General features: G+C 36.7%; 1 protein-coding gene, 3 non-coding genes and 1 pseudogene across 4 annotated transcripts; 1 reads left to right on the forward strand and 4 right to left on the reverse strand.

Moving 5' to 3' along the window:
- The first annotated feature begins 31,067 nt into the window (after positions 1-31,067).
- Positions 31,068-31,154, forward strand: TRNAA-GGC (transfer RNA alanine (anticodon GGC)). The gene has a single exon. It is a non-coding gene; the product is annotated as a tRNA-Ala (tRNA).
- A 1,201-nt stretch (positions 31,155-32,355) lies between these two features.
- Positions 32,356-32,428, reverse strand: TRNAT-UGU (transfer RNA threonine (anticodon UGU)). The gene has a single exon. It is a non-coding gene; the product is annotated as a tRNA-Thr (tRNA).
- Positions 32,429-35,970: 3,542 nt separating this feature from the next.
- TRNAN-GUU (transfer RNA asparagine (anticodon GUU)) lies at positions 35,971-36,042 on the reverse strand. Its single transcript has one exon. It is a non-coding gene; the product is annotated as a tRNA-Asn (tRNA).
- Positions 36,043-43,319: 7,277 nt separating this feature from the next.
- LOC149230775 (heat shock cognate 70 kDa protein-like) lies at positions 43,320-45,311 on the reverse strand (annotated as a pseudogene).
- Positions 45,312-56,001: 10,690 nt separating this feature from the next.
- On the reverse strand, positions 56,002-58,320 carry LOC149230776 (heat shock cognate 70 kDa protein-like). Its single transcript, XM_089376134.1, has one exon. It carries the CDS (start codon positions 58,036-58,038, stop codon positions 56,179-56,181), a length of 1,860 nt encoding a protein of 619 aa, XP_089232260.1. The 5' UTR covers positions 58,039-58,320; the 3' UTR covers positions 56,002-56,178.
- Positions 58,321-72,089: the final 13,769 nt, after the last annotated feature.

Genomic DNA, 72,089 nt, shown 5'->3' on the forward strand with positions numbered 1-72,089 from the left:
TCCCTCAGCTTCAATAGGCTCTTCTAGTGCTCAACATGCACTCAAGAATTCTCTTTCTCCAACGTTCTCTACATGTTGTAGGTCTCCTCTTCTTTTGTTGTTCACAAATCAAATTTCCCCATTCCATTCTATCCTCTTTTGCTTGTGTCTGATTTTTCCTTTCACGAGACCGTTTGATTTCCCAAATCGCTCTCCTTCTAGGAGGTATGGAGAAAGATGTGGCCATATTCTTGAGAATATTTTGTCGTCAGTTGTTAGGTGAGGTGCATTCTATTAGGCTAGCCTAGCACCACTTAGATTCTTCCACTCAAATCGTGGATCCATATCTCAATCATCATTTCCAACTAGTTATTAAATTTTGTTTATAATCTTTGCTAGTTACAAAATCAAAGTCTATGCTAGGGGTATTACATATTTAAACATTCTAAGGTTATCTTGCTTCTTTTAATATCCATTGTAAATATGATTCTTTTTAGTTTAATATTGATTAATCTTTTCTCCCTATAAATTTCGGAAGTAATTTGTTCACATTATATACTATGCCTTTTTATGTTATTCCATCATAATATTGAGCCTTTCCCACTTTTGACACACACAAAAAATGTCAACAAACCATAGTCACATGCAATTTTTTTGGGAAAAAATTAGTTTATAAACATTAAAAAATATGAGATTTTTATTATAAAAAATGGTTTGCATTCTTATGATCTTATCTACATTCCAAGAGATTAATATCCTCTTACATAAATTCCCCTTTTATTTTTACACAGAAGATATAAATCTTATATATTTCTCATTTTTTCCACATTGAAAATATATTCTCTTCTAAGGTAATTAAGTCAATTTTAACTAATCTTCTTTTAATTTATTTATAGTTTAGGTTAAATGCTTGATATTATAGAAAGAAAATAGATTTGAAAACTAAGATTAAATGATGGAAATTGTGAAATATAAATCCCAATATAATTTTCATTGTACTTATTTTCTAAACTTTTATAATATACCTTATATATTCTTAATTTCATTTATTCTTTATACATTTCATAAGTAAAAAATCTTTGTTCCTATACATTATTTAAATTTTTTATATTAAATATTTTTCAAAAAAAAAATATAAATTATATCCAATATAATTTTAAATCAATTTTAAATTCAAGTGGCTCACTAGGGACTAACTTCAGCGAAAAATTTCTCATCTCATGGAGGCACTAAATGCAATAGCGATCATTGCTTCCTAAGGGGGGATCAACGCAATGGCAATCATTGCTTCATAAGGGGGGATCACTGATCCAGGTGGATATTGGTGGCCACTCGCCTCTTCCACTTGGACCCCCATCATTGTTTCTTTCAGTTTCCTTAATTGTAGCACATTTTACTATTTTTGGCAGTATATCAGGTTTTGAATTTTTGGAGACATTTTGAGGCCCTAAGTGACGTTTTTATTAAGAAAATTGTCAAATTAAGAAATAATGGCACGAGTTTGCAGTCACAAGTTGTAGTCTTCGATAAATATTTGTAACCAGGTATCTTATCCGTCAAACGACGATCATATGTCAAAGTTACGACCCCAAGAAGTTGTTGTAACAATTTACCCCAACGGAGCCCACATACTTTTGGCACTTCATCTCCTAGGATTAGGTTTTTGGATGTTTAGAGTTTTCCATTATTTCTCAATAATAAATTAGTCTGTGCCTCATTGTAACACAACTCAGAAGGCATGTAGCCGCCACACCTATTCTCAAAGATAAGCTATCATTGTCCGAGCTAGTTTATTTTAATTCTGCATATAAACAATTTTTAGTACTTTGTTATTAATTAATTGAATGTGGAATGCCTTTGACTATACTTTCCACCATTATTGGACACATCAGACATTGCAGAACAACTAACACCAATAGAGCTAAATCCAGACTGCATGAAACATACCACAACTGATCGGATCATGGACACATAGATCAAGAACACTAGCCAGCAGAAGATCTAATAGTATTAGGCTATCAAAGCTGACCAAATCCTGCACCAAGGCAAGTGGTTCACGAGGGACCAAGTTTAGCAGAAATTTCTCCATCTCATAGAGGCACTCAACGCAATGGGGACCATTTCATCCTAAGGGGGGACGACTAATCCAGGTGGATATTGGTGGCCACTCGCCTCTTCCACTTGGACCTCCACCATTGTTTCTTTCAATTTCCTTAATTGTAGCACAATTTACTATTTTTGGCAGTTTTTCGAGTCTTGAACTTTTGGTGCCATTTTGAGGCCCTAAACAACTTTTTTGGAAAATAGGAAACTAGACACCCATATCATGGGTTTGCAATCAAAATTTGTAGTCATTGGTTAAATCTTTCTAACAAGGTATCATGCACGTCAAACATATATCATATGCCAAAGTTACGAACACGAGAAGTTGATGTACCAAACCCCAACAGAGCTAGAGACTTTTGGCACTTCATCTCCTAGGGTTAGGTTTTTATATGTTTATGGTTTTCCCTTGTTTCTCAATAATAAATAGGCCTTCGAGTCTCAATGTAACAGTTCAGAAGGCATGTAGCTGCCACATCTCTTCTGAGAGATAAGAAACCATCACCCAAGCTAGTTTATTTCCATTCTACATGTAAACAATTTTAAGTACTTTGTTATTAATGAATTGAATGTGGACCACCTTCGACCATACTTTTTACCGTAACCGTACACATCAGACATTGCAGAACAGCTAACACCAACAGAGCTAAACCAAACTGCATGGAACATGCCACAATTGATCGAATCATGGACACGTATATCAAGAACACTCGCCAACATAAGATCTTACTGTATTAGGTTGACAAAGTTGGTCAAATTCTGCACCAAGGCAAATGGCTCACTAAGGACCAATTTCAGCAGAAATTTCCCCATCTCATTGAGGCACTCAATACAATGGGGACCATTGATTTCTAAGAGGGGAGGATTGATCCAAATGGATATTAGTGGTCACTCACCTATTCCACTTGGACCCCACCATGGTTTCTTTCAATTTTCTTAAGTGTAGCACAATTTATTATTTTTCGTAGTTTTTCAGGTCCTCGACTTCCGAAGCCGTTTTGAGGCCCTAAACGAAGATTGTTTGGAAAATGAGCAAACAAATAACCTACAACATTGTTTTGTGGAGGAAAGTTGTAGTCCTTAGATAGATGTTTTTGACGAGGTATAACACGTGGAAAATGAAGATCATATGCCAAAGTTATGAACCCAAGAAGTTGATCTACCAATTTAGCCCAACGGACCCACAAAATTTTGGTGTTTCATCTGCTAGGGTTAGATTTTTCGTGTTTAGGGATTCCCATTGTTTATCAATAATAAATGGGTCTTCGAGCCTCATTATAACACAGTTTAAAAGACATATAACCACCACATCTCTTCTCAGAGGTAAGCTAACATCACTTGAGCTAGTTTATTTTCATTCTACATGTAAACAATTTTCAGTACTTTGTTATTAATGAATTGAATGTGGACCATCTTTGGCCATACTTTCGACCATTAGTTGACACATCAGACATTTCAGAACAAATAACACCAACAGAGTTGAACCCAAACTGCATGGAACATGCCACAACTGATCGGATCATGGACACGTAGATCAAGAATACTCGCCAACAGAATATCCAACTGTATTAGGTTGTCAAAGTTGGCCAACTCCTACACCAAGGCAAATGGCTCAGCAAAGACCAAGTTTAGCATAAATTTACCCATCTCATGCAGGCACTCAACGCAATGGGGAACATTGATTCCTAAGGGGGAGGACTGATCTAGGTAAATATTGGTGGCCACTCACCTATTCCACTTGGACCCCCACCATTGTTTCTTTCTGTTTCCTTAATTGTAGCACAATTTACTATTTTTGGCATTTTTTTGAGTCCTGAACTTTCAAAGTCATTTTGAGGCCCTAAAAGAATTTTTTCTTGGAAAATGGGAAAATTGAAAATAATTGTCACCTATTTCCAATGAATATTTGTAGTCCTCGGATAGATATTTCTAACTAGGTATCGTTCACGTCAAACGAAGATTGTATGGCAAAGTAACGACCCTGGGAAGTTGATGTGCCAATTTACCCCAGCGAGGCCCACATATTTTCGGTGCTTTATCTCCTAGTGTTAGGTTTTTGGATTTTTAGGGTTTTCCATTGTTTCTCAATAATAAATAGTCCTTTGAGCATCATTTTAACAAAGTTCATAAGGCATGTATCCGCCACATCTCTTCTAAGAGATAAGATACCATCGCCCGAGCTAGTTTATTTCCATTCTACATGTAAGTAATTTTTAGTACTTTGTTATTAATGAATTGAGGTTTTGTTTTCGTTGTATATCTTTGTTTTTGTTTATATATGTATTTCATTTTGTTCCTTCATAGATTTGGATCAAACACTCCCACTATGGAAGTGAAACTTTATTTAACCATCACACAATATAAACAACCTGGAGATTGGAATAATGATAGAAATGGCCTATAAACATAGTTTCATTGTAATATGAAAAACGACCGTGATTCTTTGAACTCATAAAAAGGCGAACCATTAGAGTATTGAAATAATTGAGAACTGCATGTCTCCATGAAATAGTCACCATTTCACATAAACTAAGGCATTATTCATAACAACCACACAATGAATTATTCAAACATAACTACCCAAGCATATTACCCATCCAGGACATGCAATAATACACATAGTAATCATTCAAGATAATTCAGAACTATTCATGCATTCATTACATGCCAAAGCAGGTATTAAACTTAAGTCCATTGCATACAATCATGGCAGTTATCTGAATGGTTAACACAAGCTAGGTACTGAAGGTGGGACTTCAACTCTCCACCCAACCATAGACCAACTACAACATTATTTCTTGCAGGTATTCACTCTGGAGCCAGATCCACGATACGAGGGCATTTCAATGAGAATTATCTAGTATCATGATCATCTAAAGGAGTATGGTATCATTTCTCAGATGGTTCATCAATTGTTGCTCCTTAAGGTAAGCACTACAGGTCTCCAATAGCTCATAATTCTGGGTGGTTTATCAACCTACTTGATAAGCATTGAGTGGTTTAGCAGCCCTCCTGGAAAGAACTTAGTGATTTATCATTCCTTTCAGTAATCACCCCAGTGAATGCTACTCTTCCTAGTGGTTTTTCAGCCTTCTTGACAATCACTGGGGGGTTTATCAACCTCCTTAGTAAGCTCTTAGTCGTTTATCATCAACACAACAAGCACCCATCACCCACACAACAAGCACCCATCACCCAATGCTCTCCTTTGTGCTTTCCACTAACTTCTCCAAGATTGGACATGCACCTAGACCACATATTCAAAGCATTTACACATGGAATCCCATTCCCTTAGCTTTAGCAAGCTCTTCCAATGCTCAACATGCACTTAAGCTTTCTTTTTCTGCAACATTCTCTACATGTAGGTCTCCTCTCTCTTTTTTTTCACAAATTGAATTTCCCATTCCTTTCTCTCCTCCTTTGCAGCTTATGTCCCCTTTTTCCTTTCACAAGACTTTTTGATTTCCCCAATTTCTCTCCTTTTAGGAGGTATGGAAAAAAACATGGTTATTTTCTTGAGAATCTTTTATCGCCACTTGTTAGATGAGGTGTGTTCTATTAGGCTAGCCTAGCACCACTCAACTTTTCCCCCTCAAATCGTGGATCCATATCTCAATCATCAGTTCCAACCAATTATTAAATTTTATTTATAATCTTTGCAAATTACAAAATTAAGGTGTATGCTAGGTGTATTACATATTTGAACATTCTAAAGTTATCTTGCTTCTTTTACTATTCATTGTAAACATGAATTTTTTCAATTTCATATTAATTTATCTTTTCTCCCTATAAATTCGAGAAGTAATTTGTTCACATTATATAGTACAACTTTTTATGTGATTCCATCACAATATTGAGCCTCACCCACTTTTGACATCAAGAAAAGATGTCACCAAACCATAGTCACATACAATTTTTTTTGGGATAATAATTAGTTTATAAACATTACAAAATATGAATTTTTTACTATAAAAAATGGTTTCGATTCGTATAATCTTGTCTACATTCCAAGGGATTAATGTCCTCTTACATCAATTCCCCTTCTATTTTTACTCAAAAGATTTGGATCTTATATATTTCTCATTTTTTCACTTTGAAAATATATTATCTTCTAAACTAATTAAGTCATTTTTAACTATTTTTTTTTAATTTATTCACAAGTTATATTAGATGCTTAATCTTATAAATAAAAATAGATTTCAAAACTAAGATTAAATAATGACAATGGTGAAAAATATATCCCAATATAATTTTCATTGTACTTATTTTCTGAACTTTTATAATATATTTTAATTTCCTTTATTGTTTATACATTTCACAATTTTTTTCTCCAATCTAATTGAAAACTTCCTATACATTATTTAACTTATTTATGTTAAATATTTTTCCAAAATAAAAATCTAAATTCAATCCAATATCTTTTAAAATAAATTTTAAGTTCAACTTTAAAAAAAATCCCTATTTTATCTTTCGTAGCATATCTCTCATAACTCTCTTCATTATGACTTTGATTATTCCATGCCAAAGAATTTTGCTTTCCGAGCGTGTAATAAGATGATTTCATGCCTTGCGACCCCATCATTAAACTCATTTCTTAAAGGTAATTGTTATTTTTATATTATGTTTAAATGATTTCATACCTCGCGACCCCATCAGTAAACTCATTTCTTAAAGGTAATTTTTATTTTTCTATTTTGTTTCTCCGAATTAATATAAAATGTTAATTGATTTTCTTAATATTTTTGTGGCAAAACAATGGATATTGTAATATGTTTTTGGTCAAATCCATACTAGTTTGCGTTTGACCAAAAAAATTTGCAAAAATTCTAAAGTATAACATTACACATTGAAATATATAATTCTTGAAAAATAATTTAAGTTAGTTATGTTCAATTTGGTTGCCTATCAAATTTAACGTGTTATTGCCCTTTACCTCTATTAATGTGCCCATTATCTCTATTAATTAGCCAAAAGTACATAGATCACATCAAGGTATAGGATGGGCATTTATGATACAATTTGTTTTGGAAAAGCAATAAAATTATTACTAATGAGTATAATCATTTTATATTCCTATTTTTATTTAAAATTATATATATAATTTAAAATGATTATTTAAAATCACATATGTAATTTAAAAATTTTTATTAATGGTATGTGAGAGATATATTATTATTTTTACATTGTATTTTTAAGGGGTAGAGGTCATTTAGGTTTTTGTGCGAACTTAACCATATATGATAGATTTTACACTATTTTTTTGTGTAAACTTGGTAGATCCCCTTTTCTAGTAATATTTCATAATAATATTTTTGGTTTCAACAAAACTGCAGGTGGCCTCAACCTTCCCACAGGAAACCAAGTCTGTTAGCCCCCTGTCTGCATCAAACGTTGTCCAAACAATAAACAAAGTTATTCTAATCATCCATGCTACATTGGCTACCTTATCTTCTATATGCTTCATGCTGAAAAAATAAATGCTAATCGTCATCAAAACAAAATTTAACTAGCAACACTGCTTCATTCATCTGAAGAATCGATTGGGGTCGGGGCTTTCACACTCGACCCTGGTACTTCGCTTCGCATCATATTCTGGAGATTATGTTCGACCCTATTCAAGCAGAGATTATTTTGATACAGTTGCATTTGGACAGAGTGTATTCCCCTCTGAAGATCCTTTAGACTTGGTTTTTTTGGTCTGTCCTCTTTCGGTTCTTCTCTTTCCTTATAGGTGGTCATTTCTCTAGCCAGGATGTTTTTCATAACCCAATACTGTTGGTTGGTATGCTGAAACAAATTTTGGTGACCTTTGGTATTGCCTGGATCTTTGAATATTGTCTATGATTCCTCTGCCCGAATCTCTTCATTTTCGATGTTAGCATTTAGTTCTCTTTCCCATTCAAAGATGACAAATTTCACCTCACTTGTGGTTCCTACATAATATGCGTTGATGAGATTCTACATACTTTCCTTTCCTCTTTTCCTTCCTCTTTTCCTTGGTTCTTTGCTTACAGCTCCAGGCCTTTCATTTTTTTCTCTGTTTTTCCCGATCTTCTGTTTGCTTTCCTTCCCTGTTGGTTGTCTTCCTTCACCATCCGAGTATTCTCACTGCTTTTTCTTTCTTGTTCGAGCGGTGCACCTGGACTGGGGCTTGGTACTCACTAGCGTGGTTCAAGTACCGTGCCATCAGAGTCTTCTGCACACTGGTATTTAAGCTACCTATAACAGAAACCATAATTAAGACATTATGAACCATAATTAAATTTTTCATAGTGGACACATAGTAATTTATGCTCTGTAATTTGGTTTTGACATAATTCCTTATATTCTTGCTTTGATACTTGGCCTGAGAATTGGATTTGTTCCCAGCATGCTTCCCCATTTTTGGGTGAGACTGCTCAGGTGCAGTCTCTTTCGTCCACTATGTGCCCTCTTCATTGTTTTTACCTCAGTCGACACCCGGGTTCCACTCGCTTCCCTCAAAGTTTGCAAGATAGAGACAATTCCATGTTCCAGGTTGCTTCCCATGAGTAGTTGAATTTCCCCGTTGTGTGGCTCCTGCAAGACCTCCCCACGCCTCCAACATCCTATGCTACCAACCCTGCCAACCGGTCTCCTCGAAGTCTTTCTTCCCTGGTTATCACCACCCCATAGGGCAAGACAATGCTTTACCCTTCCCCCCCAAACGCCAGTTATGTCACCGAGTCGCGAAGGTCCTACCCTTCGCTAGTCAATCCCCTCATTGAAACTTAACCAAACCCAAATTTGGATGTTCTACCCTCCTCAATGTCGGGGCTAGTTACTGCACCCACTTCTAGCAGCCCATTCCAGGTCTTGTATCGATGATGTACTAAGGCTTTGCATCGAAACCATTAGGCCGGAGAGGGCACCAGGGTTAGGTTTTGCGTCAGGCCTCCCACAATTATCTTTATTTCCTTCCCTCCCAATCCATATACCCATCCTTAACTGCCAAACTAAATTCTTCATACAAATGCAATTGAAACTGCTCAGGATGACGCTACTGGCATAGTCAATTTGACCCAACGTTCTCCTTCTACCCCAGGACCTAGCTATGCTGAGATGAGATTTGGATGTCCCTTCCCCCCCTCCCCGATGGCTCTCCAGTCTATCCCACCCCAGGTTGACAGGGCAATAACCCAAGGATAATAATAAGCTTCAATTCTATATTTGACAGGGAGAACCATAATTATTAACCTATAATTGTCTACATGATTCATCACTATTCTTCTTTCTATCTGAAATCGTCGCATGTTCCAATTGATATTTCCCATACCAACGCAGGGGAAGGCAGGGAGCACATACCAAGTTTTACAGGCAAAAGCCGAACGCTGCTCGACATCCCCCAACACTCTGCGCTTTCTAACTCCAACTGCACGCCCTTCCTTCGCTTCCTGCGTGCAATTGCCTCTCGACCTTACCACCTTTCCCTTTGATTTTCTCATCCACCTACCCGACCTCCCTTCTCATCCACATGATTTGCTATGCTGGCCGCCTCCCTTCCTTTCTCATGTGGGTCTCGGGATGAGAACCCACTTACCTTCCAATTAATTCCCTTCATTATTGATTGCCTACTTCTGGCTCAGGGAAAATTTTAAGAACCCCCCTAAATTTATATGTATAATAAATGGGCGAATCTCGATGGTATATAGGAAAAATGGAAGGCGATTTTATCAATAATATAATATGTATATATAATTTTTTGGCGAATCTCTCACCAGGCATGGCGAATATTTTACTCAATTATAAAATCTTGTAAGATCTTGGCGAGTCTTTCACTAAATAATAAAACTTTGTAAAGTCCTAGTGAATCTTAGCATTGTGAACTCTTAGAGAATTTTTTGAAAAAGTATAAAACCATATATGACAAGAGCCACATGGTGGCAATATCACTGTTTTTTTTTCGCATTTCCACGACATGGAACTTGTTTATAAAATTATAAAAAAGCCAACCAAGTCCCTTATAATATGCAGGTAAGCTTATAACAGAGTCTGATACCTCTACTATGCTTGTCTTCATTCAAGTGTCATAGCTGCTATACTTAACACTGTGAATCACAACTCTCTCAGAACTCAACTCTATAGTGTAATTAAAACCTTTGGAAATTGAATCTGACAACTCTATAAAAAGGATTAGTGAAATAGAAGCTTTTGTGAATGAGCCCACTAACTATCATTGCTAAACAATCAATCTAGACTATGAAGTCTTCCATCTTGATCACAATCGTGCTCACGATCAAGGGAGTGTGACCACCTGGCCTGACATAATGGCCATCATAGCTTCCAATAATCAACAACCACCTTGCAAGGACATCCTAGCTCATGTCTCATGAATTTTATTCATCAATCTTAACTGATATAAATCTTATAAAGATAATATTAGAATCCTCTCCAGATTCACTGTTAATACAAGGGTAAAGGAAATTTTCTAGCTCAAGGCACTAGCCAATACCAACTTTGGTATTTGTGACCCCTTTGTGGGGATGCACCTACCCTACCCTGTTGGGTTTCTACCTTGTAACATAGTTCAAGGATCACAAGACTTTCCAATCTTCCTACTCCATTAGACACACTTTATATGCTATACATAGTGAATGGAAAAGACGCATTATAGAACACACGATTTCACAGAAGGAAGAAAAATCTTAGCCAGTTCAATATCAAAATCTTAACCACTGATTAATAAAGAATAACAAGTAGTGTAATGAATTGTTCCGAGTTATTTATTTACAAGCTGTAAATAATGTAGTGGAATGGAAAATATTACTTAAACAACCCTTCAATATTCTCTATTAATATGTCTGTGCATGTACATAAAAATGAAAAGCATTGTTGAATACAAAGTTTCCTTTTCTCTTGCCTCCATTTTGACAAATCAGTGTGAAATCGGTGTCACTTTGAATCTCCTTTCCTGTGTGGATGTTTTGACAAATCAATGTGAAATCAAAGTCACTTTGAATTTCCTTTCCTGCGAGGGATCACATCCACAGTTGATTAGTAAAAGATAATCTACTATATATTATGTTCAAGAAACTGACTGCAATCTACAGTGGAAACGAGACCTCAATTCTTATTTTGAATTTGAATATCTCAGGACAACATAAGAGACAAAAATGCATATGGCCTTAGTAGCTAGAAAACAATCACTCCATCATTACAGAACCACCTAGATTTCGGCACTTAATCTAAATAATGGCACTAGTTGCAGTGCTTATTTACATTAACACCATGGAAAAGCAACAACAATGTTTCAAAGCACACTTACTGGAAAAGTTGTAACATTCCGAGAATATTTAATGATAGCATCTGAACCTCATAGCTATGGTGGGGAAACTAGGGAACCCAAATCTTGGAAGATATCTCATACCAAATCTGAGAAAAAAATAAAAAAGGGAAAAAAATCAAAATCTATAAATCAAGCAATGAATTGTTTACAAATCAAATACAATTCCTTTAACTAACAGTTAAATTGTGGTAATATATTTAAATATTTAGTAAGAGGGGAACTTCAAACCATGGAATATTACCTTTCTCATTACTGTCATCCCTCAGTGACTGAGATTACAAATCAATACTTATGGAAAGATTGTAAGAAATTATGTGAAATAGTAAAGCATAACCTCTATTTTCAAGCAACAAAATCAAGACATTGTTACTTCAAGAGTCATAATTGATACATAATCAATGAATCAAGTCCTTGTATGGCACAGGCTTGTTTCACAACCTCTATTTTATCAATAACAAAATCAAGACATTGTATGTGGTTATTGCCAAAAGGAAACTGCGTTCTAATTTGGAAGCGGATCTTATCAAAAGACATGGATTTATTCAAAGCTACAAAGCCTAATGGGTTACTAAAAAATAAGTTGGAATATGGGATCATGATACTTAAATTGAAAAAATATGCTTTCCTTTTAGAAACATTACAATTATACAATGTTTTTTGAAAGCATTAGAATTTGAAATTGGGCCTTTCTATCAAGACAAATTTTCATTAACAGAATGAACTTTCCTACCTGAACCGTTGTAGATATCCAAGAAAAACTTGAAAAGCATAAGAGAACTTAACATAATGTACTTTCTTTCCTTCCTTAACATTCTTAAAGAATTGAGGTTCCCCAAGTCATTAGGGAACTTTCGAAGGAAATGACAGTTAGTAATAGTCCAATTCACAACTGAAGATGTGTCACAAATACGAGGGGGCATCTCCTCCAAATCACACAAGTGCTCCAGGTTAAAATCTAGCATTTTTGGAAGCTTAATGCTCGACTGGGTGTTATTGAACCCAGACATTTTTCCAATCTTCACTAAAAGCTTAAAGATAGCTTCTCTAAGTTCTACATGACTTTACTATGCTCTTGAAGTGGGGGCACATGCAGCCTCTCCAAGTGAATAGTCTTAAATTAAGTGAAGATAAGGCCGATAGATCATTTAGTGTGGATCTCTTTAACCCATAATTGAATACTATGTCTCTCTTGAACCCATAATTGAATACTATTAGGACTTTCAAATTTTTCATGGAACTCAAAAATGTTGGAAGAAAGTATTTGCTTCCAGAAAAGAATAAAACTAAAGCCTCTGCTTGAGGACAATTGATGTCACGCCACTAATACTTCTCCATGGAATCTGTATAGGTAAACCACAAATGTAGAATTCCATTAGAATATTGTGTTTATTGAATACACAAATGAAATCATTGCATTTCTTTAAAATATCTTTTGAAATGAAAATTACCGAAATTACATATCGATAACCTAGTGGGTGTAGGATAAAATTCACCCGTGTCATTCACAGAAAGCATGAGGAAAAACCTAATACTATATATAAAACCAATAAAAATTCAAATTCATCACTTCTAGGGGCCTCGTAACTACCCTGCCAATACACAAGTATTGGCCTGTTTGCAGTTAGAAAAATTACCCAAATTACAATCTGTTTACTCCAACCTATGTTGGAAAGTTATAGAAGGATGACTAGTGCAATCAATCCATTCCTTTTAGCCCTGGATTTGTTTCAGTATAAAGCAGAAGTATACAAATATACTTGTCCAATGTCTATGCTTTAACCATTCACCTTAAGATGTTTTTACAATATAATTTCCTAAGTCTATTTAATATCTTCATTATCATAAAAACCAACCTATATCCATCTTAACTTCACATCTACCACTCTTAGGGGGATGAAATCTATTTATCCCTCTGAGAAATTGGTAGACCCAGAATTAAGATGGATCTAAGATGATAGAATTTTCCCTTTAAATAGTCTATGCTCACATGAATACCATGGTATTACCATGGGTCAATACCATGGGTTATCATAAACCTGGAGCTTAAAAATTACTATTAGTAATTTATAAAAATTAATTAAAATTAATAGTTGATTTTTATTTTATTTTTTATTTTAACCAAGTTAAAATGTTTAACATACATTAAATTACAACATCCCTTTTTACTCTTGATCCACCAACCCCCGAGAGGGATCAAATATTTTTTCACTCTATGCTAGTTTGCATATCACAATATTTGATACTTCTCGGGGGTTAGTAGATCCAGAGTAAAGATGGATCTATGCTGGTTTAATTCCCCCATTTAAATAGGCTACATTCCAGGTGAATACCATGGGTCAATATCATGTGCCATTTTTATTTTTATTAATACTAATATTAGGGTTAATAATGTTTTTTTGCATGGTATTAATAATAATCTAGCCCATGGTATTTGTCCCATAGTATTTTGCCCATAGGTTTCACCTAAATATAACACATTTTTTGAGTGTTCGTAAATATAAGGTGACTTATGGAGTAAATATAAAAAAATGTTTTATTTTTTTACCATACCTCTCATTTATTTATATTTTTATTAATTTACCATACCTCTTTTACAAATATGGTATTTGGCCCATAGGATTCACTTAAATAAAACCTCTTTTTTGAGCCTTCATAAATAGAACCAGGGTTATGGACTAAATATAAAAAGAGGTTTTATTTATTTACCATACGTCTAGTTTATTTATATTTTTATTTATTTACCATACCTTTTGAGTAAGTATAAAAAGACGTTTTATTTATTTACCATACCTCCACTTTACTTATATTTTTATTTGTTTACACTCTTGCATGTATATAAGGTGACCTATGGAGTAAATATAAAAAATGTTTTATTTATTTACCATACCTCTCATTTATTTATATTTTTATTAATTTACCATACTTCTTTTATAAATATGGTATTTGGCCCATAGGATTCACTTAAATAAAACCTATTCTTGAAAATTAGGGTGAATGGAAGGTTGTAACTGCTAATTTCAAGGGCTAAATTTACCTTTTTTACCCTCTCCCTTAAAATAAGGTGGGCTATTTGAGGTGATTTGTGAAAATGTACTATGATATAAAATATTCGCGCACTAAAAATTTAAAACCCCTTAATTTCGCCAAAGGGCAAACATTCGCCCCTAAAATTTTCCATGTTCTGGTTGCTCTTGCCATGAGTTTCCCGTTTCTCCATCTCCACTAGCCGGCTCCCGTGCCAACTGTCCAAGCTCGCTTCCCTCTGCCCGTCGTGCCATCTGGCCGACTTCTCTTACCTCTGCCCACCTTGACATCTATTCGTGCCTTGAGTTGTCCAGTTCTCCACATCTGCATGCCGGCGCCCGTGTCAACTGACCAAGCTCGATTCCCTTTGCCTGTCATGCTATCTGGCCAGCTTCTCTTTCCTCGGACTGTCGTGACATCTGGCCAACCTCTCTCCCCTCTATCTTGCGTTTCCCATTGCACCCCGATCGGGGGTTGTCTCCTTTTTCCTTGTCTATTCTCAGGATTTCCTCAAGACTGCACATTCCTCCCATTCACTTAACTCGTCGCCCCTTATATCAAGGTTTTTGCTAGTATGTCCACACCCCCAATTGGCTAAGTTATCTGCTGCCACGTTCCCTAATCCGCGGACATATGTCGAAACAATATAGTCTATCCTTTGTATTATATTTCCTATTTCTTGAACCAACCGTGCCGTCCTCCAACTTTGCCTTATCTTCTCCCATTTGGTTCCTTGCTAGAGTTTTTTTACCATCTCTATTGCCAGTCTCGAGTCTCATTCCACCTCTAGTATCTGAAACCTTTCTCTCCAAGCTATTTTTAGCCCTCGCTTTAACGCATAGAGCTCTGCTTCATTATTACTCGCTATTCCACTATTCCACAATCCATTGTGCACAGGAAAATGGTGTTGCCTTGACAATCTCGGAACACCACTCCTGAACCTGCAGCCCCGGGGTTCCCTTTCGCTGCTCCGTCGAAGTTTAGTTTTATGAACTCTTTCTGGGGAAACACAAAGAGGGTTGGGGAGTCACTGGGAGTAGATTGTTGTTTCCATGAATTATCCATCAACGTGTTGGGATTCAGGCTTAACCTTGCTAGTATACGACCTTCCTGTAGGTTGGTTTCCCAATATTTCGGGTACCAGTTCTTTTCTAGAATCGTTTCTCAGATGTTCTAGACTATCATTCCCCATAATTCTAATGTTGTTCTCTTTTCCCCTTTGAAAATTGTTCAGTTTTTTTCCTTCCACACCACCCAGAGCAGGAATCCAAGGGATATCTGCGAGGCTCAATTCAGGATGGGATTCTGGTAAGGCTTCCTTCTCCATTTTTCCATTGTTAATTTCGTACTTGTTTGATCCATGTCTCTATGGCCAAAAAGTTTCACATGATACTGCCATAGAACCTCACTGTAACTGCAGGCATTTAGTAAGTGTTCCATCGATTCCGTTTAACTTTCACATATGTAGTAGGTTGATGGTCCTTGCATCCCCCTTATCTGTAGCTAATCCCAAGTTAGTGCTCTACCATGCCGGACTATCCAAAGGAAAAAAGCTATTTTGGGCCATAGTTTGTCCTTCCAGATTTGTTCCCATATGGGTGGCCCTTGTTGTTGATGATGTGTTGCTTGTAGGTGGTATCCTTCTTGGATGGTGAACATCCCTTTTATTCTATATCCCCACCTTATTATATCTGATCCTTCCATATCGCTATTCTTCAGGACTCCATCTCCTTCTCGTAGGTTGCCCATTGAATCGAATCTGGAGCACCCGACCAATCTTGTTTCCGCTTCCATTTTCTCCAGTGTTCCCCTGTATCCATTCCCCAATAATTTTTCACCATCTGATTTGCAGGGTTATTGGTAAATTGGCATATTTCCGCAAGGTCTGGCCTACTATATAATTTCTCTCTCTACTGCCATGCCTCTTGCCAGAATCTTGCTTTGTCTCCTCCCCTTATTTCCCAGAAACTATGATTTCTTATCAGTTCTCTGTTTTCAGATGCCAGATTCTATATGGTTGACCCCTTTATGTTTTCCTAGACTCTTAGCCTTCCTTCTGTCGATCTTGGCATTCCATATTTTCTCCCCCATATTTCTTTCCATAGGTTTGTTCTTCTCTAAATCCATCTCCACCCCTTAGGCCCCATGACCTGGTTTAGAATATATGGGTCTCTGTGACCCTGCACTCCTGCTTTGATAGGTTTGCTTAGCCAATACCAAGATAGTAGTGCCCATTTTTTAGCTGTGTTTGGCCCTTGCCACAAGAATTTCTTGAAGATGTCAATCATTCCTTGGAAAACAATTTTAGGGACAGCTTGGCTTGATAATTGGTATATCAGAATTGACTGAAGCATTGTCTTCAATAATATTACACTACTTTCCATATTCAGAGTCCTAAAAGTTCAATTCTACAGCCTCCCTTGGATTTTTGCCAAAAGAACTTTCCAGTTTGCCACTCTGATTGGATGTAGATTTAGCGGGATCCCCAAATATTTCGAGGGTAGATTTCCTATGTCGAAGCCCATTATTCTCACTAGAAAAGCTTGGGATTGGGCTGTTGTATTGAAAAAGAAGATATTCAACTTTTCTTTATTGATCTTTGTCCCTAAAGCACTCATGAAATCATTTAAGATTTCAACCAAGGCTTTGGCTTCCTTGAGAGCTGCTTGCCAAAACATCATTATGTCATCGACAAACTGTTGATGTGTTAATAGCAGGTCATTACCCCACATTTATAGACCGATAAATTGACCGCCTTGCACTTTCTCTTTTACTTATCTTCCTAGTCCTTCAACAACCAATATGAGCAAGAAAGGGGACATCGGATCATCTTAGCCCCCTTGTTGCATTAAATGCCTTCGTCAGAGCTCCATTTAGAAGGATTGAGAACACAGGGGTGGCTATCATTGAATATATCTAATTTATCCATCAAGGATCAAAGCCAAACGCTTTCAGGATTCCTTGGAGGTAAGTCCAACTTAGACAATCATAAGCTTTTGATAGATCTAGTTTTATCATCATTCCTTTAGCTTTTTGGGTTTTCAGGGAGTGAATCGTCTCTTGAACCATGACTATCCCATCCTCAATTTGTCTTCCTTTGACAAAACCTGTATACTCTTGAGAGATTAAGCCAGGAAGGATAGGTTTGAGGCGGTTTACCTTGGTTGTAGCCATAATTTTATATATTACATTGCACAGAGTTATAGGTATAAACCCCTGAGGCTCTTCCGAATGGTCTATTTTGGGGATAAGAGAGGGGAAGGTGGAGTTCAAGGCCGAATGCATCCTTTTAGTGCGTCTTGACTCCTCCACTACTGCCATGATATCTTCTCCTATAATTGTCCAAGTTCTCTAGAAAAATTTTGTTGTAAAGCCATCCGGGCCCAAAGCTTTATTCTTCGCTAGCCCTTTGATTACTTCTTCCACCTCAGACTTAGTGATTTCCCTCATTAGACCCAGGGTTTGATCCCTACTCACCTGTTGAGGGATATGTCGAGTAATCCTGTTTATATCTTTTGTTATGTCTAAATTAGGTTTTGTCAATAAATTCTAGAAGTGTTGAACCAACAGGTTCTCCATATCATTCTTTTGAGTAAGGTGATTTCCTTCTTGGTCTACTAAGGAGAAGATCTTGTTATGTTGGCAATGTTGAATCATCGCTTTGTGAAAGAATCTAGTGTTCCTTTCCCCCTCTCTTAGCCATTGAATTCTTGATTTTTGTTTCCACAAAATCTCTTCCTCCTGCCTCCTTTTTCTCCAATCTATTCAGCAGATATATTTCTTCCTCCACTAGGGTTTCAGTGCGTCCATTATTTATTATCTGTTGTTGCACTTTTTTCATCTTTTCCTCTAGCAGTTCCTGATCCTGTTGGATATTACCAAACTCTTCCTTGTTCCATTTTTTTATTTTGTCTTTGATTTCTTTAAGAAAAAGTGGGAATGTATGCATTTGGTTTCTTCCTTGTTTATCACTTGATTTCCACCATTCCTTCAGTGTTCCTAGGAAGGTCGGGTCTCTCAACCAGAATGCTTCAAACCTGAAGGGTCTCTTAATTTTCCCTTGTTTCATATCCACTTCTAATATAACGGCCAGTGCTCTAATCCCATACATGGCAGGATGGATGCCTCATAGTATACATCTATGCTGATTAGGTTTTCAGTTGCCAAAAATCTGTCTAAGCGAGATGATATTTGTCGGGTTCCTCCTCTTCTATTGTTCCATGTGTACATTCCATTGATTGTCGAGATATCAACCAGGTGGAGCTCTTCTTGGATATCCCTAAATTATTCCATTTCAGGTTCCTCCCTTCTAATTTCTCCTTTTTTTCCTCTAAAGTATTTATCAAATGAAAGTCCCCTGCAATCAGCCAAAGTTTTTCATCGTGCATTTGGTTTAGGGTCCTTATGTTTTGTATGAAGTTTTCCTTTTCTACTGGAATATGCGGCCCATACACTACTAAGATCATAAACCATTCTTTGGTCCCTATATTTCGGAAGCGCCCTGTGAGGATTCTCTGCATTCCTATCCAATAATCCGCCTTTACCTCTGCTGGGTTCCAGAGGATTTCTATGCCTCTTGCACTTCCTTTCGCATCCACTGCGACTACTTCATATCTTGGTTTGATCCTCCTTAGAATCTCTTCTAGCTTTTCCCTTGTTATATTTGTTTCCTAGAGAAGCATTATTTGAGGCTTTTTTTTTTTCAAGCAATCTACTATATATCTTTGTTTTCCCCAGCGGTTTAAACCCCTTATGTTCCAGGATATTGCTATCATTGAGTAGCTTTGTTGAGTTGTTGATAGACCGCTGATAGCAATACCACCCTCACAGTGTTTACCAACATCTCTCCCATTATCTGGATCGATTCCTATAGATTTCTCCTTCCTCTTTTCTTTCCTCCTTTTGCCCTGTTTTAAAATTCCTGAGGGTTTTCTTGTTGCATGCCCAGTTGCTCTGCAATCTCTACTTGTCTTTGTCCTTGGTTGGCCTCGTATTGTTGGAAGGTCTCCTTGTACAATTTCTTTTGATCCTCTAGGATAAATATTTCGTCTAAGTGCCTCCATTCATTTAACAATTTCTTTAGAACTCCCTCTTCCATGCTTAACTCCTCCCCCTTGCCTCGGTCTATTTCCATTGTAGTGATTTCCTTTCTTGCTTGTTCTTCTTTACCCGTGAGATCTATTTGAGATTTCCTCTTTGGTGTTGTTTTTGCATGACTTGGGCTACTTTCTTTTTCTTTCTCCTGGTAATTCATGAGTTGTGTTTCATTTTCTGTTTCTTCTTCCTCTTGCAATACCTCGTATCTGTTTTTACTGCTCCACTGAGTTTGGTTGACAGTTTCTAGGTTATGAGATCCCTTTAGAGGCCTTCTCTTGATTCACTTCTTGGAACCCTTCATTTCCTTCCTGTGGGGGTTTTGTTTGTTTTTCTTTTAGATCCGGACCTTCCTGGTTCAACGAGAATTCTTTGAATAAATGGTCATATTCATGGCACCTTTGACATTGGAATAGGATATGCTCATAGTCCAAGGTTTGTTGTCAGATGTCTTCATGATATTCTAGCTCTACTAATTCAGGGATGGGTTTTGCTATATTCACATACACACAGATTCTAGCATATGAAATATATCGGCCTCTTTTTGTGGTTTCGGCTATTTTGACAAATTTTCCGACTGTGTTCCTGATTCTTTCCAATATTTTCGAATCCCAAAAATCCATTGGGAGCCCAAAGATTCGCACCTAGATTGGGGCTGCCAGGAATTTCTCTTTATCCGGGTTGTAACATTCTTCCCAATATCTCATGAATAGGCTTGCATTATAATGAAAATATGACCCATTTTCAAATACTCTTTCCTTATCTTGCGGGTTTGAGAAGATTACCGTGAAGAAGCCTCTAGCTCCCAGCTTGAGCTTGATATGGCGTTTGGGTTGCCATTTCTATTGTATCCACTTGATCAGGTCCTTGTCCGTCACCCAAATGCCTATGAACTTGCAGATCACCGCATGGTCCTTCAATAAGCTGCGGTATCTTTCCAGTTTGTTCATCGATATTACAAATCTGTGTTTCTCTGTTGCACATGGTAGACACTGCCCTCTGCTTCTTGCCTGCCATCCCGCTCCAAGGACTGGGCCATTTGTCGGATTAACCGCTTCTTGGGAACTCGACTGCTTTTTGGTTTTCCAGCTTGACTCCCCAGTCGTTGCATCCTCGTAGGAGGGGATATCTCCACCCCCCGTCTGTATCTGTCATCTCTTTCTTTCTAGCGGTTTTTTGTCTGTCGCTCCTACTGTGTTTGTTAGAGTTTGCAAGTTTCAGGCCCTAGGGTTTGGACATTCCAATGACGCAAAGCATCTATATAAAAATGCTAAATTACAATACACTGATAGATTTTACACTATTAATGAATGGATGATATTCAAAATAATAAGATGTTTGTAATACGAATAAATATAAAAAAAATCATATTCACAAACCAAGGTATAATAGAAATTTATGATAGGACCTCTATATAAGACTAGCTACTATGTAGCCCTTTCATAGTGATAAAAGAATCAAAATTCAAATTGAAAGAAACTCTGATCTAATATTGCATTTATTTAATTTTTTTTAAATAAAAATATTTCTTTTATTTATTTTATCTATATCTTCAAATTTGCATCAACTTTGAATATATAAACCTTTCCTAAATACAAAAACAATACACATGTTTTTTTTAAATAAATATAGTTTAGAGTTATCCTTCATGAATAAATGACATTTAGGAATGTCCACTTCACCTGCAATTTTGATATGAAGTTTCATCTTTTCTGTTTAATTTTGGTATGAAATATATCTTTTCTTGTTAATTTTCTTATTAGTTTTGTGAGACATATTAGGTTCAATCATATTAAATTCCATACTCACTGCTCATTTAGAAACATATATTCCATAAGTGAGTATACATTCCTAATACTAAATTGCAGGAACTGCATCTTCCTAAAAAAATAGTTGGTATGGTAAGTACTTCAATTACTTATAGAGCAATCTCTCAATAAACTATGCTTTAACACAAAATACTACCATACATAAAAATAATAAACATTAAGAACTAACAAATAAATTATACAAAATCTCAATGTTCAACCAGATATTAAAAAAACGAACGAGAAAAGAAAAAAGAAAATTACTTTAATTATAATTTGAATATTCAAAACAACCATAATTATAATTATAATCTTAATGTTTAATATAGTACTGCAGGTGTTAAGCCTTTCTGACACTCACAATGAGTCCTAAATACTCAAGTACAGATGTGTAAGATAAATAGTGTACTGACCAGGTTTATTAATTCCATGAGTCAGGAGAGCGATTGGTTGCCAGGATAAAAGATTTCCGTTCTTCCTCATGACGAATGAAATCCTTGGGTAGTAAATCTATAGAAGATAGAATATTGATATCCAGATATATCTCTTTTTTCCTATCTTGTTCCGACTAGATCGCACATGTATTTTCTCAGAAATGAAGAGGTTATTCTCATGAACGAGGGCCATAGCTGAGGGTTGAAAATGGATGAGTTCCATAGATGCGGAAAGGAAGTCCCTATTTCAATTTTATTCCAATTTAGATCTAAATGAACATTTTATCAAGAATATATAAGGGAGAAGAAGGATAAAAGGCTCCGAAGGGGTATTAATTTTGAATCAATAAGTAAACTTCATGTTCAAAAATCTATGGACCTAAAGATTCATCTCGGCCAATTGAACTTTCTCAAATTGTTTCTTCTTAAGGACCAAAAATATCTGTGCCAGAATGACATATGCTAAGAATAATAAAAGACCTTTAACACGTAATGGATCTTGAAGTACTATCTCTGCATCTCCTTGACCAAATCCACCCAAATTAGGGTTATTCATTAATGGCTGATCGACCTTGATCAATTCGCCTTCTGAAATAAGAAGCTTCGGTCCTGGAGGTACAATGTCAACCACTTGCCCACCGTCTGATGTATTATCGATAGTTATCTCATATCGACCCTTTTCTTTACGTAAAATTTTGCTCACTCTTCCTGTTGCTGAAGCACTATAGACCGTATTGTTGCTCTTACTCCTGTCGGGATAAATTTGTCCTCTTCCTCTATTACCACCCACATATATGGGATATTTCAGGAAGTGAGCTTCTTTATCAGTAGAAGGATCTGGTGAAAGGATGGGGAACACAAGTTCACTATATTTTTGACCGGGAACAAGACCTATTACAATAATGTTTTTTTTATTGGGACGATAGTTCTGAAAATAAAGATTACCCGTCTTTTGTCTAATCTCAAGGGAAATACGATCTGGAGGGGCTAATTCAAAGCCCTCGGGTAAAATTAGAACAACTCCTACATTTAAAGCCCCTTTCTTGCCATTAGCAAGAACTTGTTTCATCTGCCAACATTCACCAACAGGACCGGCTCATCTACCGACGGAGATAGTGAACATTTGATGAATCAAATATAAATTTGATTGTTGTCTTTCAGTTAATTCGTTTGAAAGTTTAGATCAAGCGAACAGAATTGGTAGGCGTCAATCGATCCGTGGAACGTATCAAATCTTTCACATATAAGTTCGTTATGAGATGAGCCCACTCATCTCACAATGATATAAAATCATTTCGGACAGATCTATTGCCGAGTAGAGATCTATTTGTAACGGGGCAGAAAGCAGCTTCTTTTGGGTTGTTGTCCACATAATTTCTGGACAAGGGGTAATAGTTTCTTTCTTTCGTCCCAACCCAACAGACTTCTTTATTCTATTGTTTGTTCCAGAACGCATTCCATGAAATATGTGTATTCTATAAAATAGTGGGGTAGATTAAAGCAAACGTTGGTCCAGATGTAGATCTAATATGCATAGCCGGTAGATTGCATTTTTGTGATATGTTACCAGAACGGAACTAGAGGCAAGGAAGAGTGTTTGTCCCAATATGAAAATCTTGGGTCTCAAAAACCATGTGATGATCTTAGGTGAAGAAAGAGAACGAACCAAAGGTTCGCCTTTAGCGAGGATGGATCAACTCCAGAGAATTTCTCTGCCCAGGTATTCGGAATATCCGTCGTACTTGCCACTTCTATGGTTCAAAAATAGGCTCGATTTACCGCACATAACTTATTGTAGAGAATCCTAGTTGATCAAGATCTTCGCCCCGATATTTAGCAAAGGGATAGATACATCCGGGATTTTCGATTGAACGGAAATTTTGTTCAACCCCAATGGAATGCGTTGCATTTGGATGGAGCTAAAAGTCACATGTCCGATCGATACTTTGACTGCTCTATGGATTGCTTGGAACATATGATATTCGAGAGAACTCTCGAATTTTTCGAAGAACTAGCGATAAAAAAAAAAAATAAAAATAGTTTATAGGTTTGATCATCTGGTATCGGATCAATCTCGATCGATCCAAAATACTAATATGCCTGCTCTGGTCCAACGTTCCCATCCATCGAGATACGAAAAAAGGGATAAGAATCCCATATTTATACCCCCGAGAATTTAGTAATCTCATATGTGCCCATATAAATGGAACTGATGACTACTCTCGATCACTAGTTTCCTCTATTAAAAAATCCTTGCAGGAAGGGAAAAAATCCTTGAAAACCTAAAAACTTTACTATTGATCCAAGGGTAGAATCAAAGTAAATCCCTAATTGAAGGTCTTTCAAGAAGAAAAGGATTGTTCGAAAGGGAGGAGACTGCTCAATAATTCCATATCTATGTTGTAGAATCATAACATAAAGGAATACTCAATGGAACTTGAGCAGAGAGTAGCGATCTCTCTTCAGAGCGAAAAAGAGTTTTTGCATCTTTTTTTTAGTTACTTGAACCGGATGAGAGGAAACTTTCACGTCCAATCCTGAAGGGGGGGAAATCTTAGAATAACCTATCCAAATCTTTTTCTTGCTAGGCCCATAGCTAACAAACCAACTTTATTGAGATCACGGGGTACATTCGATTATGAGATTCAATCCTGGAGAGAGATTATTCCTCATTACCTCTCTGCTCGTCCTTATTACCTCTTTCCTCGGGGTTCTGGAACATTTAAAGAGAGAGAAATAGCTACTGGGGGAGATGCTATCGGGAAACAACTAATGGGTCTGGATCTACAAATGATTATAGATCGTTCACATATGGAATGGAAGAACTTGGTGGAATTGAAATGGAATAGATTGGAAGAGAACCAAGAATCTACTGTGGATAGATGGGAGGATGAAAAAATTAGAAGAAGAAAGGATTTTCTGGTTGGACGCATGAAATTGGCTAAACATTTTCTCCGAACAAATATAGAACCAAAATGGACGGTCTTATTACCTCGTCAGATCTAAATGAACTTTATCGAAGAGTTATCAATCAGAATAATACTATTACAAATTTATTAGCAAGAAGTGAACAGAGAAAAATGGAAGAATCAATCTTTATGGGTCCTACTCAATATTATTGATAAAGCGGATGATTATTTAGATCAAATAATCGACAAACAATTGAGCCAAATCAATTCCAAAAATTGCTTGGAGATAGGAACTCCCTTTAACAATTATAGAACTGAAGCTTTGGGTTGGTATGAATCAATTAAGTATAACATTGACAACAGGTATTCGAAAAATTTATTAAATAGATTCTATTTTATAAATAGGCTCAGTCGCAATTTAAAGGATCAAATTAGAACAAATTTTATAGAAAATGAAAATTTAAATAATGTAACGAAAGATACAATTGACCGGCATTCATCAAGTTGGGAAAAAATTAAGAGAGAATGGTTCAACCATTCTATTATTCGAATTGATAAACATATCAATCGGAATTTGAATGTGTACAAATGGTCCAATCAGACTGAATACTTTATGAAATATTTGAAACAAGTTTTTTCTAAAAAAAACTATTTTAAAATAGTGTTCGATCCAATTGAATTATGTACTAATACTAATCGAGATTCAATTGGTTGGTCTGTGTTTTTATCCCTTTCTGAAAGTAATGTCAAGATCTTAAACTCGAAGTTCGATATCATTTCGAACTTAAATTCTAAGTTCGATATTTTAATTTCGTTTTTTGATTTTGCATTTCATGGGCTCCAAAGTATGAATTATAGACTATTAAATCAGTTGTTAGATCCAATTGGTACTCTAATCGTTCGTTTAAAAAAATTTAAAACCTTTCTTTTGTATGACCATAATCTTTCACAAAGATCGAAATTATTGATTGATGAAGGAACAATTGCACCATTTGTTACAAATAAGATACCAATTAATCCATTGATTATTGACTTTTTCGATAATGAAAATAATCGCATGGAATCATTCGATAACACTTATTTTTCGACGTTATCCAACGATCGAGACAATTGGTTGAATCCTGTGAAACTATCTGATCAGAGCTCATTGATAGCTTCTTTTCACGGAGCAAATACGCTCCAATTTTTTGATTATTTGCATCATACTCGGCCAAATTATAGGAATAGATTACCTTCTGATATGAAAATATTTTATATAAAAAGGAATAATTTTACATATGGACAATTATTCAATATTTTGATCATGATATCATGACAAAGTAGATTTTTTTTCCTTTCAAGACAATTCTCACAAATATCACAATATATTAAAACAACAATTAAAATAGTCTTGAGAAATAGATTTCTTGTTATGTTCATGAATATCTCTTCTATAATAGGAAGAATATCAAATATTCTATGAGTGAGAACGTTTCTATCACGTACTAGACAGACAAGCAATCTTTGAGATGTAATTGATTCCGTTGGAATAATTAGATATTACGATACATTTTATTTCACTATTTTGGGGAGGAAAGCGAACGAGAATGAGCAAAAGATATTGGAACATTGATTTGGAAGAGATGATGGAAGCAAGAGTTCATTTAGGGCATAAAACTAGGAAATGGAACCCTAAGATGGCACCTTACATTTTTACAGAGCGTAAAGATACTCATATTATAAATCTGGCTAAAACTGCTCGTTCTTTATCAGAAGCTTGTGATTTGTTGTTTGATATAGCAGGTAGAGGAAAACAATTTCTGATAGTCGGTACGAAATATCAAGCAACTGATTTAGTAGCATCAACTGCTACAGAAGCTCGATGTCATTATGTAAATAGAAAATGGCTTGGTGGTATGTTAACTAATTGGTCTACTACAGAGACGAGACTTCAGAAGTTCAAGGATTTAAAAAAAGAACAAGATACAGGACGATTCAATCAACTTCCAAAAAAAGAAGCAGCTATGCTCAAGAGACAATTAAACCAATTGCAGAAATATCTAGGTGGGATTAGATATATGACAAGCTTACCCGATATTGCTATAATTACCAATCAACGAGAAGAATCCATTGCTCTTGGGGAATGTAGAACTTTGGGTATTCCGACAATTTGCTTGGTTGATACAACTTGGGCTGCTTTAATGGTAGTTTTTACATTTTCCCTTTCACTCGTAGTATGGGGGAGAAGTGGGCTATAATGGTAATGCTTAAGAATCAATTATTGTGTTCCTTCCATATCATGCATGGTAATATATTATGTTCCATAAGGATCCAGTAATATTGAATCTTCGTTCCAAATTGAAACACTCTACATGGAATTATTTCCTCTTTATCCCCGTAAGGGATGTACGTAATCCCTTATCATTATCATTTTCCTATGAAAAATCTTATTTTCTTCAACAGGTTTGAATTCATTAGTTCTTTTCTAGAATGAGTCGATAATCTCATTTCTTCCACTGAAGAACGATCTCTCTTCTCTTTCTTAGTAGGAATAGAAAGAGTCCCTGTTTTATCGGATGGTTCCAAATTGAATTGATCGGATCTGATATGAATTCCGTTCTTGGAAAAATATGGGACATAAGTCATAGATTCCTTTGCTTTTTCATATACCATTTCAAGTGCTATATCTAACATGTGCTAGATATAGATGTTCGTACCGAAAAAAAGATGTTCAACTTTGATCCTAAAGAATCCGCAAGTACGTTCAGAATTAAGTCTGTCTGCATTGGGTCTATTTTTCCAGGAGCAGGAAGAAGGTGATGTGATCAGCTCCGCTATTTTATGGTACGAGGTCCTTCATCCTACATTTACCATATATGGATAAGTACCATTAAGATATATTTATCCATATATGGGTGTAAAAGAAGAAGTAGTACAAAAGAAAAGGTTAGATATTCTTTTCCTCCGTACTACTTTTTTTTCTTTTCAAAAAAAATTAAAAGCAATCCCTACCCTGTATTGTTGTAATACAATAGATCCACCCTATATTGTTGTAATATAAAAGATCTCATAACCTATTTTATACTTATGATCTGGATCATAAAGATCTATCTAGTGATCAGCAATCAATTGATTTTCATCAAAATCAATTGCTTCCACTGCTTGCACTGGCCGTTTTGACGTAAGGGATAAGTAGAAAAGCAGTAGGAACAGTAGAACAGCAATAAATGCAAGGGTATTTACTTCCATGATCTCCTTATTTTAACTTTGTTCAAAAATAGCTCGAGATTTGATCTCATAGAGATGAATGAATCTTTCTTTCAAGATCCATGAAATAGATGTATGTCATTGATAGAATTGGTTCGAGTAACGGAATCTAACTAATGGATTGAATGAATTCTTCGATGGAAATAGTATAACCTAATACGATCACTTTTGATAAGACTAGTAGTAAAAACTTACATGCATCAGAAAACGTTCCGATCAACACATGTTTGGTATAATTTCGAAAGAATAGGATTCGTACGAATAAGAACCTCCCTCTCCGTTGGATAGATAGAAGGGCAGAGGAGGGTTCTCTACCTGGCCCTAATCCTTTTCAGAATTGGGGCCTCACAGTCATTAGCCAATATGCCTTTCTCGCATTTATGCCCTTCCCAGTTCATGGTTTGAAATTCTGGTGTCCCAGGCGTAGAGGAACCACACCAACCCATCCCGAACTTGGTGGTTAAACTCTATTGCGGTGACGATACTGTAGGGGAAGCCCTGCGGGAAAATAGCTCGGTGCCAGGATGATAAAAAGCTTAATGCCTCTTCTCATTAGAAGGTCGTCTTCTTTGAAACCCATTTCTTACATATTTTCTTTCCCACTCCACACTTTACTTTTATTTGAAACGCAATACCTGCGCTCGCTCATAGCGATGCGATAAATTTGCATTTGCATCCTCTTACCCTGAAGAGAGGAATCCCTCCTTTTGGGAGGGACTCCTGGGAATGAATCTAGCGGAGACGGGGCCTGTAGCTCAAAGGATTAGAGCACTTGGCTACGAACCACGGTGTCGGGGGTTCGAATCCCTCCTCGCCCACCTCGAAAGGGGACAAAAGGGAAGCCTTTCGGGGGTAGGGAGATTATGATATGATTGGGATAGCGCAAAGCTATGGAACTTAGTCTTCACAAAGGGTCATTTATCGAAAATGATACCTGGTACGTCCGAGAGTAACCAACATATTTGTGTCTGAACTCCTATAAATCTTCCTCATTATTAGATTTAGATTAGGGTTATAGAACGAAAGATTCTTCCAAATTCGAGGGAAAATAGATTGACAGCATGCAGGGATCCAATTCTGACTTCCAGAGAACGAACTTATAGTTCTAACAGCTGGTAACGGGTCGAGCAAATAGAGGCCTCTTCACCTTCAACTCTCGAAATGTCATCACATCAGGAGAACAATGGATTTGTTTCTCCGAACTTTTCAGTATTTCGAAGAGACCGTTGTTTCCATTTTGCCTTTCCCGGACGACCGGGATCCTATCTTGATCCTGTGGTGATTGTGCATTCATATATTATGAACAAGGACAGGTAACGTTTGACTTACTCCTAATGGTAAAAATGAGCTTTATTTTGAATAAAACGGATCTCCCCAAGTAAGATGCAAATATGATCTGATCCTTATCGGACTTACCCCGACATATTCCTAACCTAGAAAATGGAAACTCCACCAGAATAATTTCTAAAAGACTAGAAGCTATATCAAGATCATGCTCAGCTAATTTATCAAAAGGAATCCAATTCTCTCTATTTCGTTCTGATATAGACCAAGAATCTCGAGCCGCTGATCCGGCCAAGCAACCCAAAATATGGGGAAGTATGGTCAATTCCTTCATAGTTGTTTCGGCAATCGAAGGTTCTAAATACCATTCGGACAAATAACAAAACCTTTTCTTCCATAATTCCTTTTTGGTAGATAGAGGATTCATGGGAGAATTTCTTCTAAGCGTATTTTGTATAAAAGCCTTTCCTACTTTGTAGATAATTCTTTCGTCATTTTGACTGGATCCAACCTGATTATCCATAGATTGTAAATGAAAAACTTGCCTATAAATAGTGGATCGAATTGTATTAGTGTCTATAACTGATTTATTTCGGGTAATACTAAGTATTAAGGCTTCATCGGCCAGTGCTGCTAGATCTCGTGCAGCATAATCTATGGTTATAGATCCAAATTCATCGGGAAATTTTCCCGAGTATAATCCTTTGCTACATAAAAGAATAGGAAATTCCCTTTGTCGTTGTGGGATAACAAGCATTCGAATATTGATCGATCTATCTAATTGATTTGGAGCTATTAGAGCTGGATCCACTCTTTGGGGGATATGAGTCGAAGCAATAACAAGAATATTTCTCATAGAATCTTTTTCACCATCTCTAAATCTAAAGAGATTGTTCATTAATACACTAAGGAACAAGTCAGTGAAGCCAAAACCAAATAAATAGTTAGTTGCGTCATTTAAATTCAGTTCATGAATGTTTGGAATCCATATTATGCAAGGAGACATGCTTTTCGCCAATTCTAAGGTAATATGGAAATCTTCCATTTTGTCTTTCACAAAAGGATCAAACTCAGTAGGAATATGTTTGTTCAACAGGGTAATCTAAATACTCACCATACCAGAGCTTCTTCATAGATATTCTTATTAAAGGAACATATGAGTCTGCTGCTAGACTTTTGACCAAATAGGATCGGCCAGTTCCCATAGGACCTATCCCTAGATTCAGGCGATTGCGGATGATATCACCAGTAAATATGTTCCTCCTCATGTCAATATATTTTATTGTCAAGGGGGGATCACACTTACTTGTTTTTTAGTACAAGTAGCTACTGGTTTTGCTATGACTTTTTACTATCGTCCGACCGTTACAGAAGCTTTTGCCTCTGTTCAATACCTAATGACCGAAGTTAACTTTGGTTGGTTAATCCGATCAATTCATCGATGGTCGGCAAGTATGATGGTTCTAATGATGATCCTGCACGTATTCCATGTTTATCTCACAGGTGGATTCAAAAAACCCCGTGAATTAACTTGGGTCACAGGTGTAATTTTGGCTGTGTTGACCGTATCTTTCGGTGTAACTGGTTATTCTTTGCCCTGGGATCAAATTGGTTATTGGGCAGTGAAAATTGTGACTGGTGTGCCTGAGGCTATTCCTGTAATAGGATCTCCTCTGGTAGAATTATTACGCGGAAGTGTTAGTGTGGGTCAATCTACCTTTGTAAAAAATGTCCTTTCGTCTTTCCGGGGGGGATTGAATCATTACCTTATTATCTATTTATTTCCGAAAGATTGAACTGTTCGTACCCGAACAAAAAAAATTTGTTTCGTAAGGAATTTGCTATTGACTCATTTTATTAATTAGAACCAAGAGATCTCATAGGAAAGATGGCCGAGCGGTTCAAGGCGTAGCATTGGCACTGCTATGTAGGCTTCTGCTTACCGAGGGTTCGAATCCCTCTCTTTCCGCATCTTCGCCCTACTATCTATTTTCTTCTCATCCATTGTTTTTCCAATCTATTGAATCCCAATAGGACTATTTCCTAATTCCAGGATCAATCTACCTCTATTTGTAATAGAGAAAATAGAACGAACATCGGTTCGTGGTATGGGAAACGTAAAGACTATTTTAAGAAGCAATAAAAAAAAGTATCGCGGATAACAAGTAACGTACGTAAGGATTATAAAATGTCTCCTTCGGGGAAGGGAAAAAGAAGGGAGAAGAACATAATTTCCAAATGCCCAGCAACCAACCCACCCCTCTCTTTCATTTCATTCTCGATTCAAGCTTGACGAGAATAATACTCTACGACCAACAATTCATTAATCTTCAAATTGATCCATTTACTATCTATTATTTGATTGATGAATCCTTTATATTGTAAGGAATGAAAAGTCAAATGATTTGGCAATTTATCCCTCTGGAACAGATCTATATTCTTCTTAATGATAGCTCTCAATCTTTGTTGATCTCTTATAGTAATCACATCTTGAGGTTTGCAAGGGTAACTTGGTATATCTACCATATGGTCATTGACCCGGATATGTCCATGATTCACTAATTGTCTAGCTCCAGGAATGGTGGGAGCCATACCCAATCGAAAAAGAATATTATCCAAACGCATTTCAAGTAATTGCAATAGGACCTGACCCGTTGAGCCTTTGGCTCTTCTAGCAATACGAACATATTTCAGCAATTGCCGCTCCGTTAGTCCATAATGAAAACGCAATTTTTGTTTTTCTTCTAACCGGATACGATATTGAGATATTTTTCTGGAAGAAGACCGGTTCATAGAATCCTTTCTGTTTTTGGGTCTTTTACTAGTGAGACCTGGTAAAGTTTTCAGACGACGTATTATTTTTAAACGAGGTCCCCGATAACGGGACATAGAAACTCCTTATTCAATTAACAAATAGTGCTAGAAAGAAGAAAGAATAATATAACCCGTATGAGTACTACTGGAATTCTTTTATATGGAAAACGAAGATCTTTCTCCAATTTGTTATTGATCATAATAGCTCCAATCATTTCATTCATCCCGTTCCTAGTTGGGAGTAAATGATCATGGCATGACGGACCCGACGAACGATCGTAAGAGTATTCTCCATTCCATCTTGATCCTAACAAAACTTTGTGGATTATGGAAATGAGAGGAACGGAACGGAAAAGAGCCAGCTATCGGGATCGAACCGATGACCATCGCATTACAAGTGCGATGCTCTAACCTCTGAGCTAAGCAGGCTCGATGGAATATCACTCCCCATTTCATTGGGGTGAGATCCATAGATTCCTTTGTAATCCTAACGATTATAGTGCGAATCAGATTCAATGACGCAATCCAGATTACGATTACAACGGAACATTAGATCCTGGGTCCTTGAAAGGGTACTGTTGATATTTACGATGCTATACGTTCTTGTGATTACGATCATACAACAAGTATTGACAGGCAAAAGAAAAAGACTGATCTTATTACGAATCAGTAGGGGATTGACGAGACGCGAAGAGAAAATGTTGGCATTATGGATTCTCCGAAAATCGAGAAGAGAATATCCCAATTAGATCTCAATTTCTGGTTATTCCCGGAACTTTCGGGAATAAAGAACATATATTATGAAACTAAATCGAAATTCATACCAGGAAATTCACTTTTACGGGAAGAACGAGAGCGGAAAAAGATAGAGGAAGAAGAACGGAAGGAAACAACAAATGTTCTAGAACAAATAATAGGTATTAGATCAAATGTTAAGAACAAACAAGTAGAAGATGGTCAAGATAAAAATGGTCAAGTAGAACATCAAGATGGTCAAGTAGAAGATCAAGATGGTCAAGATCAAGATGGTCAAGTAGAAGATCAACAAACTGATGGAAAGAAAAAAACTAATAAAGGTCTTTTTCAATGCAAAGTAGTAGACGTTCTAGGGAAAAAACGTTTCTTCTATCTGGCGAATATTTGCAGGGTTATGTCCGGAATGAAGGATCCGGGAACATATCTTCGGATCCAAGAGGGAAATATTGACCTGAGTCTAATGGCCTTTTGCATTGCTATTCAGAAGAATAGCAGTGCAAATAAAATATCGAAAGAACTTGCTCTTCAGAGGAATGTTCGGGGAAAGGTATGCAATGACAATGAAATAAGGGAAGATAAAAAAAATAATGGTCTTTCAACCATATCGTTTATCAAGCATAGTGGATGACCAATTCCTGATGTATAAAATCGTAAGTATTTCATTGAAGTTAAAAAAAAGAGCCGGAGAATGGATAGATGGAGATTTTTATGATGGATCTGTGCAACGCGGGAAAATTCTGGGGGATGAAAAAAATATTTTTAGTTCCCTCAATTTAGAAGATATTTTGCTTCCAAAACGTCGTAGAGAATTTCGAATCTTGAATCGGTTTGATCTGGAGAACGATCATGTAGGATTTTCCAATGGAAAAGACATACAAAATGATGAAGAACTCATGGGAAGAGACCAACATCTTAGCGTAGATACAACACAAATAATTAAACGTTTTCTTTGGCCTAGTTATCGATTAGAGGATATTATTTGCATGAATAGATATTGGTTCAATACAAATGATGGGAGTCGATCCGCGATGTTGAGAATACGTATGTATCCCCTAACTGTCAATTGATAAATTTTTTGCTTCAATTCCGTTTTCGTAAAAAAAAAAGAATGGATTGATTCAATGGAGTTTCAGGATATGGCAAAAATTGAACCAATCTGTTCGTTCTGTTTCATCAATGTGAAAAGATTCTACATCTCGTATCATATTTTGCCATAGGTTAAAACCATATGTTCCTCCAAGAAGATAGGAAGAATCCGACCATTTTTTCTTAAATGGTCGGACGGAACGAATCAGAATTATTATATGAACCATGAAAATGAAAGAATGGATCTAATTCTTTTTTCTGACTCGAAAAAAAATTAAGCCCTGGAAAAATTTGTGTTTTTTTTATGATCAATAATTTGTCCATTAGTTCATCTCTGATTCCCGATAAACAGAGAGGATTTGTTGAATTACAGGTATTTTATTTAACCAATCGGGTCCTAAGACTTACACAGCATCTGCAATTGCACGGAAGAGACTATTCGTCCCAAAGGGGTTTGTGGAAAATTTTGAGCAAACGTAAGCAACTTCTGGTTTATCTATCCAAGAGGGATAAACTTCGTTACGATGATTTAATTGGTCAATTGGGTATCCGTGGGCTAAAAACCCATTAATTTCGAAGTTTTCAATTCCAATCCAATTTTTAGAGATCCAGGATCCAGACGTTCTTTTTTCTTTTTATTTTTCTCATTTAGAAAACGAATCGAAGAGGGGTTACACATGATCATGCTTGCTGAAAGACCCCTGATGGTAAGTATGGGTCCTCATTATCCATCGATACACGTTGTTCTTCGACTTATTGCTAGATGGTAAATATTTTATTGGCTATGAACCTCTATCAGATTATTTACATAGGGGGGGTAGGAAGCAAATTGTTTAGAACCGAACAATATCTCCCCTATGTAACGCAATGGGATTATTGCGCTACTATGTTCGCAGAGGCAATAAAGGTAAATGCGCCGAAAAGATCGATCGGGAAATATGTATCCCAAAGGGCTAGCTATAGCAGAGTGATTATGCTAAAGTTGGGTCGTATAGTTTTTTTTTATAGCCTGGTTTTTTTCATGGCGAATATCGATGCTCAAACTTTTTATTCTTATATTTAAAACTCCATTCTCTTCTATTTTTGGAGATAGGGACATGATATATGATCTATTTCTGCTACAGGTATGCGAATGATGCATAATCATTATATCACATGAATCGTTTACCTATGACTATTAAATCTCCCTACCACACCAACCCATCCCGAACTTGGTGGTTAAACTCTACTGCGGTGACGATACTGTAGGGGAAGCCCTGCGGGAAAATAGCTCGATGCCAGGATGATAAAAATCTTAATGCCTCTTCTCATTAGAAGGTCGTCTTCTTTGAAACCCATTTCTTACATATTTTCTTTCCCACTCCACACTTTACTTTTATTTGAAACGCAATACCTGCGCTCGCTCATAGCGATGCGATAAAATTGCATCTGCATCCTCTTACCCCGAAGAGAGGAATCCCTTCCTTTTGGGAGGGACTCCTGGGAACGAATCCAGCGGAGACGGGACCTGTAGCTCATAGGATTAGAGCACGTGGCTACGAACCACGGTGTCAGGGGTTCGAATCCCTCCTCGTCCACCCCGAAAGGGGACAAAAGGGAGGCCTTTCGGGGGTAGGGAGATTATGATATGATTGGGATAGTGCAAAGCTATGGAACTTAGTCTTCACAAAGGGTCATTTATCGAAAATGATACCCGGTACGTCCGAGAGTAACCAGCATATTTGTGTCTGACCTCCTATAAATCTTCCTCATTATTAGATTTAGATTAGGGTTATAGAACGAAAGATTCTTCCAAATCCGAGGGAAAATAGATTGACAGCATGCAGGGATCCAATTCTGACTTCCAGGGAACGAACTTATAGTTCTAACAGCTGGTAACGGGTCGAGCAAATAGAGGCCTCTTCACCTTCAGTGCTCGAAATGTCATCACATCAAGAGAACAATGGATTTGTTTCTCCGAACTTTTCAGTATTTCGAAGAGACCGTTGTTTCCATTTTGCCTTTCCCGGACGACCGGGATCCTATCTTGATCCTGTGGCGATTGTGCATTCATATATTATGAACAAGGACAGGTAACGTTTGACTTACTCCTAATGGTAAAAACGAGCTTTATTTTGAATAAAACGGATCTCCCCAAGTAGGATTCGAACCTACGACCAATCAGTTAACAGCCGACCGCTCTACCACTGAGCTACTGAGGAACAACGGAGGGTTCCCATATACGGGCAAGATTCTTGTTCTTTGGACCGACCCATGATCATCAGTGTATAAACGAGAAACTCAATAAGGTTTTTTATCAACTCTTGGACACCCCACCCTAGAGGTATTGACCTATAAATACAATAGGATCTATAATTATTGCTACCATTCAATATTAGGTATTACTTTAAAAAAAGAATAATTCGATTATATAGAACCTTGAAATAAAGAGATAACTTTTAGATTTAGATAAAGGAGGATTGGCGGTGAAAATAGCAGTTTACGGGAAAGGCAGAATCGGTAAATCAACAACTAGTTGTAATATCTCAGTCGCTTAGTAAAACTTGGGGATAGGTTCCTAATTTGTGGTCTACCATACGATATGTTACATAAATGGGTAAATGTTCCCTCCCATTATGAACAGCAATTGTATGACCGATCATTGCGGGTACAATGACGGATGCCCGGGACCAAGTAACTATTATCTTCTTTTCTTCTTTTATGTTTAGATTTTTAATTTTCCTCAATGAATGATTAGCCACAAAAGGATTTTTTTTCAGTGAACGTGCCATGATCAATTACCTTTCTTTCCTTTTTTTTTATGGATATCCAACCATTCTTACTCACGTCGACGAAGGATTGAAGCATCACTGTATCTATTTCTCTTCCGACTTTTCTTTCCAAGTGCACTATAGCCCCAGGGGGTCACAGGTTTTTTCCTGCCAATTGGGGTTCTTCCTTCCCCACCTCCATGAGGATGGTCTACAGGGTTCATAGCTACTCCTCTTACCTTAGAACGCTTACCCAACCAACGTTTAGCTCCAGCTTTACCGAAACTTCTATTGTTTGCAGTGATATTACCCACTTGTCCAATTGTGGCTGAGCAGTTCTCAGATATTAAACGAACTTCTCCAGATGGTAATCTTAAATCTCTCTCCAGGATTGAATCTCATAATCGAATGTACCCCGTGATCTCAATAAAGTTGGTTTGTTAGCTATGGGCCTAGCAAGAAAAAGATTTGGATAGGTTATTCTAAGATTTCCCCCCCTTCAGGATCGGACGTGAAAGTTTCCTCTCATCCGGCTCAAGTAACTAAAAAAAAAGATGCAAAAACTCTTTTTCGCTCTGAAGAGAGATCGCTACTCTCTGCTCAAGTTCCAAGTGAAATTGAGTATTCCTTTATGTTATGATTCTACAACATAGATATGGAATTATTGAGCAGTCTCCTCCCTTTCGAACAATCCTTTTCTTCTTGAAAGACCTTCAATTTGGGATTTACTTGTCTTTATCTCGTTCCATTTGATCCTTTAGGTTCCTGCTTGCTTTGCTTTACTTCGATGGACCTATGTATCAAGTTCCTCCAGACCGATGGAACATTTAAGTTCCAATGATCAATTAAGTTTCCTAACTGTAAAACGTTTGATTGGTCAAATACGTCAACAAAATCATTCAATTGTTTTATTCGTGAATTGCGATCCAAATCCATTAGTTGATCGCAAGAAGAGTTTCTATTCTGAATTGGTACTAGAAGCACTTACATTGGTCCTGGAAGTTCCGTTCTCTATATGGTCAAAATCTTTTGTGGAAGGGATGAATGAATGTAAGAGTTTTTGGTCGATCCATTCAATATTTCCCTTCTTAGAGGATAAATTCCCGCATTCAAATTCTATATTAGATGCACGAATACCCTATTCTATTCATCCGAAAATTTTGGTTCGAACCTTTCGTCGCTGGATCCGAGATGCTCCCTCCTTGTACCCATTACGATCTATTCTCTATGACTATAGAAATAGTCCAGAGAATTTACAAAGATCAATTATTGTCGTCCCAAGAGTAAATACGAGATTCTTCCTGTTCCTGTTGAATTATCAGAACCGTACTTGAGAGTTTCCTACCTCATACGGCTCAATCCACTATTCTTTAGTCCTCTACCAAAATTTCCAAAGAATTGGAGATGATTCATTGGGAGTTCATATTAACCAAAGGACCAAAAAAAGTCAATGACATGAGTTTCTGATTTAACTTCCAATCAATTCAATGATCAGGTTCTATCTTTTCTCCTACCCTCAAAAAGATGAAGTATATCTCTTTCTATACTTCAGATTGATTGTCCAAATCAAAGTCTTTTTGCAAGGTAACTATCTCAATTCCGTATAGAATTTTTGGAGAGTACTCTCTGGCTGGAGTACTTCACATCTTTAGGATCTGATGCTACACCGCTGCTCAATAGCTTAGTAGATCAACTCTATTACATAAGTTGATTCCTGATTCTTGTCAACGAGCAGATTTGATCGTATCAGCACGAACCTTCTTTCAATAATTGATCTTTATGGTGCTTCCATCATCAATTGAATTCATTATCCATGGAATATTTAGGCTCTATCTATTCATATTCGGGCTCCTATGAGAGTTTTTTTCGCTACAGCTAATAAAATACCGTTACTTGGGACGGTGCATATGTAGAGAGCCTTGAGCATTGTACAGGGACGTGCTGTAGGAGTAGCTCATTACCTTCTGGGTGGAATCGTCACAACATGGGCGTTCTTCCTGGCAAGAATTATTGCAATAGGATAAAGGCTAGGAGGATTTGAAAAGTATATGGCATCAAGATTTCCAAAGTTCAGCCAAGGCTTGGCTCAGGACCCAACTACTCGTCGTATTTGGTTCGGTATTGCGACCGCACATGACTTTTATAGTCATTATGATATTACCGAAGAACGCCTTTATCATAAAATTTTTGCTTCCCACTTTGGTCAGTTGGCAATAATCTTTCTGTGGACCTCTGGTAATTTGTTCCATGTGGCTTGGCAAGGCAATTTTGAAGCATGGGTACGCGATCCCTTACATGTAAGACCCATTGCTCATGCAATTTGGGATCCTCATTTTGGTCAACCAGCTATAGAAGCCTTTACCCGAGGAGGTGCTCCCGGTCCGGTCAATATTGCTTATTCTGGTGTTTATCAGTGGTGGTATACAATTGGCTTACGCACTAACGAAGATCTTTATGCTGGAGCTCTTTTCTTGCTATTTCTTTCTGTCATCTTTTTAATAGCGGGTAGGTTACATCTACAACCTAAATGGAGACCAAGTGTTCCATGGTTCAAAAATGTTGAATCCCGTCTCAATCATCATTTGTCAGGACTCTTCGGAGTCAGTTCTCTAGCTTGGACAGGGCATTTAGTTCATGTCGCTATTCCTGAATCAAGGGGAGTGCACGTCAGATGGGATAATCTTTTGGATGTATTACCGCATCCCGAAGGTTTAGAACCGCTTTTTGTCCTTACTCGTAGTAGTTATTAACTAAGTTATTTTATGGTACAGATAGTCGCACGTAATGACAGATCAAGGCCGTATTATTAAGAGCTTGTGGTAAGGATGGGTTCCGTTCTAATGCTTGGAAATAATATTCCAAAGCCTTCGTATGTTCCCCATTACTTGTATGCACAAGACCTATATTATATAGTATATAACTTCGATCATAAGGATCAGTTTCCAGTCGCATAGCTTCATAATAATTTTGTAAAGCTTCCGCATATTCCCCTTCCGATTGAGCTGACATTCGTTACGGTCGTTCATTCCATTGAAATGATCTCCGCTTCAAAACCGTACATGAGATTCCCACCTCATACGGCTCCTCCTTTCTTTACAGTGGGTAATATGGGGAGTAATCCGTGGAATTGAAAAAAAAAAAAGATTCTGACCCAATATATGAATTAACAGGGGCTAGTGTATTTCCAATGAATCTCTAGCCATCCTTCTTGCAAAGATTCTTTTCCAAATACCAAGGATCTTACTACTAGGAATGGAACCTCTAACAATTTCTTTGTTCTTAACGCCCTGTATTCTCCGGGGATTAATCACTTCAACAATCTCCGATGGTTCCATTATAAGGGTATCCGAAGTACAAACGAGATGGATGTTTGTTGTCCCAACCATTCTCACTACCCTTCAGAAAAGGGTAATGCATATGGGCTATAACGAAGCTTTTGTGTTGTCGATTTCCATACGTAGTGCTTTCTCCCCTCATGCGCGCCTATCAAATAGGTTCAACTATACAAGCAAGGCCTATTGCATAGGTGTAACCTTTCGCTCGGTACTAAAATCCTCAGGAGATGAAAGCATCTAAAGGTGCATTGACCGGGGATACACGACAGAAGGAATTGTTCTATCTCCAGAACTCACCTTCACTGAGCGTAAGTTTTATTTTACCCAATTTTTATTCCCGAATACCTTACCTTTTCTTTCCCCAAAAAAGAAGAACGGAAAAAATATCAAATCACACCATCTCTGTAATAGGTAAATGCTTCTTTCTCCCCCGGAGCCATCGAGATTATTCGCAATAATATATCTGCTACAATTGTGAAGGTCTTATCAATAAAATTGTCATTTCTCTGAGATCTAGGCATAATCAATTACAGATTTGATAATTTCCTTCATTCCCTTACACAAATGATTCCATGAACGAAAATTTTTTCTGGTGCACAATACCATAAAATGGATTTCCTTACAATCATAAATATGTTCTCATTCTATCTATTCCAACCTATTCTTTAAAATTAGAATAGATAGGGAATAAATTGAATAATTGTTCATTAGTAACATGAATAATAATGGAAAAAGGCTAGTATTGAAAGAATAATAGATTGGGTAAACTCGGGAAGTCCAGTTCGATTATGATCCGAACAAAGAAAGAGTTAAACGATCGAGCATTGCATAATGAGGATGAAATGCCTACCCAGCAATTGTGTGCTTTATCCATATAGATAAAAGAATATCGGGAAAATATAGTCATCATGACACAGGGTCATTGCCAAAGAATTAGTTCTTATACAATTGATAAGATGATCACTAGCAAAAGCCATTGGAACTTTTATTTTCTAAATAAGAAGAATCAGTGTTATTCTCAATGGACCAAACAAAACAAATGACTAACCGAGAAAAATATTAGCGATTCATGAGAGTAAACTTCAATGACCAGAGTGAAACGTGGATATATAGCTCGAAAACGTCGGAAAAAAATTCTTGCATTTGTATCAGGCTCTCGAGGGGCCCATTCGAAACTTTTTCGAACTGCTAACCAACGGAAAGCTAGAGCCTTAGTTTCCGCCCACCGAGATAGAGGTAAACGCAAGAGAGATCTTCGTCGTTTGTGGATTACTCGGATCAATGCAGCAGCTCGTGCCAATGGGGTTTCTTATAATAGATTCATCCAATATTTGTACAAGAGGCAGTTGCTTCCAAATCGTAAAACACTTGCACAAATAGCTGTATTAGATAGTAATTGCTTTTCCACCATCTTTAACAACTTATCGTATGATGAAATAGGTTAGGTATAGATGAAATAAATAGGTAAAGATGGAATGGATAGAACAAATTCTCCCGGAGAATTCCCTCCAGGAAGGTCGAAATATTGAAAAGTTTTTTCATATTGGATTGGAAATGAACGAAAAGAATTCAATCCAATTCTTTTCCAAAAATGAAATCCTGTTGACTTTTTCAACAATAGACTCAAGATCTGCATCTTTATCGAACATATATCGAACATATATTCCAGCTCCGATTTGATTAAGGAGTAGGCTTATTTCCCATGGATCAAATTAGTTTTCATTATAAAGAAAATGTAACAAAGATAGAATACGAGCTCGTTTAATAGCGTTAGTCATTAGACGTTGTTGTTTTGAAGTTAATCTATTCACTCGGCCGGATAATATTTTTCCTTGCTCACTAATAAATCGACTAACTAGGCTCATATTTTTATAATCGATCCGATCTCCCGACCTAATAGGTGACAAATGTCTACGAATTGGTTTCAAATATCTACGAATTGGTTTCAAATGTTTGCGAATTGATTTCAAATGTCTACGAAAAGATTGCTTGGGTTTATCCATAGTTTGTTTCATGAACCTTTTGAATACTATTTATTCAAAATCTTTTTTAAATATTGTTCCATTAAAGATCTTGTTGAAATACCATTTCTTTTTATATCTGTGATTTATTCCTATCCATGGGTAGTAGTACGTTTAATCTCTTTTTTTTATCTCTCCATGAATGGTATGCTTGTAACAATAGGGACAAAATTTATTTGATTCCAATTGAATAGGTGTATTGCGTCGATTTTTCCGAGTCGTATATCTAGAAATCCCCGGGAATCTTTTATAAACACTATCTTGGGTACAACTAGTGCACTCCAAAGTAATTGTTACTCTTATATCTCCGCTCTTGGCCATAAACTTACTCTGAATATTGGTTTTGCTTTTCGACCTCAAAAATAAAAAGGGAAAAAGGGATAGAAGTTGATAGCCGGAGATCCTACGGTGAAACATTTGAAAGTAAACAAATGATTGAGCAGGAGTGAGTTTTCAGTTTTACTTACAAAATTGAATGTGGAAAGAATCTTTAGATCGATATTTCTACTTGAATTCTACCCCCTTCCAGTCCTAAACTTAGATCCTTTTTGGGGCTGAATGCACTAATTTCTCCAAGAGGTAGGAGAAGTCAATCTAGCACAATCTTTTTTCCTGCCTTTTAACTGGAATTTGTGTATTTCTTGGGGCTGAATAAGAGCATCTGGAAAAAAACGATTGATTTCTATCAATAGGATGGCTAAAAAAATCCAGATAAGAATGATCAAATACAAATCAACATTAAAAACTAACAAATAAATTATACAAAATCTGTTAACCAAAATATTAAAAAAACTAACGAAAAAAAAAAAAAAAAACTACTTTAATTATAATCTGAATATTCAAAACAACAACAATTATAATCTGAATGTTTAGTTTAATATAAAACTGTACGTGTTAAGCCTTTCTGGTAGCTGCCCAGATAAAAATGATGAAATACAAATCAACCTATCCTGACAACTCTCCTTTCAGCATTCTCATATTCAACATTGTAATACTATTTAATAAAGCACCCTAACCTACGTAATATTAAAGAACAGAACTGAAAGCATGAACTTAGACCTTTCGAGATGATTTACATCACATGATATAATTACAGCAGTCTCCCTTTCTTCAACATCTAGAAGGAAGACTGGCGCATGAAATTTAAATAACAACTGTGCCTCCAAGAGTGTAGCAAAAATTATATATTAGTAGAAGTATTTTATTGCCCAGGTTAATATTTTGTTTTAAAAATAAATTGTTTCTAAAAGTGCTGCATAAATTATGTACTAGTGGAAGTACTGTTTATTAATTAGGCTAATAAAATCAATTCAATTTGATTCCTTTAAAATCAAAATTCATACCATTGATCATTTAGAGACAGCTTACGATATAAAATATGATATAAGCATTGTAAATATCGATATGTAACAAGTTTACATAGAGAAATGATTTAGCAAACTCAAAAATGTAATATGGGTGCGATAGCAGATGATTTAGAATTTCACTCAGGTTACCAGCCCCTATGGGTTCTTGTCTATTTTTATACATAATCTTTTAACATGCTCCATTTTCTTTACCAATTCATCCTTCTCTGCATTCGCATTTTCACTGAGCCATTCACCTACCTCTTCAAGACCTGCTTTGATGTTTTGAACATCTTTCTCCTTCATCTCTCCCCTCAGTTTTTCATTATTCAATCCTTTAGTCATGTCGTAGATGTATTGATCCAATGCATTCCTCAATTCCACTGTTTCCTTCCACACTTGATCTTCAATTTTGAGTTTCTCTGCCTCTGCAATCATTTTGGCAATCTCATCATCGCCCAACCTACTGCTGTCATTCGTCATGATCATCACTTCCTTTATCCCACTAGTCTTATGCTCTGCTGACACCTTCAGAATTCCGTTTGCATCGATCTCCAGACATTTGATGATTTGGACATCGCCTCTAGGTGCACGCGGGAGTCCCTTCAAAACAAATTCGCCCAAAGGATTATTGTGTTTGACATTAGGTCTTTCCCCTTCATACACTCTTATTCTCACTCTTTCCTGATTGTCATTGACAGTTATGTAGTTGTCCTGCCTTTTAACTGGAATTTGTGTATTTCTTGGGATCAACACGTCCATGATATCCCCTTGAAGTGCAACTCCTAGACTAAGGGGAGTGACATCTCGAAGTATGAGGTTTGCTGTGTTATCGCCATTCAACACCGCAGCCTGCACGGAAGCACCATAAGCTACAGCTTCATCAGGATGGATTGCCTTACACAACTCCTTCTGGCCGTCGAAGAAAGCTTTAAGCAACTCCTGCATTTTGGGTATTCGCGTAGAACCTCCCACCAACACAACGTTGTCAATTTGGGATTTAGTCATTCCAGTATCCTCCAAGCACTTGCCAACAATTTCAATGCATTTTTCAAACAGATCCATGTTCAACTGCTCAAACTTTGCTCGCCTTATTTTAGAATGAAGGTCTTCGCCTTCTTGGAGACAGGGCACTTCAACGATGGCCTCCACAGAGGAAGACAGCTCTCTCTTGGCCCTCTCGCATGCACTGCGAAGCCTCCTAAGCGCTCTTGCATTTGAAGATATGTCAATTTTGTATTTCCTTTGAAATTCCTGCACAAAATGGCTGACCATTCTGTTGTCAAAATCCTCGCCCACCAGATGGGTATCTCCTCCGACTGCCTTGACTTCAATTTTGTGCTTTTTTATATTAAGGACAGCAACATCGAATGTTCCTCCACCCAAATCGAAGATTAGGATGTTCTCCCCATCTTGTGATGCATAAGCTTTCCAGTCAAAGCCATATGCAATCGCAGCAGCTGTTGGCTCGTTCAATATTTGTAACACTTCAAAACCTGCTATCTTCCCGGCATCCTTGGTGGCTTGCCTCTGGGAATTGTTGTAATAAGCGGGAACGGTAATGACAGCCTTATTCACTTGACAACCCAGGTATGATTCGGCAATTTCTTTCATCTTAAGCAATACCATTGACGAGATTTCCTCAGCTGTAAAAATTTTCTCTTCTTCCTTGAATGTTACCTGGATTAAGGGCTTGTCATTGGATCCGCAAACAATATAAAAAGGCCAGAGGCACCTATCAGCATGGACAGAGGAATCGGAGAAACGCCTGCCAATCAACCTCTTGGCATCAAAGATTGTATTTGCAGGGTTGGAAGCGACTTGATTCTTTGCAGGCTGTCCGATGAGCCGTTCATTTTCTGTGAAGGCAACCATGGAGGGAGTAGTCCTGTTTCCCTGTTCATTGGGAATGATATCCACTCTATCATGGTCGCCACGCCAAACACCCACACAGCTGTATAGGTGGTTCCGAGATCGATGCCGATAGCCTTACCATTAAGATTATGAGACAAAGCCATGGGGAAAAAATCAAACCAGAGGGAAGGCGTTGGGTATTAAAAAACGGAACAAGTGGGAAATATATAAAGGAAGCCGGAGGCTCCCGCCTATCCAATGAAATAAAAGCAAACGAGATTCTGTGCACCATGATTGGGCATATCAAGGTCGGCGCTCCGCTTTGCAACAATGTTCATTTCTTCATTAGGTATAGGATCATCGCTGGCCGATGGAGTATGGATCGACATGTCAAATCGCTCGTTTTGGGAGGCGCGGAGGATCAAACATCATCTCCTTCCGTATTCATTGCACCATCAAACACAAAGCGACGCTTATTCCTTAGGCTATTAATGCGGTTGGGCCGTATATATACCGTTAGATTTATAGTTGTTTAAATTTAATTCACCAAATAATATATAATAATTAGTAATTACAGAAGAAAATTAAACCATTAAACTGTTCTGAAGTTTGATACAATTCAAGATTTTAGACAAGTAATGTCATCTCAATTTGATAGTTTTCCTTATCATAAATGATAAAATACTAAAAATCAATTTCACCTATGAAATTGAGCCCATCTTAAACTACTGGGATTGAAGACACTGAAATATGTTGATCTTAATCTGTTTTCTTTTCATTTCATTAGGCGAACGTTGTGTTTCTTCAGCATTCATATTTAGGTTAGAACAGAAATCAATAAGATTATGAAAAACATGAAAGCAGAGGGAAGGCGTTGGGGTATTACAAAGAAAAAGGAAGAAGAGGGAAATATATCAAGGTCGGGCACCACGATTGGGCATATCAAGGTCGGCGCTTCGCTTTTCATCAATGTTCAATTCTTCATAAGAAAGCAAAAGCAAGGTATAGGATCGACATGTCAAATCGCTCTTTTTTTGGGAGGCGCGGAGGATCAAACATGATCTCTTTAATATTCCGCCATCAAACACAAAGCGACGCTTATTACTTAGGGTATTAATGCGGTTGAGCTGTATAGGTCGCCGTCCAGTTTTTCTTTGGGTTTTTGGCCCGTCTGAGAAGGTTTAAAAGTAAATTTGGCCCTCAAGAAAATTTAAACTATTAAAATCATTCATCATATATTTAGGTTAAATTTCTGTATTTCAAAAAAATGGTACTATTTTTAATAACCTTTGGTCCTCAAAAAAATTTAAACTATTAAAATCATTTTAAATTTTTTATCTAGAAAAACACTATTTTTAATAGCCTTTAATATTTTTTTCAAGTTCTTTGAATTTACTCCTATTTTTATATAAACAATAAATAAAAATAATAACAAAGTAATGATGATCTAATATATTGGTTCTAAAAGCAATTCCATCTCTCAATGCCCCATCAACCTAAGTAAATCTAGAGTACTAACTTTTAATGCTTAAAAGAGATAAATGAATTGTTATTGGTGAGGACCATCAAACACAAAGCGACGCTTATTCCTTAGGGTATTAGTCCAGTTTTTCTTTGGGTTCCTGGCCCGTCTTAAAAGGGTTAAAAGTAAATTTGGCCCTAAAAACAAATTAAACTATTAAAATCATTCGTCGTAAGTTTAGATTAAATTTATGTGTTTCAAAAAAAAATGGCACTATTTAGAATAACCTTTAATATTTACCCTCAATTTAAACTATTAAAATAATTTTAAATTTCTGTATTTAAAAAAAATGGCATTATTTTTAATAACTTTTAAAAAAATGGCATTATTTTTAATAACTTTTAATAGGTACATGAGAAGACCACACATAGAGACTTCAAAAGTATGTAGGACTACAAGGGATTGAGATTGTGTAGACGAATGGCGATATGATGTGGGGTTAATGAAATCATGAATGATGATACATGTTAATGTGGTTTTGGGTACCAAACATTAAATATTCTACAACGGGGTGGAAAACATTGAGTCTCCTACAATAAACCACATTGGACCATATAGTGGATTGTAATAAACAATATATATATATATATATATATATATATATATATAACGTCATTGTGAGTGTTGTCGTCTTGATGTGTTGTCTCTATTCTTCTTTTAATAATCATACTTTGTCATAAGAATAATATGGTTAGAAAATTGATACCCCAAGTTGGCGTTATTACACCTAGCATAGGGTGACAGAGTGCATTGAAAACCCAATGACCCATTCAACAAATTCACACATTCTCTCGGCTCTTGCTCCTCCCTGATTATCCTCGAGCACTCTTTCCCTGCGAGTTGCATCCAATTTTCCTATTTTCATTTGAATTGCAAGTTTGCGACCAATCATCCGCAAAGGGTGCAACCCATCACCCATAGAGGGAAATTTATCATCCACGATCCAACACTAAATTGTTGTTGGCCTTTAATCAACACTAGAAGCAAAGGCAGGGCCAATTGATTTGGTTTTCGAATTTGTTGATTCAGATCGAGATGGAAACCTAGTAGCATATGAGGCGAGAGTAATACAAATTTCAATATCATCACCAGTAGTGTTCGTCTAGTTTTTTTCCATTCAGATACAGGAGGTGTCGAGGCGAGAGCTCCGGCTTAATCCAACGAGCCGATTAGTCCCTGTGGATTTGGTCCCTTTCGAAGTCTTCTCACTACGATTCCATAAAGAAAGTCTTAAATGGAAGGTATTCTTCTTTATCCTCCTATCAAGAAAATTTTGTTTGCCTCAATTTTTCAATGTGAGGTTTTGCTTAGGTTGGAAATGTCACTATGACAAATGTTTTGATTTCTTTCACACTTAGAAAATCTCCACTTGCTTTCTTGTTGGCATTTCTTTGGAATTTCAAGATTTAGAAAAAAAAAACTATTTCATTTTAACATTTCTTTTATGAAATGGTTTATTTAATATACACTTGTCATTGAAATTACAATTTTTTTATAACCTTTCATTTATTAAAGGGTGGATGAATATATGCCCTTCCAAATGAAATTAAGACGAGCGTTTTATAATATGATATGAAATTAAGGTTAATATTGACATAATATAGTTAGTAATGATGAAGTGTTGAAAGGTATTTATAGTAGTTAGAATTCACAAAGTTGGATAAAGACAAGTAGATTAACGCTTAAGGGAGTAAGGTTGATAGAGTTGGATGGACTTAGTTATCTAATGAGTTAAGGTATGTGAAGCTATATGGAGTTAGCCAACTTGGAGTTTGGTGGAGAAAGGTTTACAAATTTGGATGAAGTTTGAAAGCCTAGAGTTCCATAGGGTACAATTTGTAGAGTGATGCAGCAAAGCCGCATATTTCACGATCTGATCCTTGGCCGGTGGGTTATGGGACTGCTCTATGGTTAATTTTTATTATGAGATGCTTTATTTGCGGTGGCCCATGGTTTCCTTCACAAAAATTCTTCACAATATCGCTGCTCACACAATCGTGTGACTCCTCTCTGCATGTAATATGCTTAAACACAGCCGGAATGAAACGATCGTTTGACTTGTATGACCAGAATTCAAATAAATTTTAATCCTCTTTGATAACATATTGGGTCACAACAGGTCCGTTAACCCACGCACATGTCCATACGCGATTATCGTCTGATCAATGAACCAACGAATGGTCTTGATGGTCGGAACTCAACGAGGTTTTAATCCCGTTGTATAAAACCTTATCGCGTCCATTTCTAACGTTAACCCGTGCGAACTTTCGGAAGCGATATGCATCCAATCACCCATTAAACGAACGGTCCGATCACTCTGAACCTTAAACTCTTTTTAATAACCACATTGCGTCCGTTAAAAATGTTAACCTGCTTGCATGTTCTGACGCGATATGCATCAATCTCCTCTGATCAGACGATCACCGCTTCCCCGCGATTTTCGTCAATTTTAGCAGTCTGCCAAACTTCTTTCTCATACGCCACTTTTACCTTGACTCCAGTGTGCACTCTACAGCCACAATACTCCTCCGAATTCACACAATTTCTGTCGATTATCTTCAATCCGCTAGATTTTAGACTATCACGATTATTCCTTTGCGGCTAATCAATAACCAGACATGAGTTTACAGAGCATCCAACCACCAAGCCAAGGGTAGTTACCAACATAAATCTCTATCACCAAAAGGATTATTACAGAATCAAACCATAATGAACACAGAATCATGTGAGTTTGAAACATAAGGAACACAGGTTCAATCATTTCACAGGGAATCTAAAACCTTCGGAATTTGACCATTCATGCGTATAAATTACAGAGATGCAACAAGATACCAATTAGGAAATTAATAATCACAGATTCTCGCTACCAGTGCACAAATTCAACTATTCAAGCGAAGGAACCCCGATTCTCACACAGATATATACAAATCTATAGTGTTGTTTTGGTATTTATAAAATATTTACAAAGGAAACCTTCACATTCGACTGTTTCAGTTCTTTTCCATAAAATCCATCTACTACTCTTTCTAACCTGTAGCTAACCTTCAATTCTCTTCCCAAAAGGAAGAACTTATTTATTGAAAAAAAACCTCTCGAATGTTTCTAAAGCTTACAATATATAAAAGAAAAGGATTCATGAACCATTTCAGTTTTGATCCCACAATTCTCTCACTTTCTCCTAAAGTATCTTTTCAGCGCCATTTTTCCCTCAACAAAATCCCAAATTAGATATTTCAAATCCCTAAAATCCTCACTCTTCCTAGGATTACTCATTCATTCCTAAGATCTATACAACTCATGAGATATTCCCTATTAATCAAATTACATTCCAATCTCTTTAAAACTCAAAATAAACTTAGGAAAATAAATAAATAATTAAGGGAACCCACTCCCTTTAGTAAATGTGTGATAAGACTCCTAGGTCTTATAAACCTTGAAGAATGCTCCTGCATCAGACTCCCCAGGTTGAAATAATTCATGGACTCCTATTCATGAGTCTTTCCACTTCCTTTGTTGTAAACTTCATCAGCTTTCATTTTCCAATTGGCTTCCTGACCTTTTCCAATTGCAGGTGCATTTACTGCCTTCTCTCTTCCTCCTGGATGCCAAACTCTGTATTGTGGATATCCTTGTGCTTTGTTGTCATGATCATCTCCACTGCATAGTGTTTTGATGCTGATATCCTGCATAAACAACTCCTCAAACAACATAAATTTCTGCTCCTTCGTCTGCCACTGTCTTGTCATCATCTCAATAAAATTGAGCTCCAAATTTATGTATTTTCCACTGTCTTGTACCTCACTGTATATTCTGATTTCTGACTCAATCACTAGCATCTTCTTCTGTCTATAAACCATTTCCTTTATGCTGTCCTGTATATCCTTCCATCTTTCCTTGACTTGCTGACTTTGACAATTCCTCATGCTCATCACCTTTGTAGTTTTCATCATCCACCTATCCAATATCTTGAGTAGAATCCTCTCAAACTCTAAAGAAGATTGTTTCTTGTTTGATCCAAGAACATATAACCTTTCAGCTATACTGTCCATTAGTTGCAAATATTTTAGTTATTGAACCTTGTTCAATTTCCTCCATATTCCTATTAAATTTAACTGAACTGTTCATCCCAATTTTCAATTGCAAATTCAAAATAAACTCTCGATATTCAAATCTTCTTTGGATTAAAAACAAAATCTGTTTGTGGATTGTACTTTCACATCCTCTGTAATTTTCTTTCTCTTCTGCAATGACTTGGTTAAGAGCTATGCCAACTTTCCTTCCTTCATCCCGAACTTCTGAGTCAACTAGTTGCTTACTCTCATCTTCTTGTTTCCATAAGGAAAACTGACTTTCTGCATTTCCAGAACTTACATAATTCTTTATGTTTACTTGTGCAAACATATCTCCAAGAGCAGTTTGTCCTTCATCCTGAAAACCACATTCAACAATTAATAATTCAAAATCAGAAAATACATTACATTTTCCGCTAACTCTGCTCCTTAATTTCTCTGATTTATCATTCTCTTGATGCACATATGACATGTCAAACTTGTCATATCCTCCTCCATATTGTCTTGTCTCGAAAAAGTCTTCTTTGTTTTTACTTTGCTCTGGATGTTGTCTAATTTCTGAATTCTGTTCTCTGCTCTTCTCTTTGGCCTTCCTTCCTTTCACACTCCTTTTCATTCTTCGTGTTTCTTCCTTACAAATCTGTAAGCCACTAAGTTGCCTTTTCCATTCCTCTTTCTTTTCAATCAAAATCTGCCAATCTCTGATTTTAGAACCTAAAGTTCTCTTTGTTTCTATACAGGAAACAAAATCACCATATACAATAGATTTTTCATTCCACTGTAGAGTCCCTTTTACAACAGTAAAAATTACTGTCAACACCATGAATATCACCTTCCATTGAACCCCTTTGTTGCTCACTGAATATGCATAGTTCATGAAAGCATCCTTGTCTTCATCCTTTGAGATTGCCTTTCTATTTTCAGTTTGTTGATTACATTCAACTTTACTCTTTTTGGAATTTGTACAAATAATATTGTCTTCAATTTTATGTTGTGCATCAGTCTCTACCAACCTCTCTTTAAGTTCCTAATTGTCCTCTTTTCCTTTCCTCTTCACATCCTTTTCTGGACTAACTCTACCTCCTTGGACTGAATTCCCCTTATAAATTTTTGTTTTGTCATCTTCCATAGTACACTCTTTAGTAAGAGTCCTTTCCATTAATGTTCCACTATGTCTTTCCAAGACAATTTCTTGTCCATTAACTATCAATACGGGTTCATAATTTTTGAATAAAAATTGAAGAGATAATCCCATTACCCCAAGTGTTTGCACTGCACATATACTCTTGTTTGCTCCTATAATAAGGTTATCTTCATACCTCTTTTCTAGTTCTCCTTTTTCAATCTGCAATTTCCTTTTGTCTTCAAGCCGTCTGCCATCTTTTTTCCAAGTATTACTAGATTCATCATCTTCAGCTTCCTTAGTAGTCTTCAACATTTGTCCATCTTTAGTGTCTTTAAATACATTTTCAATCAAGAACTGTTCTATTACAACCATCTATTCTAACAGTTTCATTCTTCAGCAACCTGCATAAACATATCTTCTAAAGGTTGTTCACTACCTGCATACATACACAAATCATCAGTTTCAAAAACACTAGGCTCCTCTTTCTTTGATGTCTCAATCATTACATCTCTCTGCTGATCCGAACTTGTCCAACAGTTCAGAAAATCATTAATGGTTCCTTCCTCAACAAGGTAAACCTCTTGCTCAGGTCTACAATAGCCATCTTTCACCTCTAACTCAGCTGCTTTGAGTTCCTCACTTAATCTGATGTACATTCTCCTCTTTATCTGTCTCTGCAGCAGCTTCCATTTTATTTTCTTTCTTTTCATAGTCCAACCATACCTTTGGTCTTTATCATTCCTCTGTAACAGTCCCATCAGTTCTTCAAGATGGACTATTATCTCAGCCTTCTCCCTCTCATATTCTTCATCAGTCAACTGCTTCCATATTCCATTTGCCTTGGCACCTTTCTTTCTTCTGTTGTGGCTTCTCTCTGAACCCCTGCTATGACAATCCGTATTCATTTTCTCATCTCACTCTATGAGCTCCTCACTCACTATGAGCTGCACTAAGCCTCTTGCAACAACAAGTCTTCCCTGCTGTCAATTACCTCACCAATCCCTCTCTGGACTTGGTCTTTTGATAAACATTGGTTCTCTATCTCTGGAACCTCTTGAGCACTACCTTCTACTCTCTTTAGGCTTATATCCTCAACTCACCTCTCTTGAGAACACTTTAACTGTCCTCCTTGTCCAACTTTCAGTTGGAATATTTAGGTTCACTGCCACTAACACAACTCCTCTCTTTCTTTACACAGTCTACTATTGTGTGTTGTTGCTATCATTCTCTTTCTCTATAAAAACAATTCAAATAAACCAAACATCAAGAGAGGGATCCGGACCTTCTTGGTTCAACGGGCATTCTTTGAATAAGTGGTCATATTAATGGCACCTTCGACATCAGAATAGGATATGCTCATAGTCCAAGGTTTGTTGCTAGATGTCTTCATGATATTCTAGCTCTACTGATTCAGGGATGGGTTCTGATATATTCGTATATACACAGGTTCTAGCATATGAAGTATATCGACCTATTTTTGTGGTTTCAACTATTTTGACAAATTTTCCTATTGTGTTCCCGATTCCTTCCAATATTTCCGGATCCCAAAAATCCATTGGGAGCCCAAAGAGTCGCACCTAGACTGCGGCAGCTAGGGATTTCTTTTTATCCGGGTTGTAACATTCTTCCCAATATCTCATGAATAGGCCTGCATTATAATGAAAATATGAGCAATTTTCAAATACTCTTTCCTTATCTTGCAAGTTTGAGAAGATTACCGTGAAGAAGCCTCTGGTTCCCAGATTGATATGGCCTTTGGGTTGCCATTTCTGTTGTATCCACTTGATCAGGTCCTTCTCTGTAGGGCAAACGCCTATGAACTTGTAGATCATCGCATGATCCTTCATAAAGTTGTGGTATCTTTCCAGTTTGTTCATCGAGATTACAAATCTGGGTTTCTCTGTTGCACATGGCAGACACTGCCCTCTACTTCTTGCCTGCCATCCTGCTTCGAGGACTGGGCCATTTGTCAGATTAACCGCTTCTTGGGAACTCCACTGCTTTTTGGTTTTCCAGCTTGACTCTCCAACAGTTGCATCCTCGTAGGAGGGGATCTCTCCACCCCCCATCTATATCTGTCATCTCTTTATTTCTAGTGGTTTTTTGTCTGCTGCTCCTACTGTGTTTGTCAAAATTTGCAAGTTTCAAGCCCTAGGGTTTGGACATTCCCATGGCACGGAGCACGTATATAAAAATGATAAATTACAATACACTGATAAATTTTACACTATTAATGAAAGAATGATATTCAAAATAATAAAATGTTTGTAATACGAATAAATTTAAAAAAAAATTCATATTCACAAACCAGGGTATAATAGAAATTTATGATAGAACCTCTATATAGGACTAGCTACTATGTAGCCCTTGTTTCATAATGATAAAAAATTCAAAATTCAAATTGGAGGAAGCTTTGATCTAATATTGCATTTATTTAAATTTTCTTAACTAAAAATATTTATTTTATTTATTTTATCTATATCTTCAAACTTGCATCAACTTTGAATATATAAACCTTTCATAAATACAAAAAAATACACATGTTTTTTTTAAATAAATATAGCTTAGAGGTATACTTCATGAATAAATGACATTAACCAATGTCCACTTCACCTGCAATTTTGATGTGAAGTTTCATATTTTCTTATTAATTTAATTTTGATATGAAATACATCTTTTCTTGTTAATTGGCTTATTAGTTTTGTGAGACATATTAAATTCAATACTCAGTGTTCATTTAGAAACATATATTCCATAAATGAGTATACATTCCTAATGCTAAATTGCATGAACTGCATTTTCCTAAAAAAATAATTAGTATAGTGAGTACTTCAATTACTTATGGAGTTGTCTATAATGCGACTTTTTGGAGATTCGGTGACGGAATCCGGCGGAAGAAATTGAGGTTAAATCTTGATTTGTTGCAGTTAAAATGGTTTTTTCACTGCATATTTGGATTCAGCACCCTGAAAAACCCGTGGGACGCTTTGATTGTGCAGAAACTAGCTACCAAACTTGCGATTCCAATAAATTGCTGCCGGATTTTGACCGGAAAAACCCATCGGAAAAGCTTCCAAAAAATCTCATTAGAGACAACTGCATTACTTATAGAGCAACCTCTCAATAAACCATGCTTTAAGACAAAATACTACCTTAGATAATAATAATAAACATTAAGAACTAACAAATAAATTATACAAAATCTCAATGTTCAACTCAATATTAAATAAACCATGATTTAACACAAATTGCTACCATACATAAAAAAATAAACATTAAGAACTAACAAATAAATTATACAATATCTCAATGTTCATCCAAATATTAAAAAAATGAACAAAAAGAAGAATAATAAATTACTTTAATTATAATCTGAATATTCAAAACAACCATAATTATAATCTGAATGTTTAATATAGTACTGCAGGTGTTAAGCCTTTCTGTCAGCTGTGCAGATAAGAATGATCAAATACAAATCAACGTTAAGCCTTTCTGTCAGCTGTGCAGATAAAAATGATCTGAATGTTCAACAAGATATTAAGGGAAAAAAAAAACATTACTTTAATTATTATCTGAATATTCAAAACAACAACAACAACAATTATAATCTGAATGTTTAATAATAATCTGAATGTTTAATATAATACTGTAGGTGTTAAGCCTTTCTGGCAGCTGCCCAGATAAAAATGATTAAATACAAATCAACCTAGGCTGACAACTCCTTTCAGCATTCTCATATTCAACATCATAATACATGTAACTCAAAAACTATTTAATAAAGCACCCTAGCCTACTTCATATTAAATAACTGAGCTGAAAGCATGAACTTAGACCTTTCAAGATGATTTCAATCACATGATATAATTACAGCATTCTCCCTTTCCTCAACATCTTAAAGGAAGTCTGGCGCATGAAATTTAAATAACAACTGTGCCTCTAAGAGTGTAGCAAAAATTATATATTAGTAGAAGTATTTTATTGCCCGGCTAATATTTTGTTTTATAAATAAATTTGTTTCTAAAAGTGCTGCATAAATTATGTACTAGTGGAAGTACTCTTTATTAATCAAGCTAATATTTTGTTTTATTGTGTTAAAATGTTAATAAATTCAATTGAAAAATTGAAGCGATTCCCTTTAAAATCACAATCCACACCATTGATCATTCAGAGACAAATTACAATATACAATATGATACAAGGATTGTAAATATCGATATGTAACAAGTTTACATAGAGAAATGATTTAACAAACTCAAAAATGTAATATGGATGCTGTTGCAGATGATTTAGAATTTCACTCAGATTACCCGCCCCTATGGGCTCTTGTCTAATTTTATACATAATCTTTTAACATGCTCCATTTTCTTTACCAATTCATCCTTCTCTGCATTCGCATTTTCACTGAGCCATTCACCTACCTCTTCAAGACCTGCTTTGATGTTTTGAACATCTTTCTTCTTCATCTCTCCACTCAGTTTTTCGTTATTCAATCCTTTAGTCATGTCGTAGATGTATTGATCCAGTGCATTCCTCAGTTCCACTGTTTCCTTCCACTCTTGATCTTCAATTTTGAGTTTCTCTGCCTCTGCAATCATTTTGGCAATCTCATCATCGCCCAACCTACTGCTGTCATTCGTCATGATCATCGCTTCCTTTATCCCACTTGTCTTATGCTCTGCGGACACCTTCACAATTCCGTTTGCATCGACCTCCAGACTTGCGATGACTTTGACCTGGCCTCTAGGTGCAAGCGGGAGTCCCTTCAAAACAAATTCGCCCAAAAGATTATTGTGTTTGACATTAGGCCTTTCCCCTTCATACACGCTTATTCTCATACTTTTCTGATTGTCATACGAAGTAAAATACCTGCCCTCCCTTTTAACCGGAATTTGTGTATTTCTTGGGATCAATACGCTCATCATATTCCCTTTAGTTTGAATCCCTAGAGTAAGGGGAGTGACATCTCGAAGTATGAGGTTTGCTGTGTTGTCGCCATTCAACACCGCAGCCTGCACGGAAGCACCATACGCTACAGCTTCATCAGGATGGATGGACTTACACAATTCCTTCTGGCCGTCGAAGAAAGCTTTAAGCAACTCCTGCACTTTGGGTATTCGCGTAGAACCTCCCACCAACACAACGTTGTCAATTTGGGCTTTACTCATTCTAGTGTCCTCCAAGCACTTGCCAACAATTTCAATGCATTTTTCAAACAGATCCATGTTCATCTGCTCAAACTTTGCTCGCCTTAGTTTAGAATGAAGGTCTTGGCCTTCTTGGAGACAGGGTACTTCAACGATGGCCTCCACAGAGGAAGACAGCTCTCTCTTGGCTCTCTCGCATGCACTGCGAAGCCTCCTAAGCGCTCTTGCATTTGAAGATATGTCGATTTTGTATTTCCTTTGAAATTCCTGCACAAAATGGCTCACCATTCTGTTGTCAAAATCCTCGCCCCCCAGATGGGTATCTCCTCCGACTGCCTTGACTTCAATTTTGTGCTTTTTTATATTAAGCACAGCAACATCGAACGTTCCTCCACCCAAATCGAAGATTAGGATGTTCTCCCCTTCTTGTGATGCATAAGCTTTCCAGTCAAAGCCATATGCAATCGCAGCAGCTGTTGGCTCGTTCAATATTTGTAACACTTCAAAACCTGCTATCTTCCCGGCATCCTTAGTGGCTTGCCTCTGGGAATTGTTGTAATAAGCGGGAACGGTAATGACAGCCTTATTCACTTGACAACCCAGGTATGATTCGGCAATTTCTTTCATCTTAAGCAATACCATTGACGAGATTTCCTCAGCTGTAAAAGTTTTCTCTTTTTCCTTGATTGTTACCTGGATTAAGGGCTTGTCATTGGATCCGCAAACAATAGAAAAAGGCCAAAGGCACCTATCAGCATGGACAGAGGAATCTGAGAAACGCCTGCCAATCAACCTCTTGGCATCAAAGATTGTATTTGCAGGGTTGGAAGCGACTTGATTCTTTGCAGGCTGTCCGATGAGCCGTTCATTTTCTGTGAAGGCAACAATGGAGGGAGTAGTCCTGTTTCCCTGTTCGTTGGGAATGATATCCACTCTGTCATGGTCACCACGCCAAATGCCCACACAGCTGTAAGTGGTTCCGAGATCGATGCCGATAGCCTTACCAATAAGATTATGAGACACAGCCATGGAGGAAAATATCAAACATGAAAAGAGACCAGAAGGAAGGCGTTGGGTATTACCAAAAAAATAACAAGAGAGAGATATATAAAGGAAGCGGGAGGCTCCTGCCTATCCGATGAAATAAAAGCATACCTGATTCTTGGCTGTGCACCATGGTTGGGCATATCAAGGTCGGCGCTTCGCTTTGCAACAATGTTCAATTCTTCATAAGAAAGCAAAAGCAAGGTATAGGATCATCGCTGGCCGATGGAGTATGGATCGGCATGTCAAATCGCTCGTTTTGGGAAGCGCGGAGGATCAAACATCATCTCCTTCCGTATTCATTGCATGCATATCGGGCCATTCATTCCACCATCATTGTGGAGTTATAATTCTATTAATGTATGCGGTTATATGTCACTTATTAGATTTTGTATTTGGTTAAATTCCAGGGCTGGAGCTTTAGCTACACAATATTGATAGCATTAAAGAGAATTATTATAAAAATAGGAGTCATTAATCATATTATTTCTCTAATATCATAGTTTTCTATCAACATATTTTGAGTTTGGTTTTTTAATTTGAATTTTCAAAAGCAATTGAACTAATTTCTCCACTATCCACTCCATTCTTAGAGTTTGTCAAGGTATGGGTAAATGAACTCAATTAATTTAATTAGAAAACCAATCTTGATTGATTCTTCACCCATATAAAATCTAACATATGCACGAGTGGCGACTTCATGATTCTCTAGCCACACCTGATAGAATAATCCTCAAACACCCAATATATCAACGGATTCCTTATATTGGAAATAAATTATAAAATAAAAAATGAAATCAATTACACATGAATAAATAAATAAATATTTGTCTTATTTTCTCTGCAATATTTATCTTTATTCAAACTTTGTTGTTTGACTATACAACATTTGATGTACTCATCATTCATTTGATTTGACAATGAGGACAAAGCAATAACTAGGTTGTCTACAAAGAAGCCACAAAGAATAGAAGTTTTAAGAATCATTGCAAAGTAATAACTTCAAGGTGAACTCAGACATGGGGTAGGATAGAGGATTGGTGATAGTATCCACCTACCATCGATAGTAGGATACATGAGAAGACCACAGACAGAGACTTCAAATGTAAGTAGGACTGCAAGGGGTTGAGATTGTGTAGATGAATGACGATATGATGTGGGGTTAATGAAATCATGGATGATGATATCTATTAATGTGGTTTTAGGTACCAAACATTAAATATTCTACAACGCGATGGAAAACATTGAGTCTCCTAAAATCTATTTCAGTATAAATTAGTGAATGTTGTGAATTGAACCAAGAAATAAACTAGATATCAGGATATTCTACCTTCAAGCTCCACATCATGTAATGCTTTCCACACCACACTAGTCTTCATATTCCCCATTAGTAAAGTGTCAGTTATCACCTGGTAATTATTAGGTAGAAATTAACAGACTCCTAGTTGCACTTCAACATACCATTTATGCATATAGTGGATATTCTTTAATGAAAATCCCACTCACATTCTGAGTAAAGGGTAAGGACGTATGTTCTAGGGAATTGCCACCACTCATCCTACAATGAAATAGCGCCTAAGGAAAGTTGACTACTCTAGCATTACAGGGAATTGCTAGAACTAAGGAAACAACTGTCCACGGCCTCAAACACAATTTTGATTCCACTCTGTATTCTGATCAATGGTTATTTTCTTGTGAATATTTGTCTCTCAAGCATTTGTCCACGTTGATCAGTTCATCTAAATTAATCCACCAGCCATCTGTTTGTTTGGTTGAACTTAGATTTGGATGTATGCAATTGCTTTTTGAACTTGGTTGCAACAAATAAGGCTACACACCTAGAGAGGACAACTATGGATCCAAAATACCAATACCATTTTTTCATGCACGGATTGTTGGGAAATCCATGTGACATGCAATGATCTAATTTAGAAAAATATTTAGTTTTTCAGAATGATATTTTGGTGCCAGATACATAAGTTACAACTATTTGAATTGCGATAAACTAGTTGGAAAACAATCTATTGAAGATATATGGTACTTGTTAATCCATTATCATATAAAACCATGGGGATTATCTCACTAATGTTATTTACAAAAGGATGATAATGCACCGAATTAATCAAGTAGCCACAATTTGAAAACATACATTGTCTATTCTTGTCATTTTTCATGTGGGCTTGTTGTGCTCAAGGATGGAATTTGATATTTGATATGAAATGATTTTCTTATCAAATATAATTAAAAATTTGCTAAATTATCAAAATGGTTGAAATTAGAAAAATAAGTGAAAGGTGTGAAAACCTTGATAGATAAATTTGTTTTTAAATTCCAACCTTGATTATACTTATTTATTCAATCTCACATAATCTAATCTATTAAACTCATATTTAGATGTAAATGGGCCATATTTTTAAAATGGCTATTATTTTAAAATGATATTTATTTATTTTTATAATAAATCTTTCGAATAATTTACACTTAATACGTAGGCGAATTAAATATTTGAACTACCACATGTACAAGGATACAAATTTTTGTATGGCATTTCATGGCAGGATGCATTTTCATTTGCACATTCTTTGCCCAACGATCCCAATATCCCTCTATGTCGTAGCAAAATTGTGAGCATGGACAACTTTTGTGCCAACACATGGAAGATATTTTCACCATGCTTGTATAAATGTTAATTCTTTTAATTAACAAATGTTACATTATCGTTCTTCCTAATATGCTAGCAACCCTTGATGTTGTATTAAATTTGTTAACTTCTTTGCATTTGGAACTTCTATTTCTAAAGCATTTATTTGTTTTTAATGAGTTGATAGGATTGAGTATGTTGAAGAGTTGATGGATTGAGTATGGGACGACAAAGTGGAGTTAGTGGAGTAGGGAAGAATAAATTAATAAAGTCCATTATTATAGAGTTAATAGAGTTTTATATGTACAATTTGGAATAGATAGGCAAATTTAAAAAAAATATATATGAATTTATTTTATTGTGAAAAGCATAAATTAAGGATGACGGAGTGTTACAAGGTATTTATAGTAGTTAGAATTCATAAAGTTGGATAAAGATAAGTGGCTTGACGTTTAAGGGAGAGGTTGATAGAGTTGGATAGAATTAGTTATCCAATGAGTTAAGGTATGTGAAGTCATATGGAGTCAGCCAATTTAGAGTTTGGTGGAGCAAGTTTTACAAATTTGGATGAAGTTAGAAAGCCTAGAGTTCCATAGGGTACAATTTGTAGAGTCAAGAAAGTTAGCCTAGTAATCTAGAGTCAAAAAATAGAATTGGTGTTGATAGAAACACAATAGAGTCAACAAACTAAACAATTTTTCATAAAGTACAACATAGAATGTGGTCATAGTTGTGAGAAAGTTGTGAATGAACACCCACAATAGAATAATAAAAACCCTATTATTATGACAAGTGTCATGCCAAAAAAATTGATGATGAATTCCCACATATACATAGATCAAGCTAATAAATGGGTTGACCATATCCACTTCTTTGAGAGCAAACACTATCTATTTACACCACAACTTGTTAAGTGTGATTTCTTGAGATCCTAAGGTTGTTTATATTCATGTTTTACATTATAAGATATAACTTCTACAAGGGGAAATAATAAGTTGTTTGTAGTTTATTTAGTTAAGTTCATCTTTAACACATCTAGGAAATTCTAACAATTACTTGGTATCTTCTTTTGTTGCATTTTATTCACTTTCAGCTTCTTGTTTTTCATCCTTAATCTCTACAGTAGATTCATTCAACATGGATCAATATTCTTCTTCTAAAGCTTCTAAATTAGCTTCCCATTGTTCTTACTACCATTTGTGTATCCTAATATTCTTATGAGGTAATATAAGACTTAATGGTCACATTAATAGTTTTTGTAGACACCACATATAGGGCCAATGAAAGTTCATCCCTAAATTGCATACATTTTGTAGATCCTTGACTTCTAAGTGAAAAAATGGATCCCAACATTAAGAGTATGGATGTTTCCTTATGCATAACCTAAAGTAGGATGTTAAGATCACTAATTATGGATGTGGTGCTTGGAACAACGATGAGGGGGGCACATGCTTTGGACTTTTAGTGTGCAATACGTAAGGGAAGGGCGGTGTTGGTAAGAGAGGAATAAAGGACTATATCAATGCCATGTTGGACATTGTGTGAAGCAGTCACTCCTTGGTGTTCCACAAAAATGTCTTAAAAAGAGGCATAAACAAATTGTTAGAAAAGTGAGTTTGGATTGATAAATGTTGTCAAGAACCTTTCTAGGGTTCCTAATGAATACAAAAAATAAGGAATCAAATAATGACCAAACTAATAAAGGAAGAAGATTATGAATTACTAAAAAACACCCTCCTTTTAAGTGATATACTTAACTCTTTAAAGGATTGATCTTTTTATCTTTGCAAAAGACTTGTTCATTAGTCACGGGGTCTTGTGACAGATAGAGGGAGGTCCCCTTCACCTCTATAGGTCTAAAGTATCAACTCAAATAGCCTTCTCTAGCACACTCTCAAATTGTTGATAAATATTATGAAAATAATTTTAACTACTGCACCATTCTAGTTTCTGCAGCAAACCCAATTGTATAGCCCAAGATAAAGTTTCAAAACACAATTTTGTTAATCCTATCATAATCCTCCAAAATCTATCACTAAGGCTAAGTGATAGATTAGTAATATGAACAATCTCATGACATGGACTTTCATTTTACCATTTCACATTTCGTTGTCATAATCTTCTTATCAACTGCAATTCATAAGGGTATCTCAATGGCTCCTAAGGCTTACTTGTCGCGTTACTTTGTTCATGTCACAATAATAATAAGAGAACCAAATGTTATACCTCATTGCCTTGTTGAACAAAAGACACAATTAACAAAATTCCATGGCTTTACTTATATAATCACTAGCAAATTATAATGTATCTTGATGTTGGCACAATAACTCTAAAATTATTTCATGACTTTACTAATATACTCACTTGCAAATTACAATTTCAAATTTAGAAAGGTTCTTGTAGTAGATAATAACTCTACCCTTTTTATATAATTAATTAATTTAGTAAAATGAAAAATTATTTAGGGCTTGTTCATTGACCTCCAAACTTGTCTATGATCTGTAGTCGAAGTTCAATTCATTCGTTAAAAATATCCATAGAGGTTTGAGTTTCTTTCGTGACATGATAATACTTATTAGTCATACATATATTCACAAAATAGGTTTTATAGAAAAGGTAAAAATAATTTGTAAACAAATTAAATAAATATAGTCATCATCAAACTATGATATGTTAGAATTCTAAATTAGATTGAAAACTATTTATGAGACTTTCTAACAAAATTACCATGACTGCCAATGCCAGCTTGTTTCTAATCATTCCAGGTTGGGTGATTCAATACAAGTTGGTATTGAAAGTCATAAAACTGTATTATAATAAAATTGTAACACAAAATTAGCCAAACATCCAACATTAATAAATTGATTTAACCCCTTGGACTTAATACCATTACTATATAAACTTTTACACTACCACAAATTCCTTTATTTTCTTATTGGATGATATTCTTATCTACTCTAAGAGATAAGAGGAGCATGTGAAAAGTTTGAGGACGGTGTTATAGGTGTTGAGAGAGCACCAATTGTATGCCAAGTTGAGAAAGTGCACTTTCTATTAGAGACAAATCCACTAGACCACATTGTCTTAGAGGAGGGAATAACAATGGACACATAAAATATTACGCAAATCAAAGAATTTCCATCACCAAAGAATATTTCAAAAGTAAGATCATTTATGGGTATAACTGGATACTACAAGAAATTCATTGTGGGTTTTTCCAATATTTCACATCCAATTTCCTCACTATAAAAGAAAGGGATAAAGTTTGACTAGACTACAAAGTGTGAAGAGAATTTTCAGCAATTGAAAGATTTATTAACCAATGCATTGGTTTTAAATATTGTACTTCCACATGAGCATTTTGTTGTGTGCATGGATGCATACAAGGAAATAGTTGGTGGAGTCCTTACTCAAAATGGGAATGCCATGTATTATGAATCAAAGAATCTCAAAGAATATGAAAGGAATTGTGCAACCAATGACTTGAAGCTTGTAGCTATTATTCATGCACTAAAAATGTGGATACATTTTCTCTTGGGTAGAAAATTCAAGTTAGGGACAAGGCACAATGGTTTGGAATATTATTTGAGTAGCCAACACTAAAAGTAATACACACTATAATGTTGGATCCGTAAGTGAATATTACTTCGACATCCAACACGTCAAGGGAAAAGAAGCTAAACTGGCCAATGCAATTAATAGGCGAGTTCATGAGATGCATGTTCCCACAATAAGCATGTGTAGAATAGATTTAAAGATTAGAAGACTAGTATTCTAAGTAGCTTAAAAAAGGAGTACACTGATATAATGTAAAACAAAAAATTCAAATATTATAGGATGGAAGAGGATGGTTTCCTTTTGTATAGGAACAAAACCTATGTTTCTAATTTCTAGAATTGAGAAATTTAGTGCTAAAGAAGATGCATAATGTACCTTATACAAGAGATCCAGGGTAATAAAAAACTATTGTATTTGTAAGAGGCTAATATTTTTGTCTTTCTATGAAGAAAGGTGTGGCCAATTACATAACTAGATGCATGGAATGTTTGGAGGTAAAAGTTGAGAACAAACATCTATTAATATTGATACAATTGCCACAACCTTCCACCCCCTCTGGTTGTCTCAGGATGTAGAAGTGTTACCCATTTAACCCGATCTCCAAGGTATGTCATGAAGATGGGGTTACATAACCTCATTTCTCATATTATTCAAGTCATCGAATTAATAACGCCATTACATTCATCTCATTTGGAGCTTGTTGGCAATATAAACTTCATCTCAATTTGAGTCCCAGATAAAAAGTTATGCTTATTAGAACTTTGGCCTATTAAATATGGCCAAGTCATCACTAGGGAACTACATGGCACCCACATGGCCTTCGCTTAGTCCAAGTGGCACTTCCATGTCATCCTTGTAGGGTTTGTAAGCATTAGGCTATGGTAGGTCGGGTTTATTCTATGTGAGGAATGAGTTTGATGACATGGAATTTGATTGCCAAGGGCCACTAATCAAAGTGGATCTTCCAAGTCCACATCATACCAAACTAGGGATCCCTCAGCTATGTTCTATTTGCAATCATGTTGTTGATTCTAGGTCAAAAACCTAAGAGCCTAATGAGCCCACCACAACACACTTCTCCTCGAGACAAGAGGACCTTCCTCCTCCATACTCACACCATTAATAGAGCTTGATGCTGAAGGGCGGAATACTATGTGGCCAACCCCTGAAACCCTTTAGTCTTGGTTCTATTGAATCATCATCTTCTTGATCGATTTTAGCACCTTGAAGGCCAAGAGTGTGAGTGCATAATCGGCCCAACTTGACTGACTGATGAGTGCCAGTATTGTAGTAAGGATGCTACAACTCCTGGGCTACCATCTTTACTTATCAACCTGGGGTTCGTACAAACTTGGAGGTGACAGTGCTATATGCACAAGTAAAAGTGAAGGTCCTCTCTGTTGTCACTGTTCATCTGGCAAGAGACCCCAGGGGTTCCAAGCAAGACTTCTATAGAGTCAGAAGAAGCTTTATTCTTTGATGGAAGAAGAGCAAATCTATTCTAAGAGAGCTACTCTATTGCAGTAATGAAGAAAACAACATGTAATGCTAAATCACACCATATCCTAATTAACCATTTAAAAAGCTATGCTAAACAAAATTGCTAAATGAACACTAACCTAATGCTGCTATCTAAGCTACAGAAGTAAAGAGAATCAAACCAAACTAATGTGTAAGCAAGGAAACTAAACTATGTATCTTTTCACTTTTATGGTTTTTTTAGTAAAATCAAGCATGTAATTTAATTGTGCTCAGAGGAGTATTGCAATGATCGAACAGTGTTGGAGCCTGATTAGATAACCAAATCAAAGCTTAGGAGTGGCAAAGTTTAAATAATGCGCAGAACGAAGTTCGAGAAGGAGTCAAGCGGAAGAGCCATCAAAGATCGAAGTCAGCGAAAGGAAGATGTAATGAAGCAGCAGTTCACGGGAACCGTTAGATTAGTCGGGTCAACAAACATGATTAACAGAAGATGAGTGGCGGAGATCTTATCACAGGAGATTACGTGAATATATGGATGGATCACATCAGGTTACGTGTCAACAGAAGGGTGAAAAATGTGTGGAATGATGGAGCGGTCTTCGTAGGTGGTAAGTAGTATCTCGCATGCCCTAAGAGCTGTAAGCAGAATTCCTAAATTTCACACGATTAACCTAAGTGAGTGACACGTAGCACGAGAAAACCACTTTTCTCACGTGCTCTCTGTTGGATATCAATCGTGCAAGAATTCGCACAAGATTGTGTGATAGCCGTTGGATCAAGCGAAACAGATTGACAATGGAGATTTGGAGCACCTAAAGGCAAATGTTGAAATGAATATGCGACACATGGTTGACGGCGATTGGTCAGGTTTGTTGTGGATCGGACGGTAAGGAAATCTACGAGTATAATATGACTAAGACATGATTTATTAGCTTCTGCATATATTATGCATGAAGAAAGTGTTGAAGGAAATGAGAATATGAGTGAGATCTTATTACCGAAAGAGAGTGATGGAAAAAGATAACGATGAAATGAACCAAGTACTAAATCAAGATGACAAACTCCAAAGCTCATAAAAGAACTAGAAATCTGTGTTTCTGGGGTTGCTGAAGGGTCTCTTCCTCAAGTCATGGTCCCAGAGGGGGGAGGTGAGGCCGAGACACCTGATGACAACCTTATGGTGATGTTTTTCTCCTTGCTAACATGCTAATTGAGAGAAGGCACAAATGGAAGCAAACTAAAACACAACCAATCTACGCTACACTGTTGTAATGGAAATGCAACTACTTAAGCAAATGAACAATTAAACCATGAATCTACACTAGCATACATGTACAATAAAGAGGAGCCTTGGCTATTAGGGTTGGGGCCTAACCCAAGAGCTTCAGCCCTCTCAGTTAACTCAGTGCTGGCTCGAAACAAAACTCATTCTTATTATCAAAACAATGGGTTACATCAAAAACTGTCACAAGTCTTGCAGCTCGAAAATAAAGTATAGTTTTACAATAAAAAATATGAATCCTACTGAGGTCCTAGGCCTCTCTACCTATATGTCTGAAGTCTCCAACGACTTCCTTAAAATCAGGGAGGCTTGGCTCCCAAACTCGAGATAAACTGGTGCTTTGACTTTCACTTGCTCGAGTGCCTTCTAGTCCTCATGATTTGGCTATTTGCACTCCGAGCTGATGGAGGAATATTCGAATGGGGGTGTAGTTAATGAGGAGGATTTACCTCCTATAATTCCTCTCCTTTGTCCCATTCGAGTTTTGACCAAGGTCTTTTCCAAAATTCCTTGCTTTTATCCTTTAATCCTGCATTAAATGCACATTAGACCACAAAGCAAAATATCCAACTCTAACTCATCTCATAAACAAAATATAACTAAAAGTATGCAAAAGTTGTGAGAATAGTTGGTTTGACTAAGCTAGGAGGTGAATTAAGGCCCATATAATTACCCAATGATGAGGCTCATCATCACCCCCCTACTGAAAGTGTTGCTCATCTTCTGAGCAACTTAGTCAATGCCCATGTCCTTCATGGCTCTGGTAGCTTCCTTGACATCATACGCCTTTGTTGTGGTCTCTTCTTCTTGTTCATAGAAGCTTGCTTTCCTTTCTAATTCTTCCCACTACCTCTTTTCCTCTTCTTCTTTTCTCTCTTCCAGCATCCCTAGGAGTAGTGGTGGACTGAGTTTTGAGGCCTATCCAATTGACCTTCAACCTTTGCATTGATTTCTTATACATAGGTGTCCTGTTGAGTGCCTCTCTCAACCTTTGAGGGCAATGATATTCTCTGATCTTCAAGATGTGTGGCAATGGGTTCCATCTCCTTAAGTAGGAATGTATACTATCATCTCCGAGTAGCCTAAACATATCCTCAAAATGTGAAATTTCTTGCTCTTGAGCAGTAAGATACCTAGGTGCCAGATGAGGATCATTTGCAATTAGATTATGGTTGTTGATTAGGGCCATGGGATTTGATTGTTTAGCCCTAATGAAAAGAGGTTCATTTTTCTCTCTGGCCAATATTCTTTTCATCTTTATAGCCCTTGACTCCTCATGGTTCATCCATGATTCCAAAGCCATTAATTGTAGATCTCCTATCTCGGCATTAGGATCCCAAACATTCATGTCTGTGAGGGCCATGTTGTGCAAGTAAAACTCAGCCATTTTTTCCCTATCCTCTAGTGTAATTTGATCACAAAGATCAATAAATTGCTTGTAGTCCTGAAATGGCATGGTTCCCCTTTGTGCTAGTGTTTTAATCTGAAATTACAGCCATTATTCTCTGAGGTAAAGAGCATAGGATTTAGCTGGCATCCTACACTGGATGGCCTCCAAGGAGAGGCTGGCCATACATGCTAGTTGGTTTTCCCTTTCCTGCAGCTATCCTCTCAGCCATGCATTTTCCCTCTCAAGTTGATCTCTCATTATTGCTTCTTTGTCCCTTGGTGTAGGGGAATCTTCAATCTCAATAGGGATTTTTGTTGATATTTGTGGCTTCCCTTGTTTGATTCTTGTGCTCTTTCTTGTTCTAAAATATAGAGGGGTTTTCCTCCTTCTTTTCCCTTTTTTCTTGACTAGGGTGCTGAGAGCAGTGAGGGTAGTTGTTGCCTCCCTCTCAGGGGCCTCTCGAGACAACCTAGGTGACTCCTCCTTGTGTCCTTCCCCTTCTGTTTCAATGTCTTCTTCCTCTCTATTTTTCTTATCTTCTTCCTTGTTGTTCTTTCTCATTTGCATCAGTTTCTTCCTTCGTTTCCTCCTCTGTTTCAACATCATCCTCCTTCTCTTCTCCTGCTTTATCATGTTCCTCTGTATTAGTTTTTTCTTCATCCATCTGATCCCCATCTAGCTCCATATCTCCTTCTTCTTGTTTTTCCTCCTCCTCACTGACAGAAGGACTAACACCATAGGTGAGGGTTTTGATGTCATCCTCTGCTGGTAAGTCTCTGAAGACTAACCATGTTATAGGGATCCTGAGGTTTTGGAGGGCATCCTCAATGAGGATCATGATCAACCCATGGTGAGCCAATTTTTAGGAACTCCCTTCCTTTACTTTGTTGTTGGAGTCTATGAGTGATTGCATCAAGAAATAGGGTACGCTGAGTCTTTGGTGAACTGGTGTTTCTACCCCAAATCTTAATTCTTCAAGCATCCTAAAATGGTAGCCATAAATAACACTGTATCTACCCTCACATGAGATATATTTGATGAGTTGGTAACCTACCTCACTCCATGGGTATGGAATATTGTCCCTCCTTACTCCATTTTTATCCTCTGTGGGTTCTTCACCTTCTAAAAAGAATTTCCTTTTTGCCACCTGACTATCTGCTTTGTCTTCTTTTCTCCATGGAATTCCTAGGGGAAGTGTGGTGACCCTACTAATGAGCTCTGGGTGAGATCTATAGTGAGCTATCTAACTATAACAGTGGCATGGATTCTGCTGTGTGGAGTGAGAGAATGAGAAAATTCTTGAGCCACCTCATCATCATAACCTGTGAATTTTTCAGAAAACCCCATCCATTGGTGTCTTATAAAGAGTTCAAGCACTTGGGGGTGTTTTTGTATCCTCACAATGTTTGTGGGTTCTCTCCTATTAAACCCTCTTGTCATCTTTCTTGTGAGGCTTGAGGAGGAAATGAGAGGTTTGACACAAGAATTTTAAATTCAAGAGAAAACAGAGTTTCCTGTGTATGTAATTCACCTCCCACAGTTGTTATATCCACTAGCTTTTAGAGCATTTCTAGTTCATTTTCTTGTAAATGGGGATGGATTTTTAGATCCTACCTCTTTAGAATGGTGGCAGTGGACAATTCTCGTGATATTCCCTCTTGAACCCCTCTCTGCCTATCCTGTAGACTACCTCTGTGTATCCTGTAGACTGCTCCTGTAGACTGTTCCTGTAGGAATTCCTGTGCATGCTCCTGTAGAAATTCTCTTGCAGAACGATGGATCCTTGCTTCCGATGGGTGGCCAGAGTTATGAGAGTGACTTGAGTGAGGGATTTTTGAGGTGGAATGTATGAATGCATGCAAACGATGTTTTGTTTCCCACTCCTCATAATCAGCTCCCATGTCATAGATCCGTAGTTAACCACTTCTTGTCCTACTCCTCCTCTGTCTTTGAGTTTACTGCAACCACGTGTGAGAGGACACCCAATTTTGTATGTGATGACTGAACGAGGGTAGCCAAGTTAACTGGACACCTTTTCACTTATAAACCAACTACCTCGTAACCCTTACAACTTTTGATAAAATGATGCATATGAGTGAGTGAGTGGGATACTTACCTGTGGTGTCGATGCCATGTTGCAGTTGTCAAAGTTCAGAGGTGTTGTGTTGTTTATTTGCTGCATGGTCATTCTTCTTCCTCCTCTTTTGTCTACTGATGGTTTCTTGGCTTTTGCAGGTGTCTATGACTGTAGATCTGATTCTGCTGCTATTGTGGAGCTCCTGGATCATTCTAGTGAAGACCTGTAGTTGATGATTGATATTTTGTGGGATACGCTGCTACAGGACCTAACCAACCTACCATTCACCCTCGGATTTCTTGCTAGCGTTTTTCCGGGCCATTGTATTTCCTACATGATCATCCTGTAGGTTTTTAGGGGATCCTGTAGGAATACAGGGGATCTTGTAGAAAACACAGTCTATGCCTAAATTGAAGCAATGAAGTGAAAAAAACAATGGAATTGATGGAGGGATGCATGGTAAGGAGTGGAGGAGATGAATATATGTGAGGCAGGGTTCCCTTTGGATCTTGCCTTTGCTTCTTGTTTGTCTTTCTCACCCACCTGCAAATAACAATGATGTCTTTTTTCTCTTTCTTTTTTTTTTTTGAAAAACACCTACGCTGCCTTAGAGAGGTTTTCACCCTAGATGTTTGCCCTGGGCGCCTCAAGGAAGGTTTTCACCCAGGGATCTTTTTTTTTTTTCATCATTGGGCCACCTCACGAGGTTTTCAACCCAAAGATGGGACTCAAGCACCTCATGGAGGTTTTCACCTGAATCCTTATTCTTTTTTCTCTTTTTGAGTGACTTGATGAGGGAGGAGCTGGAACTTGCTCCACTATCATCACTATCTTATTGATATTGTCAATGACCTCTTGTTTTGATAAAGGCCTCTTGTACATTTTCAATCGGTGTCCATTAACAAGCAATGGAATGGCTTTTTCATCTATAGTTCTGATTTGCATTGAACCATTATCATGGCATCTTTCCACCACATAAGGTCTAAGCCATCTTGTCCTTAGCTTTCCCTTGATGTCTTTATACCTAGAATCATATAACAATGCCCAATTGCCCCCTTGAAATTACTTCTCCTTAATATGTTTATCATGCCAGATCTTCCTCTGAAGCTGAACTATCTATGTATGTAGGAGGGCCTGCATTCTGAATTCATCCAAGCCATTCAAATGAAAAAATATTTCTTTCTATGTGTGACTGAGATCCAAATCTAGTTGGGCTGCCATCCTCAATGTGTTATATTCAAACTCAATGGACAAAAAAGCCTTTTTCCCATAGACTAGCTCATAGGGTGTAAATCCAGTGGTGGTCTTCCATGTTGTATTATAGGCCCAAGTGGCCTCAACTAGTCTCTTTGCCCAATCCTTCCTGCTGCTACTCACTACCTTGGTTAATATGCTCCCTAGTGCCTTGTTGGTCACCTCCACTTGCCCTTTAGCTTGTGGATGATAAGGAGTGGAGGTCATATGCTTTATTTTGTGATAGCTGAGTAGTTCTTCAATCATGTTGGAGGTACGTTGGATTCCTTGGTATGTGACTAGCTCTCTAGGGTACCCAAATTTGTAGAATACATTCTCCCTTAGGAACTCAGCCACCTTCTCTTCTGTTGTT

The sequence above is a fragment of the Pinus tabuliformis genome, chromosome J (genome assembly GCF_031772625.1).
Source record: "Pinus tabuliformis cultivar Carrire ecotype Pingquan chromosome J, CPIR1, whole genome shotgun sequence".
Lineage (NCBI taxonomy): Eukaryota > Viridiplantae > Streptophyta > Pinopsida > Pinales > Pinaceae > Pinus > Pinus tabuliformis.

Bases quoted from the DNA above. Each gene is read 5' to 3' on its own strand.
- LOC149230776 (XM_089376134.1), bottom strand. From the start codon at position 58,038: ATGGCTGTGTCTCATAATCTTATTGGTAAGGCTATCGGCATCGATCTC.